The sequence below is a fragment of the Nicotiana tabacum genome, chromosome 20, assembly GCF_000715075.1.
Source record: "Nicotiana tabacum cultivar K326 chromosome 20, ASM71507v2, whole genome shotgun sequence".
Lineage (NCBI taxonomy): Eukaryota > Viridiplantae > Streptophyta > Magnoliopsida > Solanales > Solanaceae > Nicotiana > Nicotiana tabacum.
The window spans coordinates 68961298-69033386 of NC_134099.1; the positions used below are offsets into that span (position 1 = coordinate 68961298).

Below are 72089 nucleotides of genomic sequence, written 5' to 3' on the forward strand. Positions count from 1 at the left end.
TCACTTTTACTGGAGTTACTTCTTTCAAAAATGATTCATAGCAACCTTATCTCATACCATAAGCATGAAGTTAAGTATGTTGGTACCACATGAAGCATAAAATAACTCGTTTTTATAGACTAACTTCATTAAGGCATTTTATTCATTACTATTTACTACTACTATTCCTAAACATGTAACAGGCTAATTCCCTTAAAAAAGTTGTCACATTATCCATCCTTGGCAAAAGTCACCTAGTTCACACGAGAAACCACCTTTGGAAAGAACCGTGGCATTAAGAAAACCAAAGGCTTAGTATCAATAAAATAAGGAGAAACTTAATATTTATACTACCAAAACAAACAGAATTAAAGATCACTACTAAACGTATTAAACTACTAAAAATAAACAATATAAGTTATCCAATTATTACATCCCAGTGTCATCAAATGGATCAATCCATCAAATTCTCCACCCTCCAAATAAAAGTAAGCATTGTCACCAATGCTTAGAAAAATAACCTCACAGAGTAGAGAATGGCAAAGAAACTCCCTAAGCATCCTCAGTCATCATGGTATCACCAGTGGGGTCAGTCCAAGCTAGCTCAAATATCTGGATAGGATCATCATCGTATATGGGAGCTTTCTGAGACGTGAACATGTCATGCATCGCAGCAGTAGTATCAGATGTAAGACAGGGCTCCTCAGGCTGAGAAGCAGGGGCATCCTGAGAAGTCTAGTCACTTAAGCTCGGAGCGACTCAACTAACTTCTTGTTGGCCTGTGTCTTCTACACCTGCTTGGTCAACCACTTGATCACTACACCATGTTGTCCAAGTGTGTCCATAATCACCTTCTAGTTGTCCAAGATTTTAGTGAGTTTCATGTCAATGTCAGAAGAGCCCGGCTGTGTAGATAGATGCCCTGAAACTGTGCTAGATATCTCGGACAGCTTTGATGTAGTTGTCTTCATCTAATTGTTGAGAGTCACCAGCGTCTGACAAACCCGTAAAGTAGACAGTGGGTTAGTAAGCAAAGGAACCAGCCTTAGAGCTGGTGTAGGCAATAGAGCAAAGGTTGATGGTGGCTCAAGAACAGTATCTCTGGCACTAGAAGAAGGTTCAACTGAAGTGGAAGGGATATCAGAGGGACCAAGAGCTACTACTATAGGCTCACTAAACTGGCTAGTAGTGATGGAAGGCTGACTACTCTTCTTTAGGTTCTTGGGGTCTTGCAACTTATATAGATCAAAGGGGCCGGTTGGCCTAATCTTCATATCAAATAGTCTGGACTCCACTTTGGAATATGTCTGGTACTCTGTGGTGGTACTGGGGTAAGGGTAGGATGTGTTACCTTGTTGTGCTACAAGCGTGACATTGCCGACGTTAGAGCACCCACATTGATTGGGTACTCGACCATAATAGAAGCTACTAGCACTGTTCTCTCTAGAGGCAAGTTGTTCTCATTCAAGCATGGATCAAGTTTTGTACACATAAAAGTCTACCACCCCTTTGCCTCGAAACTCAAAGTCTTGTAAAATGTTGGTACTTCGGCACCTATCCAAGGGGGAGTAGGCCCAGGTGCAAGAATCTCCACGAGCCATGGTCGAACTTTCTCTTTCTCATCTAGTTTAACCAAGTACACTTTTGGTTCCACATCCTCAAGTCCGAGGTAGGCAATCAAATTTCGTTGATCAAATTTTACTTTTAGATTGCGTACTTTGGTAACCTTGATCCCTTTTACAATGTGCATTGTGTTGGCGTAGAATTTCCGGACAAGGTGTTTCTTGACATCCACCAGCTCCTCAATGAATTGCATCCAACCTTTCCTCTTTGTAAACTATTTGAGGACTAGGGATTGTATTTGTCTAAGTCTTTGTTGAGGAATTGTCTTTCATGAATGAGAGGCCTTTCTTTCCACCACATTCGGAAGTCTAAATAAGCATTGAGGCTCAAAAACCAATCTTCCCAAACCACCTTCTTTTTTGTTCTAACTATGCCATCTTTTGTAGTTGTTCCCCTATTTTTGTCATCAGGGGCATCATCCAAATCAGAGTCTTGAGCAATTGTATTTGACTCATGACTAGTACTAGTTATGCCCTAGGAGGTGCTCTGAGATGTGGAAGGCACAGATTGGGGCTTAGACTGCCCCTGTGGTTAAGACTACTCTTGGTTGTGCTCTTCAGACAGAGACACTGAATTGCTTTCGAAGGCTTCCCTAGAAGGAACATAAAAATCTAACTCTGAGAGGCTTATACCTCTCCCTTGGCCAGTAGTTGTTTTCTTGGCGATTGCCTTTTGTGCACTACGGTGAATGGCACCTCTGCCTCTGCCCTTTCCTTGGCTACCCCTTCCTTTAGATGTCTCTCCATTTCCTCTAAATTGCACCACTATCTGTTTATGCACAAAAAGAGTTTTTTGTTATTAAGTTGAGGTACAAAGCAGTTAGGAGTCATATTAGAAGTAGAAGAAATTATAAGAGCAGTGGGGAGTGTATTGTTTAATCATACAATATACGATGGAAGTGCAGTCCGCATTTTTTCAAGTGTGGTCTGCAAATGCAAGTGTGGTTTGCACAATTCCAAGTACGGTTGCACTTATACAAAGATGTATCAAAGCTTTAGAGATAAGTATCTCAAGGACAGTGCAGACTCGCATGTACAGCCACAAAAATCCAACTGCGGTCCAAACAATTTTAATTATGGTCTACACTTGAGTGCAAGCACTCAGGTCCCATATAAGAGGTTATCTGAAGGATAATGCGGACCTCTCTTTGCGGTTGCAAAATTTCAAGTACGGTTCACATAATTAAAGTGTGGTCCTAGAACTATGTGAATCAACCAGGCTACCTAAAATAACAAATGCATACCGCAAAATTTCAAATGCAGCCTACACAATCAAGAATATTTAAGGACGAGGGTCATTTTCCACTAGGTTATGCAATTATGTATTCAATCCAACTGGGTAACATGGTAAAGGCGTAATAGCAAAATACCCAACCTCATCTAAGCATGATTTCACAAATGCCCAATGTTAAACTACCCCATATGCACACAGATAAAGGATGTAATCATAGATGGCCTAAAAAGAAGTTAAAAGGTAAAAACAAATTCTAAAAGAAAAATAACAAGATGGAAGTGATGCATACCAGATTGTGCTAGTGTGATAAGAACAATTGGAGAGCAGGTGGTTGTGTGTTCAAAAGTGCAAGCAACTTGTTCCTTAGTCAGATGATAAAAATGGCAAAATGTGTAAAAATGATACCTATTGTTCTATTTATACTCATGTGTGGGTCAGTTTGAAAAGAGGGTGAGTGTAGCCACAAAATTCCAAATGGGTCTGCACTTTGTTACTTGGGCGGTGGGGAGCTTGTAGTTGTGCGGTCCGCTCTTTTTCAAGTGTAGCCGCACTTCTGTCACCTAATTTTAGTGATTTCTCTGATATTGCTTTCCTGCGATCGCAAAATTATCTGAATAGCTACAAAGTTGACTCCACACTATTGGGAGAAAAGTTCAGAGGACCTTCAATTTAACACCTGAGTAGATTCTTGTAAATGTGGTCTGCAGGCAAAATCTGCGACTGCGAATAATTTTTTGTCATCCGCATCTCCTCATATGCGGTCGCACAAATAAAAATGTGGTCTGTAGTTTCCGATGTAGGGAACATCTTCAACAATCATTTCGCTACCTAACACTGATCACTGCAGAACACTTCAAATCTAGTTAAAAACAAGAAACAACATCTAACTAAAAGAGAAAAAGGAAAAGAACTTGGGTTGCTCCAAATAAGCACCTTATTTAATGTCATGGGATGACGCAATGTCATAACATCCTCAATTGAAGTTGAGTATCGCCACCACGTGGCTTTCGCCAACTTTTCCCAAGTAGTGCTTCACTCGGTTGCCATTTACTCGAAATATTTTATTGTTCTTGTTCTTCAAGTAAAAAGCACCAAAAGGTGTCACGCCCATAATTTCAAATAGATCACTCCACTTTGACTTAAGCTTCCCGGGAAACATCCTCAACCTTGAGTTGAACAATAACACTAGATCACCGGCTTTGAAATCCTTGATCCAAATAAACTTGTCATGAAGGTTTTCATCTTTTCTTTGTACAAGGATAAACGGTCACATGCATGGTACATGTATTCATCCAATTCATTTAGATGTGCAACCCATAAGTTAGCGACTACATCCAATCAAAATTTAGTTTCTTCAAGGCCCACATTGCCTTGTGCTCTAATTTCATCGGAAGATAACAAGTTTTTCTAAACACCAACTAGTCTGGAGACATTCCGATAGGTGTTTTGTAAGCTGTTCTATATGCCCATAGAGCATCATCAAGATTCTTAGACCAATCTGACCGATATGCATTCACCATCTTGGACAATACTCTTTATCTCACGATTAGAAACTTCCACTTGAACACTTGCTTTTGAGTGATAGGGAGTAGTCACTTTGTGAGTGACACCATACTTGCCAAGCAAAAAGCCTTGTTGCAAAAATGCAACCTCCATCATTTATGATTGCCCGTAGAGTTCAAAACCTTGTGAAATATTCCTCTTCAAGAAAGCCACCACACTTCTAGCCTGTTTATTGGGTAAGGCAATGGCTTCAACCCATTTAGACACATAATCTACTATGACCAAAAATGTAGGTGCTTCCACAAGAACTCACAAAAGGGACCATAATGTCAATGCCCCCAACATTAAAGATATTAATCTCCAAGATGGTTGTAAGGGGAATCTCATGTTTCTTTGAAATTCTGCTGGCCCGTTTACATTTGTCACATCTTCTCACCAACTCCTTTGCATCTTTGTAGAGAGTCGGCCAATAGAAACCACAACTTAGGACTTTAGCCGCCGTTCGTGCTCCATCATGATGGTCACTATAGGGAAAAGAATGGCATGTCCCAAGAATAACACTTTGTTCCTCCTCCGGCACACATCTTCTAATCACCCCATCCGTATAAATCTTGAAAAGGTATGATTCATCCCAATAGTAGTATTTGTAATCCCTCTTGATCTTCTTCTTTTGGTTTGAAGTGAACTCTTCGATAATGATACCACTCGCAAGGAAATTTGCCAAATCCGCGAACCATGGTACCTCTTTGATTAAAGGTGCCAGGAGTTGCTCACCGGGAAAAGAGTCATTGATCTCTAGGCCATCATGTGTCCTCCCCTCCTCCTCCAAATGAGACAAGTGGTCTGCCACTTGATTTTCACTTTTCTTCTTGTCTTGGATGTCAATATCAAACTCTTGACACAAAAGCACCCATCTCAGCAAGTGAGCCTTAGATTCCTTTTTACCCATAAGATAGCGAAGTGTCACATGTCTGTGGGGACAATAACTTTAGCACCCATCAAGTATGGGCAGAACTTCTCAATAGCAAACACAATGGAAAGGAGCTCCTTCTCCGTAAAACGGTATAATTGACTTAGGCACAATTCATGGTCTTACTATCATAGTAGACCAGATGAAAATATTTGTTGATACATTACCCTAAAACAACCCAACCGCTACATCATTTGCATCACACATGAGCTCAAATGGAAATCTCTAATTTGGAGATGTAATGATAGGAGTAGTTGTAAACTTGAGCTTCAATTATTCAAAAGCTCTCATACAACCATCATTGAAATGGAATTTGGCATCCTTCTCGAGGAGTTTGCACAAAGGGTTCACCATTTTAGAGAAGTCTTTGATAAATCATCGGTAGAATCTCCCATGGCCCAAGAAACTCCTCACACCCTTCACCGAGGTAGGGGTGGAAGCTTAAAAATAACTTTAATGTTTGGATTATCCACTTCAATACCATTCTTTGAAATCTTATGGCCAAGGATGATGCTTTCCTCAACCATAAAATGAAATTTTTCCCAATTGAGTACCAAATTTGTTTCCTCACATCGGAACAACACCTTGTCCAAATTATCAAAACAATCATCAAATGAATCTCTAACCACCAAAAATCCATCCATGAAAACCTCAAGGTATTCTTCCACCATGTTCGTGAAAATAGTCATGATATACCTGTCTTGCAGTACTATATTACGATGATGTTACTCTTCGTAGTATTAAATTACGACGATGTTGCACCCTGTAGTATTGTACGTTGAATTTGTCGTAAGGTAATTGACATCAGTCCAAGGAAAAGATTATTCGGAGATTATAAGGATTATGTTATTTCACAAGTGATGAGTAAATTCGTGAAGATGAGAGGGGAAGCAAGTCAAAGAAAATGAATTTTCATCCAAGTTTGACATGTTGGGATAAATACGGGCCGAGCGTTAATACCCGATATTTGTGGACATGAATCACATCTTCATTCTCATAACTTTCTCCCTTATTCAAAATATTTCAAAACAGACACTAAACCTAATCCAACAAATTTTCAACAAAGTTTCTTGCAACAAAACAATTCCAGCGAGATCTATTAACACCTTAGCAACGTAAGATTTGCGGTTCTAAAGGAGTACGGTGCAACCTTTTCCAAGAATATCATACGGATTTTTCCCTACTCCAGGTATGTTAAGGCTAAGCCATCCTTTCTTTTTCCATGATCCATACGATATAAACGAAACGAGCAAATGCACAACTTCCATAAATTACTCTATTCGTAGAAATGCTAGAGATGTGTATATTCTTATTCTCCCATGTGTCATATTATTCTATCATCTATTCATGGGTCTAAAAAATACGTAATTCGGTAAAGTTTATTTCATGATATTAAGCAGAGGTATAATGGTCTTATGATGTACCGAGAGATTTTATTAATGTATTTCATATACATTTCATGCATTTATACATGCACATTGACCTATGATCAGATGGCGTTATATATTATATATATATATGTATATATATATATATATATATATATATATATATATATATATATATATATATATATATATATGTTTATAGGATATGGGAAAAGGTTACGGCGTTATATACGCACCAGCACCTGATCAGCTGGTATACATTCATGATTTGCCTACAGTGGCCAAGATGATATGATGGGATGCCCTCAGAGGCTTGATGATGTTATGAACACATGTACCTATGCATGACATGACATTCATACGCATATGCATGACACTATAAGTATTTCATGATTTACAGAATTATCCATACTTACAGGTTGAGTCATTTACTCTATGTTTCTTCTATGTCTGTTATGTACTTATTTATGTGCCTTACATACTTGGTACATTATTCGTACTGACATCCCTTTTTTCCTGGGGATGCTAGGTTTCATCCCCGCAGATCCCGATAGACAGGTCGAGAGCCCTCCAAGTAGGTTATCAGCTCAGTGGAAGATGTTGGTGTGCTCTATTTGCTTCGGAGTTGCTTGATTAATTAGTATGATTTAGACGGGTATTGTTTGGTATGGCGGGACTCTGTTCCGACCTTTATAAAAATTATGTATTCTTACGCACCAGCACCTGATCAGCTGGTATACATTCATGATTTGCCTACAGTGGCCAAGATGATATGATGGGATGCCCTCAGAGGCTTGATGATGTTATGAACACATGTACCTATGCATGACATGACATTCATACGCATATGCATGACACTATAAGTATTTCATGATTTACAGAATTATCCATACTTACAGGTTGAGTCATTTACTCTATGTTTCTTCTATGTCTGTTATGTACTTATTTATGTGCCTTACATACTTGGTACATTATTCGTACTGACATCCCTTTTTTCCTGGGGATGCTAGGTTTCATCCCCGCAGATCCCGATAGACAGGTCGAGAGCCCTCCAAGTAGGTTATCAGCTCAGTGGAAGATGTTGGTGTGCTCTATTTGCTTCGGAGTTGCTTGATTAATTAGTATGATTTAGACGGGTATTGTTTGGTATGGCGGGACTCTGTTCCGACCTTTATAAAAATTATGTATTCTTAGAGGCTTGTAGATAGATGTCATGTACTTAAAAGATTGTATGGCCTTTTCGGCCCATGCTCAGTACACGAGTGGCTATTTTGGTCATATAAGCCCATACATTCATATATATAAGTTTGTATTCCCTCATGTTTTACTCTGGTTCATTTACCTATGATAGAATAATATGAAAAATGTGTTACGTTGGTACTCGATTGAGTAAGCTATCGGGTGCCCATCGCGGCCCATCGGTTTGGGTCGTGACAAAAGTGGTATCAGAGCAGTTTTGTCCTTGGGAGTCTACAAGCCGTGTCTAGTAGAGTCTTGTTTATGGGTGTGTCATGCACCACACTTATAAGCAGGAGGTTGTGGGGCATTTAGTACTTTCACTCTTTCTTCCTACTCTAAATCGTGTGGTAGAGTTCAGTTGTAAGAACTCAATTTCCTAAATTCTATCTTATTCATAATACGATGATGCCTACATCCAGAAAAATGGTTGGTAAGAGATATAGCTGTGGAAGAGTTGAGTCAGAGGAACTCAATTTTGTATCATTCTTATAATGGATAAATGTGAAGTTTCCAGCAGAACATAGGTGTACTATTTTTGATAAGGAGCCTTAAGGTAGGAATATCTATTCACCCCTAAGGTGAAAGGCAATGAAGAGATTCAGAAGATAGATACAAGTTTCAACAAGAAAAAAAAAAGGCAAGACGAAGAATGGTACGAGGCGCCCAGTTAATGAACCTTGTCGATATTTACAATTCATGCAGAGGAATATAAGCCTTTTGAGTTACCTTCAACAATAACAGAGGTATGTACAATTGGCCACACACATTTCAGTTATACTCTGTGGGGCTAACAGGTATAGTTAGGAGAATGATGGGATATCATGATCCGGCTGGGGTTAGGGTAACCCAAATTGGTAAATGGATTGCTTGTGTTAGTCAACATTGCTGAAGGATATTGCAAATATGCTAATAGATCTTCTTATGAGACACCCAGATGGTGCACTCTAGAATATTACGATTACATGTGAATACTAGAATGAAAAAAAAATCAGAAGATAGGCATTGAAAGGCTGGATGGGATAAATAGTACCTTAGTGTGACTCTCGTCCCTAGTAGAGCGAAGACGTTGAGCAACTCGAAGAGCCGATGAATGAAGCAAGGAGAGCTAAAAGCGAAAGAATGTTGTCTTGAAGTTTTCACAAGAATAGGGAAATGCAGAAATATTAGCAGAGTAATGAGAAGAGAGATAAGGAAGCATTATGAATAAGGTATAATACATGGATAACGATGGTAAAAAAAGAGAAGAAATGATAGTATTACAAAGTATAGTCAAAGAGACGAGAGTTGACAGGCCTTAGGACAACAAAAGAGTATAGGCCATGAAGTCACATCCTCATTTCGAGAAATAAGTTCGCGACTCTAATGTAATTAATAGAAGGAAAAGTTATACCCTAGAGTAATAGAAATCAGAATGGACTGGTAAATAAGATAAACTAAACATGAATACGGAACTGAGTGATTTGATAATAGTCAGTATCATGAGAATTTCATATTGCATTCCGGCAATAATAGAAGGAACAACAGAAGAAGATCCATGATGGATTCAGAGAATGCTCATTCAAGGAGACGCTTCCCTAAAGCAAGCAAGGTGAGCAAAGTTAAGCTTAAAAAACTGTATGTTCCAATTACACTAAGTGTCACCACCCCGAGCGAGAGATTTTGTTATCCTTGGTATAGAAGAATTACCGCAAGGCAAGTAAGGGACATTGATAATATGAAAGGACGCCAAAGATGAAGAGGAAAAACATCCATAGACAGGTCGTCAAAGCTCCAAGTCTTAGTACTCCCCTAAAGGGGGGAATATGGAATAATAAAGGAAGAATGAGACAAAAAATGAGAAAGGGATGAGGTTGAACTTATCCAAAAGGAAGTAAGGGTTCCTGCACGGGATGTTATTAATAGATAAGGAGCCAGTACGTAAGGTAAGTTAAGACAAGGAAATAACTCAAGAAACATTACGCAAAATATGGATATGAGGATGGGACGACGAGTAATTAGTAGTTGATTTAGGAAGAGCCTAGTCATGACTAGACAAGAAGTTACGGACAAATTAGCAGATCATGCAAGATGAATGTAATAAACCCTAACATGGAGAATTCAACCTCGTAGTAATGTCATTATAATACTTGAGATATATTCATATGGGGAAGTTAAAAAGGTACCGTACGAGTGCTACGGAAATAAAAGAGAGTGCCACTAGGAAGAAGTCAAAATATCAGTTCAGAAGCAACCCCACAAGCTCCAGGACGTGGAGGTAAGTAACTACGAATAAGTATAGGCAAGGAAAGACATTAGGAGGCCTGTTGAGTATACAGTGTAATAAGCCCACAACTTTACAAGAGTTAGAGGGTCCTCCCTAAGTACTACAATAGAAGACTAGCTGAGAAAATAAGGAAGAAGGCTTCAACCTAAACATAGTAACTCAAAGGAGAAATGGTCTTGTAAAAGCAGTCTCACAACAAAAATTGTATGCCCTCCAAAAGAAAGTGGCACCTACCTTGGCTAATGAACGGGAAGTAAAATCAAAAGTAATATTCGAGATCATATGAGTTTCACGCAAACTCCGGCATGCGTGGAAACTAAGATAAGTTACTTATGCACCCAACAAAGGGGGAGAAAGACCAGGAAAGGTAATAGCTTATGCTTAAAGAAAGCTGAGAAGAAACGAAAGGAATTATTCGATCAATGATCCAGAGTTAGTTACGTTATGAAAGCACTTAAGATTTCGGAGTATTATCCATGCAACATATATGCTGACAATCATACAGACGTAAAAGATTTCAGTATAAGTTAAAAGAAAGAATTGAGCCCAAGTTATAGACAAAGGATTGAACTGTTAGAAGATTGTATCATGGATATTCCATAGCGTCCATGAAGGGCTAAAGTAATAACTAATACTATGGGCCACAGATCAGAACATAGATTAAGTCTACATAAAGGTGATCAGAGGAAAGAGGAAACTAAAGAGTTACATCAACTAAGTAAATCAGGAGTTTGATTATTGGACCCAGAAAATTATGGACACCGTGATTGAGAACATTGCAGAATCACTCTTAATATCAGAGGTACAAGAGAGAAAATACAGTGGCCATATTTTATAATGGCTCTACGATAAAGCCAGTTAGACGAGTACCAGCCTCATAAGAAGTCAGTATGAAGCTCTCACTGAATCATGTAAAAAGGTGCAAGTATTATAATAAAAGTTCAAGTTGTGGATGTGAATTATACCTATGTGGAAGGAAGGTCATGAAAGAGATAGAAGACGTGATGCGAGACTCTAAGGTAAGTAAGTAAAGGTGGACAACGTACGAGATACTCAAATGCAGAAGGTTGTGAGTAGTCCATACTTCAGGTAGAAGGCTAGAAGCGCGGGGATTTTTAATATCCAGGAATGATAGCGGCATCGTCAGTGGCATATCTTCTAGCCTATGGTTTCTAGGTATCGAAAGTTCTAGTTAAGAGATTAAAAGAAGAGTTAGAGAAGATGTGATATCTCCCTTGATGTTCCAGAAAAGCATAAGGAAATTGGTCGCAAGCTAAAGTATGATAGAACGACAAGGTTTTAGAAAGACAAGAGTAATGATAAGAAGAAGGCAAGTGAGAAGATGACGAAAATGGATAAGTCCTCAGGATTAAGCCCATGAAAACAATAAGAACTAATGGCCTAAATAAACTCAAAGGAGTCTAAGACTAGTAGCATTTAGAAGAGATGGAATGCTGCCCTGGTAGTGAAATAAATGTGTGATTGCAATAGATAAGGATGATGTTTGGGCCTTCGTTTGAAAAATAATTTTTTTTTAAAAGGAAGAAAATGAGAAAAGATTTCACTGACGGCACAAGATTAGGATACATTGAGATACGATTATGGAAATCACTTCAAATATTCCTCAATGCAACGTAAGCTCTAGCGGCAATGTACTACGTAAGAAGTTCCAAATCTTCAAGTAGAGGATTGTAGATCAACATTGAAGTGAATCAACAATGGACAGATACAAGTTACAAAGTCTGACATGAGATTACGCCATCCTTCTTAAGACGGATGGTAATGAAGGAGCATTAAAGGACTGAGATTTATACCTAAAGGATATGCAACAAAAGTAACTTGGAGTTTGGTAAGCATACCTCAATAACGATAAATCGAAGTAAGAGTTACGGTATAATATAACCCATGTAAATGCAGTAAAGTCATACCAATGGAGAACCAGATCTATGAAATAAGATATAGCCATATTCGTAAGTTCTACAAAGTATCGAGCAAAGAACTTCAGTACACATATAGATGCCCAGAGCGGCGTCCTATTAAGCCTTGTATATGTTTACAAAGTAAGGCCTAGAAATTGGCTAAAAGCTGGAAGAAAAAAGGAGAGAAGAGTTGCATAGGCACACTTACAAGGTCAGTATCGTAGAGGCTACAAGATAGAAGGTAGCAACAGTTACGAGATTGGAAGGAATTTGATCACAAGTCATGGCGTGGGAAAGAAGCCTAAAGGGGGGAATGCCCTGGCCTTTGGATTTATTTACAGAACAACTGCCTAAATGGCAAGGAGAGTATTACGGTATTCACAAGAGCTATAAGTTATAAAAAAGATAAGAGCATCAGTCAACATTCGAGAACAAATGTTCTAAAGGGGGGAATGATCTTATGCCCCGCAATATTACGTCGACGTTACGCTTCACAGTATTAAATTATGACAATGTTGCACCCTGTAGTATTTTATATTGAATTTGTTGTAAGGTAATTGACGTCAATCCAAGGAAAAGATTATTCGGAGATTATAAGGATTATGCTATTTCACAAGTGATGAGTAAATTCGTGAAGTTGAGAGGGGAAGCAAGTCAAAGAAAATGAATTGTCGTCCAAGTTTGACATGTTGGGATAAAATACGGGTTGAGCATTAATACCCGATATTTATGGACTAGTACCATACAAGGTACCACATAGCCATGATAGTAAGGTATATAAAGTGTATTAAAAGTGAGTATCATTTTATGTAATTAGAAATAATTCTTAATTATGTGGATAATTGGTTAATTATTGATTAATGGGAGATTAACAATTTAATTAAGAAACGTTTGGATAAGACTAACCCTCCCTACATGGCAACACCCCCATTCCCATGTATGACTATTAAGTCATTAATATATGTGGCAAGATTAGAGAATTGGACAAGTCTTGAGTCATATACCATTTTGGGAAAATGGGAGTCATTATATGTCTTAAAGACATGAATTAGTGATATATCATTTTAGAAAAAGGAACCAATATGTGTCTTAAAGACAGGAATCACATCTTCATTCTCATAACTTTCTCCCTTATTCAAAATATTTCAAAACAGACGCTAAACCCAATCCAACAAATTTTCAACAAAGTTTCTTGCAACAAAACAATTCTAGCGAGATCTATTAACACCTTAGCAACTTAAGATTTTGCGGTTCTAAGAGGGTACGGTGCAACCTTTTCCAAGAATATCATACGGATTTTTCCCTACTCCAGTTATGTTAAAGCTAAGCCCTCCTTTCTTTGGCATGATCCATAAGATATAAACGAAATGAGCAAATGCATAACTTCCATAAATTACTTTATTCGTAAAAATGCTAGAGTTGTGTATATTCTTATTCTCCCATGTGTTATATTATTATATCATCTGTTCATGGGTCTAAAAAATATAAAAGTTGGTAAAGTTTATTTCATAATATTAAGCAGAGGTATAATGGTCTTATGACGTACCGAGAGATTTTATTAACATATTTCATATGCATTTCATGCATTTATACATGCACATTGGCACATGACCAGATGGTATTATATATGTATATTTATATGTATATATATGTATATGGGATATGGGAAAAGGTTATGGCGTTATATATGCACCACCACCTGATCAGCTGGTATACGTTCATGATTTTCCCACAGTGGCCGAGATGATATGATGGAATGCCCTCATAAGCTTGATGATGTTATGAACATATGTACCTATGCACGACATGACATTCATATGCATATGCATGACACTATAAGTATTTCATAATTTACATAGTTATCAAGACTTACAGGTTGAGTCATTTACTCTATGTTTCTTCCATGTCTGTTATGTACTTATTTATGTGCCTTACATACTCGGTACATTATTCGTACTGACGTCCTTTTTTTCCTGGGGACGCTGCGTTTCATGCCCGCAGGTGTAGGTAGACAATATATATATATATATATATATATATATATATATATATATATATATATATATATATATATATATATATATATATATATATATATATATATATATATATATATATATATATATATATATATATATATATATATATATATATATATATATATATGGGAAAAGGTTATGGCGTTATATACACACCACCACCTGATCAGCTGGTATACATTCATGATTTTCCCACAGTGGCCGAGATAATATGATGGGATGCCCTCAGAGGCTTGATGATGTTATGAACACATGTACCTATGCACGACATGACATTCATATGCATATGCATGACACTATAAGTATTTCATGATTTACAAAGTTATCAAGACTTACAAGTTGAGTCATTTACTCTATGTTTCTTCCATGTCTATTATGTACTTATTTATGTGCCTTACATACTCGGTACATTATTCGTACTGACGTCCCTTTTTTCCTGGGGACGTTGCATTTCATGCCCGCAGGTCCCGATAGATAGGTCGAGAGCCCTCTAAGTAGGCTATCAGCTCAGCGAAAGATGTTGGTGCGCTCCATTTGCTTCGGAGTTGCTTGATTGGTTAGTATGATTTAGACAGGTATTGTTTGGTATGGCGAGACTCTGTTCTGACCTTTATACAAATTATGTATTCTTAGAGGCTTGTAGATAGATGTCATGTATGTAAAAGATTGTATGGCCTTTTCAGCCCATGTTCAGTTTATGAGTGGCTATTTTGGTCATATAAGCTCGTACTTCATATGTATAAGTTTGTATTCCCTCATGTTTTGCTCCGGTTCATTTATTTATGATAGTATGACATGAAAAGATACATTATATTGGTACTTGGTTGAGTAAGGTACCGACTGCCCGTCGCGGCCCATCGATTTGGGTCGTGACAATATCGTTGAAAAGTCATTTGTGCATTGCACAATCCAAAAGGCATTCGTTTAAAAGCAAAAGTACCATATGGACATGTAAAGGTGGTATTCTTGTGGTCTTTCGGTGCAATAATAATTTGGTTGTATCTTAAGTAACCATCAAGAAAGCAATAAAAGGCATGGCCGGCCAGCCTATCAAGCATTTGGTCCATGAAAGGAAGAGGAAAGTGGTCCTTCCTTGTGACTTTGTTGAACGTGCGATAATCCATTAAAACCGGAGACCGTTCTTATAGGTATCAACCCATTCTTATCATTGGTACTAGCATGCCCCTCTTCTTTGGGACACATTGGGCTAGAGAAGTACATGAGCTATTGGAAATAGGGTAGACAACCTTATCATCCAACCATTTGATAATCTCCTTTTTGACCACCTCTTGCATAGCCTCATTGAGTCTCCTTTGATGTCCAATGGAAGGTTTAGAACCATCCTCCAACTTGATTTTATGCATGAAAAATGAAGGGCTTATACCCCGAATGTACGCCAAAGTCCACCCAATAACTTTCTTCCTCCTTTTCAAAACCGCCAATGTGGAATCTACTTACACGTTAGTCAAACAAGAGGAAAGAATAACCGGTAAAATAGAACAAGGGCCAAGAAATTCATACCGAAAGTGAGGTGGAAATGGCTTTAACTCCAAGGTTAGTGGCTCTTCAATTAAAGGCTTTGTAGGAGGAGTCTTCCTATTCTCAAGATCCAATGATAACTTTCGGGGTCATAGTTGTAAGACCCCATACCTTGCAACGAATTCACACATTTCATGAAACCATCCATCTTATCATCATCAAAGTTTAGCAAAAAGGTTTCCACATGTCACCAACATTAATTGTAGCACTAGTATCATCAACAATAATATCGATCACCTAATCTAAAAAAAAAAAAAGAACACCTCATTGTTATTTGGTTGACGCATTTGTTCATCACCAACCCAAAAAGTGAGTTCCTTGACTTCAACATCACAATGGGCCTTACCCGTAGCAAGGAAATACCTTCCAAGAATGATAGGTACTTCATAATCAACCTCACAATCTAGAATAACAAAGTTTACCAGCAGAATAAATTTATCAACTCGAACTAATACATCCTCAATCACTCCTAATAGTCTCTTCATTGTACGATCGACCATTTGCAACCTCATCAATGTGGGCCTTGCTTTCCTGATCCCCAAAGTCTTGAACACCAGATAGGTCATCAAATTGATACGAGCCCCAAGATCACAAAGAGATTTAGCAAAATCGACACTTCTAATAGTATAAGGAATTGCGAAAGCATCGGGATCCTCCAACTTAGGAGCCATAGAATGAACAATAGCACTCACTTGATGAGTGACCTTGATTGTTTCAAAGTTTATCGACCTCTTATTGGTCATAAGATTTTTCATAAACTTGTTATAACCAGGCATTTGTTACGAAGCTTCCACCAATGGAACATTAATAGAGAGACCTTTCATCATTTGAATAAACTTCTTGAATTGGTTTTCATCATTTTATTTAGCAAGCCTTTTAAGGTAAGGAAGTGCAGGCTTAGGCAATGGTCCTTGTGTTTTTGTACCACCGGATCCGGCATATCAATTATGTGTTCCCTAGATGGGTTAACCTCTTCTCGGGTCTCCTCCACACTATCATTAATACCAATCCGGATGTCATCATGTCCTTGAACATCGATTTGTGGGATTTTCTCCTCTTGGAACATTTGGTCATCATCTACAAGTTGCTTTTCATTTGAGGTGGGTACATTCCTGCCTCTTCCACTTCTTATGATAACCACCATAACATGACATGTATTGTTACCACCCTTTAGGTTCACTACTGTATCACTTAGTAATGCATCTTTAGGATGAGTATTAAGATCTTAAGAAATTTTCCCCATTTGAACTTCAATATTACGGATTGATGTGGTATGTGAGGTAAGTTGGGAATCTGAGTCTGTATTCTTTTCCATCATTTGCTTGAATAAGTTCTCAATATGATCCATCTCATTGCATGAAGAAATTAAATCATGGGAAGGATAAGGAGTTGGGTTGCTCGATTGTTGGTACATTGAGGGTCTTTGAGAACCCGAACTCCGATTTGCATGATTATTATTATTTCTCTAATTTCCTTGATTGTTACCTCCCCCAGTTCTCTTGGTGGTTGTTGTTTTTATGACAATTCCCTTGACTATTTTTAGAACTCCATTATTTTTTATTAGAGCCTTTAAAATTGCTCTGTTGCCCTTGGTAATTGTTCACAAATTGTACCTCTTTTTCTTGCTCTGGATAAGAGTTATCTTGGTCATAGCCACCTTCATCATATGCATAATTCTCCACCCGGGATTGAAATTGGGGACCTTTAGTCCTCTTCTTATTGGTCAAGAGACCCACCCCTTCCATAGAATGAACTTGCTTAGGAGCTTGAGTTTGCTGAAGTTGAGCCTTAGCGAGTTGAGTCATGGTTGTGATCAATTCGGCAATAGCTTGCCCATGGTCTTGCAATTCTTTATGAAGATAAATCATGTTGGTATCACCTTGGTGAACATTAGCTCGGGATTGCCAAGCCGAAGAATTTTTCACCATCCCATCAATAATCTCATATGCCTCTGCCTAAGGTATTGTCATAAAGTTGCATCCAGCCAATTGATTGATCATACATTGATTTGTGATATTAATACCACAGTAGAAAGTTTGTTGGATCATGTTGTCAATCATATCGTTATTCAGCCACTCCTTCGCCATAGTCCGATATCGCTCCCAAATTTCATGCAAAGGTTCATTGGGCTCTTGTATGAAATCCAATATTTCATACCGTATAGTTTCCATATGCCCGAGAGGGAAGAACTTTGAAATAAACTTTACTGCCAATTCATACCACTATGAATAGGATGATTAGGTAAGCGTTCAAACCAATCCAAAGCCTTACCCCTTAGTGAGAAGGGAAAAATCCTTAATTGCAATGTATATTCCGAAATATTTATTTGTTTGCTTCCCCAACACGTATCCTTAAAACCTTTCAAATACTTGTAAGTATTTTGACTCGGCGCCCTAGTGAAATAACCTCGTTGCTCGAGCAAAGTGAGCAATACATTGGTAATTTAGAAGTTGTCTGCCTTAATGTGAGGGGAGACTATGGCACTTGCATATCCTTTATTGGGAAAAATTTTGTGTTGCACCGCTTATGGCTGTGGTGATGGTGAAGGTGGGGGAGGTGGAGGCACATTTTCTTGTTGCCTACGGCTTCAGCGGTTTTGTTGTGGAACTTCATCAAGTTGTTCCTCTTCGCCATCCACCTCTCCCAATTGTATGTTTCCAAGCTCGTTTCACCATTTGGAACCTAGAATTACTTCAACAAGTTAGAATCACGAAAGTAAAAGAAGATAATTCAAGAAACAAACTCAAGTATATATCTAACACCGTAAACTCCCCGACAACGGCGCCATAATTTGATCACGTCCAATTCACACCCTAATTAAGGGAATATGAAACGGTCATTACAATAATAAATTCAACAAGAGTTAGAGTCGAATCCACAAGGAGTTAAAATTGGGTGTTAAGGTAAATACTTAAGAGAAAACTCGAGATAACTAGATTTGACTTCCAAACAAAAGTGTGTATCAATTTTGCTAAATTAAACTACTAATGATTTTGACTAAACTAGAAAACAAGTATTAAATCAAGTGTTTTTGAAGATTTGTCAAATAGAAAAAATCCTAGAGTTGTAACATTAACCTAGGTTTTAACCTAATGGGTAGAATAAATTTATGCTTGCTTGGCAGATCGGGGTTTGTTATGGCTCTTAATATACAAATTCTCACTCAGTAACTCTCGGTTAAAGAATGATTATGCGCAAATTGGCTGTCTTAAGTCCAAATGGGTAGCAATGAAAGTAATTGAATATGAGTCCAAGTTAGATTATCCCTATCTCTAGTTCAAATCCTTTAATTAAACTAATCGATACTTCAACTAGTTTAATTTCTTATTATCCAAGTTGTTCTAGACTAAATTCATCTTTCTCAAGTAAGAACAAAATCGAATATGTATGAATCAATATTTGCAACCATTAATTCTAACGTTAAAGCATAAACAAAGCTAAATAATAGTAACTCAATCAATAGCAATCATTAATATTAAATACCTATAAGTTCTACACACTAGGGTTGGATGACAACTTTAGATAAAAATCTAGCTACTCATGGCAATGAACATAGAAAGATAAAAAGAAGAAGATATTAAAGTCATTAAGCTAAAATAAAATGGAAAAATAATTGATCATCTCTAATGGTAGCTCAAAGTTTTCCCAAATAGCTAAGAATAACTATCAGTTGCTGCTGCAATACAAAAAGATGCCCTAAAAAGTGATACATGCCTATTTATAGTGCTCCGAAATTTCTGACAAAATTTCCTTTCGGAGGGTTCTGCGGCCGCACTTTATCTTCTGCGGGTTTGCACTTTGCTGGAATAATGTTGCAGGTGCTTTCAGTTGGAGGAGTTCTGCAGCCACACTTTAGCTTCTGCGGCCATACATGAATTTTTACGGGCCACATTTGAGGAGGCTTTAGACTTGTTCGATTGTACACTATCTAATCTTTAAAGCTTTGTCAGTGCGAACCTGTTTTCCGAACCAAGTACGATCGCACAGTTTTAGTCTGCGGACATACTTCTGCCAAAAATCCCTGAAGCTCCAATTCTTCCTTTGCGGCCGCATTTCATCTTCAACGGACTGCACTAACGTTTGCGTTCGCAGATGAAATTATGCGGACCACACCTTTCTTAGCATTTCTCCTATTTGTTAAACTTATCTAGATCATCTCCTTTCCCAGTTATTTTTCTTCATTTAGCCCACATTCTCCAGCACACCTGCAATTCATCATTTCCATTAGATTCGGAGATAAAAATTATTACTTTCGAACTAAAAACTAAAGCAAAAAGGTACTACTAAGTGATTAAAATCCACACTTATCAGGTTTTTGGGTAGAAATTTAGGATCTTGTATTGTCGAGATTTAGACCTCGATTTGAGGTCATATCTCGAAAAACATTACATATTTGGACTCGGGGTGAATGGGTAATCGGGGTGTAGTCTTAAATTCGAATTTTGACCAAGTGGGCCTGAATTGACTTTTTGGTACTAGGGTAGTTCCTAAAGCTTGTTTTGACTTGTTTGAGTAATATTTGACTAGATACTGATAGTTTGGAGGCTTATTCGAAAGGGAAAGTTGGGTTGGATTGTTGAATTATGCCGGAAAGATGTAATTGTCTTGTTTAGTCTTGATCTGAGAGAATTAGGATGTAATCATTCCTAATTGCTATACACTCTATGTGTTGGGTCAGCGTACATACAAGGTGACGAGTGTATATGTGTTTGCCACAAGTTAAGCATGCGGATAGAACTAGCTTTATTTATGCCATGTTGCTTTATGTATTATGCTCTAAATAGATTGTGAAACTCTTTGATTGTTCTTATTCATGTTAATAACTATGTTGAGCTTGTTTAGAGATTGGGCGTTAAATTATTAAAATATTGATTTGGCTAGCTAGTGATGCAAAAGTGATGGTAAATTCTCAAATGGCAAGCTATGTTCAATCGCTCTTCTTGATATTGTTTGTGCTTCCCAACTTGATTGGTATTGTTTTACATGTTTATTCTTAGTGAGGAAGAGTGAGCTACACGAAGAGTGCTACCGTGCTTGTCAGGAAGGGTGATTGTGCACGAAGGATATTTTTGGGCTTTCTTTATATATTAATATCATTGCACGAAGGGTGTTACCGTACTCGATAGGAAGAGAGAATATACATGAAGGGTGTTTTTGTGCTTGCGATTATATTTTGTGTATGAGAGTGAGAGTAGAAGCAAGAAGGGTGATGTCGTGCCGTTTGTTGATACTGCTTGTGCTTTATTTTATTATGCAGATTAAGGACTTGGTTATGTTGTTTCATGGTTATTTTGGAATGCTTGTTCGAGATGCTTGTAGAAGCATAAATTGTGGTTTACTTTAGTCATGTCTTTTCTTATGTTCTCGTACCTCCTTACTTTTATTCTTGTTACTTGTCATCTTACTTGCTATTTTACTTGTTATCTTGTCTCGTTATTTCTCGTTACTTAATTATACATGCTTATATGTAAGTGTCTTATCTTGATTTCGTCACTACCTCGTCGGGGTTAGGCTCGATACTTAGGGAGTATATTGAGTTGGTTTTACTCATACTACACTTCTGTACTTGTGCAGATTTTGGTGCTGGTTCCCGTGGTACTCAGAGAGCAGACTAGCTAGCTGGCGGAGGAGACCGAAGGTAGTGTTTCACTCTCATTCTCAGGCCTTGGTGTCTCCTGTCTCATAGTCATACTAATATTTATTTATTTTGAACAGTGTAATGTTATTCCAAACTTTGTATTTTGTTAAATCTGTAGATGCTTATGTACTCAATGACTCCAGTTTCTAGGAGATGTTAGATGGTTGAGGGTTTTAGACTTGATCTAATTCTGCTTAATTCTATCTTTTATTTATAGTATCATGTCATTTGTGTTTCGCATTGCCTTTATTATTGCTATCTGTTGGCTTGCCTAGCAAGTGTCGTTAGGCGTCATCACGATCCCTTTTAGTTGGGAATTTGGGTCGTGACATTGTTGCTGTTTGATTTGTTCCTCTTTTGCGATGGCTTTCTCGTTTCATTTTATTTCTTGCGATCTTCGTAGTTGTAGATGTTTCATTGCGTCTGTGGGAGAATATTTGAACCTCCATGCCCTCCCATTATAAGCTTATTTTGGTTTAGATCTCTCTATAACTACAATTTTGGCCAATGAGTTTGGGGAAATTTCCCTCCCATAATTTTGGTTTAGAATTTGTGAATTTGGATTTGGAAAAAAAAATAAAAAATCAAAGAACCTACTGTTGAACAAGAAAGGCTGAAGAGGTGGGTCGGGTAACGGGTCGGATTATGAGTAGGATTTTTAATTAAATCGAATAGATTAAATTAGGGGTGAGTCCTTTAATAAGGAGGTGCCGTGTGGCTCACCGTAAAAAATAAGGATAAATTTGATCCATAGTATAATAAAGGGTAAGTTTAAATAATTTTTTTATAGTAGAGGGGATATATTTCGCCTTTTACCAAATTTGAAATTATCAAACCCTGGACTAGAGTTCTCATTCTCATACTTGCAAAGGCTCAAGTCTAATATGCACTTATATTAGGACCAAAATGGTAAAGAACTTTAAATAAAGTTTCTAACATATCATCAAACTTGTTTCTCTCTCTATGATCTCTGTTGTGCTCTCGTCAGTCGATCTCCGAGGTCAGTTCGTCCTCCCATTTTCTAAGCTTCAACTACTAATCCCATTAGTATCTGAAAATTGTTTTCAATTTAACCCTGTCCAAAGATCGGAACTACATAAAAGAGCTTTTAAATTCTTGATTTTATGCTTCGATTTGAATTTAGTTATCTGATTTAGTTTTTAAACTCGTCTTCTCTATATACCCCAGATGCAAAAGGAACAATCTATATATCTTCAATGGAAAAATGTCAAGTTTGACTAACAAAGCGGAATGGATATAAATGATTCATATAAGCATATAACCAACCAATCTGATCTAGGATTGAGACGTAGTAGATTGACTGATATATATACTCCCTCCTTTCCAATTTATGTGGTGTTGTTTGACTGGACATAGAATTTAAGGAAACAAAAAAACACTTTTGAAACTTGTGGTTTAAAACAAACCAGATATTTGTGTAACCATAGATTATCTCATTAAGTAACATATGAAGTTTAAGTTAATTTGTTTCCAAATATAGAAATGTGTCAATTCTTTTTGGGACAATCTAAAAAAGGAAATCCCATCATATAAATTGGGAGAGAGGGAGTACTCTATGTGAAAACTTAAATGACTATATTTCTGAACTTTTTGGTATTGGATATATGTTAAATGTACAATTTTCACTGCTGGTTGTAATCAGATGGAAAACGGAGAGGGGACTAAGGAGAACTTAACTTCCACGGTGTCCTCTCCTTTTGTTCCACTGGGAAATGAGTTCTCATGGCAAAGTCAGAAATCGGAGGATGGTGATGACTTAACTGAGTACTCGTCATGTGATGCTGAGTCGGAATTCGAGAGATACTGCAGTGCTAACTCGGCCATGGGCACTCCAACTGTTAGAGGTTCAGTTGTGACTGCATTTCATGAGTTTCCTGGAAGCTTCAAATTAGGGGATGACAGTTATAGAGTAAAAAGTTTTAGGGGTTGTAAGAAGTTATCAGATTTTAGTGGGGTGGGTCCTTCTACTAGAGGAAGTGAATATAGTGGTGGAAAGCGTAGTGCACAAGAGGAGGGGTTGGTGGGTATCGGAAAGGGATTAGATTTGTATGGTAATGCAGGATTCATGGATGAGGAAACGTTTTTACAAAACATGGATATGGGTGACGAATGGTATGTCAAGGATGACGAAACGCTAAACATGAGGAGTGACAATGGTACTAAGTTACACTTTAACAGAAGTTCTTGTACATCTGACGAATATAAGAACGGCGTACTCATTGAAGGAGACACTGAAGCTTCGGGAGTTGGTAATAATTCATTGGAAATTGAAGCAGAATTTCAGAGGGATATTGAAGCTGTAGATGGGAGCTTGGAGGTGTCAAGTCTGCAACCTGGTGCAGCAACTGGTGGAGCTGAGTGTTTGGATGAAAGTGAGACCTCCTCAAGATATGAGTATTCAGAAGGCGAGGATTCAATGTTCGGAGGTAATACAGATGATGAGAAGAATGATTCATATTTCAGGAAAGAAGTAAAACACTCACATGAAGAACATGACAAGAATGGATATAAGCTAGTTATGGGTTCTGCAGTAGCCTTTGGTTCAAATGATTGGGATGATTTCATGCAAGAAAATAGAGAATTTACTCCGACTTTAATGGTGCACAATGAACTTCAAGCTGAAAACCAACCAAGTATTGAAAGTGAAAATGGATGTTTGAGTTCTGCTTCAACTGTCAATGCTGAGTTTTCAAGTGTAGGTTTAACAATGCCTAAAGAAAAGGAGAAAGGTACTCTTCTGCCCAGTTATCAGGGCCAAGGTGGTAATGAATCAACTGAGCACACCACTACTTATAATGTGGATCCTTTGAGTCTTCTAAACCAGGGGGAAGGAGAGAATGCTGAAGGTGAGAAAGCGATGCTTGTTAAGAACAATGAAACAAGAAAAGTCAATGAATCAGCGGAGTTCCATGACAAGTCTTCTGTTCACAATATGTTGCAAGTGGACCATAATCCCCAAAGAAAACCAGGAGAAGCCTCTTTGATGGAGGGTGCTAAACTTAAGGTGGAAGTATTGGAACCAACAGATCAATGTGTATGTACTGAGGAAGTTATTCACATTACTGATGATCTTGTTTCTAGAAAAGCTGAGCCTGAGAACTTAAGATTATTCTTGGAACCTCTGTCTCATTCTGCTACAAGCAAAGATTATCTGTCTATGGAGCATTCTGATGATAGAACAGTGGAACTATCAGCAGACAAGAGCTCATCTCCTTCATCAGCATCAGTGGCTGCTGATGCTACAAGGACCAAACATGGAACAATGAATAGTTCGTCCTCCGTCAATTACTTGGAAGACCATCTTACATCAGGCAAGGTATGATTCTTTTCAAGAGCTCTATTAGCACTTGTGTCTTCTTTGTTTGCAGTTTGCAGCGGACCAATCTCTGCATTGTTATTATAGTTTCTTTGAATTTTGTCATGTGAATGAAATTGATAAGGAAATGCATGACCAATTTTTTGGATTGATGGCATTTTCCTATAGGGTAATACCTCTTCAGAGGTGGAAAAGTCCAGGTATACAAGTGGCACACAACAAGTGGAAAACCTACACAAAAACATGATTCTATACAAAAGCCATTTTTAGATTGCTAATGTAAATGCATAGGATGAGGTTGTCAAATGGAGACATAATGTTATATGATCTATGGGAAGCTAAGCTTATGATACAAACTGCATACTGATTGTTAAGTGCCATGCATATCTGTTGTTACATGGATATAAAAATTTGCAACATTTGCATGTTTCCATTTTTAGTTACATAGCTTGTTAAAGAGTGATAGCTTTGGTGACCCATTTTTCAATGCTTGCTATGAGTAATTGCTTCACAATGACATATATGTATTACATATCCATACACTAGGTTAAGGCTTTTACCTGTTTTTTCCTTTTGTGATGGATCATGCTGGTAGGGGGAGTCTAGAATCTACTTAAATTTGAAAATCTTTCAGCAAAATTTCAATGAAAATCCTTAACATTGAAAGCATTAGGGTGCTTAGGAAGTTATCTTGTTACTGTATGGGTGGCTGCTTTATCATGGAATATATGTTGCTTAAACTTCTGTTTTCCCAACATAAAAGTTATTGTTTTAATGAATATTTGACATTACTGCCAAAATATATGCACGTTTAACAACTTAGTTATCTTGGATATCACTTCATCCAGGAGGCTTTTTAAAAACTATGCGTATTTAAATGAACTTATGTCAATCTTTTCGTTAACTGAGCATGGTGATGCCTATGGATGTTCTTATCCGTTTGCTGATAACAAGCAGTGGTATATTTAAGCACTAAGCACTTAAATCTAATTGAAGTTTTTAGGTCCAATTATATATCCGGAGAAAAGTTGAATCCAACTTCATATGAGTTTAACAATTAATTTGGATGTTACAAGTTAAATAAGTCCATTTTATTAGTTGCAAGCCCAAGATCCACTTCATCTTGAGGCTCAAACTTATGTTGTATGTCTAATGACATGGCATGCCCGGTCAAATCCAAAGGCAATGAGATAATGCCACGTATTCTAATGATGTGGCACCCCGAGTCAAAATAAGGACCAATCAAAGCTGGCACGTGTCAAAATGACATGTCTTGGCTAATCAAATACAATCTTATCACTTAGCTTTTGTGATAGGCTTGATGACTCACATGAGTCAATCAAAATCACCTGGGTGAGTTCATGTACAGTTGGATTGCCTATCCTCTACAACATCAAATAGGGGGTCACATATTTCTCCGATGATTCAGAACTGGATAAGAGGTCATTTGGAATTTCACAAAAGATCATTCACAAGTAGAGATTAAGACATCAAATACATAACTCTTTAGTAAGAGAGAAGTGCTCAACGGAGTTCTTCCTCGAGATAAAACTAGATTTTCGAAGGTTCTCCGACTTTCTTGGATATCAAAGACATCACGAGGAGGTCTACGTCATCTTTTACTCAAAAAATACGCTGCTCTAACCCTCGAATCACAGAGAAAATTTAGAAAGGAATAAATGAATACACATAATTGCGTTCACAAAGATGTCTTTTATTAGTAAAGATTTATTTGTCGCGAATATCCAATTATAAGTTGTCTCAGGCTCAAGATGAGTAGGCTAATCGAAGGCATTCCCTTTCAGCGTACAAGCAAACTGATCAACTAACATATCATCATGATTTCCAACTTTGCTACAAGTCTCTACAAAGTGGGCAATATTTGCCATCAAATAACAACTTAGCGCTAGTGCTAATCCCTTTCTTAGCTCTCCCATGTGGGAAGGTTTAGTATACAATTTTTGTCTTCTTGATCGATCCGTTGCGTGCCGTTTTAAAGTCCAAAAGATCGATCCATCATTGAGATACCACTTTGGAAGGGCTAAAATTCTAACCTTGTTTCAAGACCTATGAGCCAAGGGATAGTCTCAACAACAACAACAATCTAGTAAAATCCCACAAGTGGGGTCTGGGGAAGGTAGAGTGTACGCAGACCTTACCCTAATCCCAAGGGGATAGTCTCAATTTATTTATTATTTATTTGGGGGGGGGGGGGTTGTAAGGGGGGGGGCATCCTGATTAACGGATGCGTGCAAAGGTTTCCTCGTATCGGACAGAGATTGACCCCCTTTGCAGCTATAATGGTTGATAGCTAATCGACATTGGTAGACAATTGATCAGTTTAGCATATGGTTTAGAATAATACAACGAACTTTGTAACGTTCCACCATACTGAGTCGTGATGGTGTTCGTGATCTTGTAGTTGTTGAACCGTCGATCAATGTGGCCACTGAAGCAAATTGTTTTACATTTAAAGCGTTAGACATCTTGGTGGAGATTTAACAACCTCTGTTTGCTGTGTTGAGTTGTCACTTGACTCTCTAGGGTTATAGAGCTTATCTTGCTATAAGTTCGGCGATTTGAAGATTTATGTCTTCAACCGATTTCTCAAGGCTTCGATAGTTTGTTCCATCACGACAAGTTTTTCATCCATGTTGGTTTCATCAATATCAGCGTATTGACATGAATTTGTTGAATCCTCGAACTCGTCAAGGTTGGAGCTAATTTGAGAGACTATATCGGATGGAGAGAACATGGTGTTACCCCCAAAAGTCGTAGTTGTAGCCTTGAGCATGTTCGAGTTATCAGAACGAGTACGATCACGTTTAGCTGATGCAACATAGTAAATGTTGTTGAAGTAGTATCGTTCTTCTTTCTAAAGGCTACGGTTGATCTTTGAAGTTTATAGGCTTCTGTTTGCAAGATGGAGAGATGAAGGGCAAAACTTGTCCTATCAAGCGTGCGATAAAGTTGTTCGGAAAAAATTCGAGTTTACAAAATAAATTGCAATCATGAGACAAATATAAAAAGAAAAAAAAAGATTTTATTATTAAATCTTTGCGAGTAAAATTCAATTATTCTTGTGACTCCTCTTCAAAATTTTGTCGTGATTTGAGGGCTGGATCAATGTGTTTCTTGAACGAAGGATGATGTGAACTTCCTCGTGATGTATATGATCTTCAAGAAAGTCAAGCAGCATTTAGATACTTTGGGTTGATCTGTTGATCTTTTGTGAACTTTTGAATGACCTCTTCTCCAACTTTGAATCACAAAGAGAGATATGTAATCCCTTACTTATAGCTGTAGGGGGTTAGCGATCCAATTGTAAATGACTTCTCCCAAATGATTTTGATTGGCTCATATGAGTCATCAAGCCTATCATAGAAGTTATATGATAAGATTGTGTTTGATTGGCCTACATATGTCATTTTACACTTCGTTGCCTTTGGTTGGTCCTTAATTTGACTTGGCATGCCACGTCATTTAAACACATGGCGTTATCTCGGCATTGTCATGTCACTGGACGCATGGCATGAGTTTGGGCCTCAAGATCAAGTGGATCTTGGGCTTAAAACTAATAAAATGGACTTGTTTAACTTGTAAAGTCCAAATTAATAGTTTAATCCAAATGACGTTGGATTCAACTTAAATCTACATGTATAATTGGACCTATAAAATCCAATTAAATTTTAAGTGCTTATAGTACACGAATGATTGAAAAAAATATGCATAATCATGCAATGACATATATATGTACAACAAGGACATGTTTACATCTTTAGATCTTTCCTTTTTGTTGCACTAGTGAAATTTGATTGATTTGTGAGGAGTGGTTGATTGATTGACAATTGTGCAGTTTGGTTCAATATGAAATGGATCTTTGGTCTGCTAATTGAGGAGAACAAAGGTGGAGTAGGTGTTGGTGGGGGTGTGTGCTATTTGACGATGAAGAACAAACAGAAAATAAAATGATTAAATAGCAACAACTAGTGAGAGGCTTCTTAAGAAAACAAAAGAAAGAAGAATTCACTTTGTAAGGGAGATGATCATAAATAATAATATTTACTATGAAGTTGGAAAAATTTGTGATAACTAGATTAATGCTTATCGATTTTGTAGTACCTACACTATACATGTTAAGTGGATTGGGCTGGATCAAATTTGGTACATTAAGTGAAGAGCCTGCGAGCTACGTTTGGGGCCAACCCCTAATGGGATAGTAAAAATTTGAGAAGGGGTGAGACAGATCCAGCCCTTGGATCTTGATCTCCCAAACTTAATTGAAATTTGAGCTTGGAGCTTGATGTCTCATACTTCAAACACTAATCAATAGCTTGAGAATTAATAGTTGAGAGCTTTGATAGATTAAAAAGAGAGGAGAGAATTTAGAGTTCAAGGCTGAAGAATAAAGTTTGGGATGAAAGGTATTTATAGTTGAGAGATTTTAGGGCCCAAAGAGTAATACTGAAAGTCAAAAAAGCTGGTCCAACTTTTCGCAAGCCCTCTACGGACCCCTTAATTTCCCGGCGCGGCCTAGGCTCACTTTGACTGGACCCGTCCAGGTAAAAAATGGGCTGACTCAACCCACTTGTCATGTCTAACCTCTACCTTGGAACAACCCAAAAAATCTAAGTGGAGAAGTCCTCAAATTCCTCCTCCTTTTTATAAACTTTTTCCTTGGAACATGTTCTGATTCATATTCTACCGCAAATTGACTTTAGGTGATTTTTTTGCATTTGTAAAACCATTTGTTTGGCTAGCCAAGGTCCTTCATGTTGATAGTTATATTTTGCAGGAACATGTGACATAAGTAGGATTTCATTTGTGCATGTATTTTCTGATTTCTGGTTTATAGGCGGCTGCCTTTTCTTTTCATATTGGGTTATTTATTATACTCTCTTGCTTTTGTTAATTTTTTCTAAGTCCTGTATACAATGTTCCTTGTCTTGATGCTGCACTTTATCCTCCTTATGCAGACACACAACCTTGAGTTGAACAAGTTCTATAATGAGGTTGTTCATGATATGGAAGAAATATTGCTTGACTCTGGCGAATCTCCTGGGTTTGCTCTTGGAAACAAGATACATCATTCTTATATACCTCTTCCTTCTAGAGATGGTGGTTCTACTGCTTCGACTTCTGTTACATCTGATGTTAGTCATGATACTCAACGCCCTCTGAGATTCGATAGAGTGGAGGTCGTTGGTGCAAGACAGAAGACGGGGGATGTTTCACTTAGTGAGCGGTTAGTTGGAGTGAAGAAATACACTGTTTATAGAATAAAAGTGTGGAGTGGTGATGATTATTGGGAGGTTGAGAGGCGGTATCGTGATTTTTGTGCTCTCTATCGTCAGTTGAAGAAGTCATTTGCAGATCAAGGCTGGATTCTCCCACCTGTCTGGTCCGCCACTGAACGAGAATCACGAAAGATTTTTGGTAGTGCTTCACCTAATGTTGTTGCTGACCGAAGTGTTCTCATTCAAGAGTGTTTACACTCACTTCTCCATGACAAGTTTCGTTCAGGTCCCCTCAATGCTCTGATTTGTTTCTTGTCCCCGTCAAAGGATGTTCCTAATTCTCCCGCTTCTGATACAAACATACCTCAGTCTCCATATTCTTCAAGAAGCACAAACAGAGGGGATGTTTCCAGCTTGGGGCAAAAAATATCCCTAATTGTTCATAAAAGGCCTCTCAAATCAAAGAAACAGCTGCTAGATGAGCAACATTATTCTTGTGCTGGTTGCTACAAAAGTTTTGATGATGGAAAGACTCGGATACAGGAACTTGCACAGACACTGGGCTGGGGCAAGCCTCGTCTTTGTGAATATAGTGGCCAGTTGTACTGCTCTTCATGCCATACAAATGATATGGCTGTCTTGCCTGCAAGAGTTCTGCATTGTTGGGATTTTAATCAATACCCAGTTTCTCAGCTGGCTAAGTCTTATCTGGACTCTATATATGACCAGGTAATGAGAAAATCATGCTGAAAAGACTTGCCAAACTTTTATGCTTCCAGAAACTTCCTCTTCTTTAATACCAATCTACTTTCAACCATTTCTCGCCCAAAGACTTAAACTAGAATGCATTGCAATTCTCATTCCTAATATTATTAAGTAGGCATTTGGCTAGTAATGCATAGAGTTGTTCCTTCTAATTAAGAAGAGGCAGTAAGTCCCAGTGATGAAAGTCCTTTAGTTTTCTGGCCTTCCATCTGGGTTGTATCACCTGCCCCTCCTACTTCTCCATATGCATATCATTGTATGAACGGATGAAGTGGAAGATACATTAGCAATACATTGCCAACCTATGTTAAGAATTAGATACGACTTATAGTTCATTCTTCTACTCTTGCAGCCAATGCTTTGTGTCAGTGCAGTCAACCCCATGCTGTTCTCGAGAGTCCCAGCACTGCAGCATGTCACAAATATCAGAAAAAGAATAGAAAAAATCCTTCCGTTTGTTCGTTGCCCGTTTCGGAGTTCCATCTACAAAGGGGTTGGCTCTCGAAGATATATTCTTGAAGGCAATGACTTCTTTGCCCTCAGAGATCTTATTGATCTCTCCAAAGGAGTCTTTGCAGGTTAGTTTGTTAAATACAAATTTATACTCATGAAGGATGGTTTTATGTGGTTTTCCTTCTTTTATAGTTTTGGTATTTCTCCCTTATGTTTTTAGTTGAAGAGTACAAGTTGGGGAAAATATTTGTAGCTCTTTGTTTGCTTTTTAAGGGAAATCTCCCCCCCCCCCCCCCAAACTAACTAACTAAACAGTAAATCCATCACAGGAAGTGATATCAATCCCCTACTTTAGTATGCATCCTTCTTGGTACCTTTTTATGGTTTTAGTCTCTGCTGCTTTCCGTGATGCATCCTGATTGTCAGAATTGGGGAAAAAAGAGGATCTAAGAAAAGAAGAGTGGGTTAATGTCATTCTCCATAATATAGACAACCTTTTTCTTTATGTGATTACATTTTGAGCAAACTGGCTTATCTTTTTGGTGTTTTTGTTTTGGCACAATTTCCAAAGTAGCATTGCCAGTGATGGTCGATACTATCTTGAGAAAGATTCTGGAGCATATAACCGACCAGTGCCTAATATGTTATGACGTCGGAATCCCCTGCACTGCTCGGCAAGACTGTGATGATCCCTCCTCTCTCATTTTCCCTTTCCAGGTAGGCATGTCTTAGTCTTAAGTTCCTCAGTTATTAAACCTTCTTTCTGAGGTTCAGATGTTCTGTATCTTATGTACTACCTGCCTATGTAGGAAGTTTTTAAGTACATTAGTTACCATGACTTCTTACCCAGTCTGCCATAAATGTTGCTAAAGTAGTGTTGACCTCAAGTTTAAAATTATACTCGTGAACATGATGAAATTGTTACTTTAACCTTACTTGCATAAGAAAAGGTCAAACCTGCAAACGATATTAGAAAGTAATGCATGCCATTGTCCGAATGGGGCATAAAATACTGCTGATTGACATATTAATCTTTTGACCAGGAAGGAGAGATTGAAAGATGCAAATCTTGTGACTCAGTATTCCATAAGCATTGTTTTAAGAGGATATCATCTTGCCCATGTGGCACTCGGTTGAAGACGAAGCAGGAAGGCAATTCAACTAAGGGCAGCCAGAACATGGGCAACTGGGGAATTCTCTCCTTGGACTTGCTCGGAAAGAGGGCAGACCTCAGTAAGGGGCTCGTTACGGGATTGTTAGGGAAGGTAAGGTCACTCAAGTCTAGCAGGAATGAAGAAGAGCATGAAGACAATAATACCGTTATCTTAATGGATTCATTGCCAATGACCACCCTCTGAAGGGCTGTACATACAGTCTTCTCTTTTAGCGTTTGAAACTACTGTGATTAGAAGCTTGTGCTTTAGCAAGCTTTATTTGAGGTCATATTTGGTCTTGTCCTCCCACCAACTTGTATTCTTTGTGAGTGCACAATGGTGATTCTTTCAATATCTCACAGTTATCGTCCATTATATCCAGTCAGTCAGTTGTAAATGAAATATACATGATATTTGCTTGTAAGTTCAGAAGATCCATTTGTATTCGTTTGAAGCCTGACGGTCACTATTTGATATGGTTCCTTGGATTTATTATTTGTTCCTATCTGGGTTTAGGTTATCCCTCTACTCAATTTTAGTTAAGACTCCGTCACTGAATCCATTTGATTCTGAAAAGGGGATGGCAGTTCTCGCGTTGCTACAGTTAAGAAGTTTCTTTGGATACGAGATGCACTTTGATTTCGTTCTTTGCAATTGGAGAAAGGATGGAAATCTTAAAACTGCATGTTCCATTGAAGTCCAATGGAACATAAGCAGATGCAGATGCAACCACTACCTTATGCAGAACTTCATATATACCAAACGTACGACAATTCTTTTGAGAGTTTGATGCAGCCAACGAAAATAAAGCAGCAGTAACTTAACTTGCAGCGCTTGAATGTCCATAATGAAACTGCAATCATACTAAAATAGGAAATTAAAACAAGAGCAATTAAAATGTAGACCTGACATATGAGAGCTGATGCAACCAAGGGTAATAAAGCAGCAAAACTAACTTCCAACTGCTTGAACATCAATAAGGGAACAAGAATCATACTAAATAGAAACTTGAAAAGTACAACTTTGATCTCCTGATCAAAATGTAATTAACACAGCATAGGAAAACAAAAGCTCTTGAATCTAGGAAAACAAAAGCTCTTGAACTACACCAACAAAAAAAGATATCTAAAAACGTATAACAGAAAACTATCAAATTTTGCATCACAGGCAATTTAGAAAAGAGAGGTTCCCTTTCCTTTCTTGTCCCCACCAATCTCAAAATGCTTGCACCTCTGCACAACCAAGGACAAGAGTTTAACTTGTAAAATCATGGGAACAAAGACATTGCTAAGGAAAAATTATAGAAGCAAAGATCATCATTTAACATACCTTGATTGGGTGCTGAGAGACATGCTTGCACCCCTGGCATTGCAACCTTAAGACAATCTTCTTTGTAGTTTTTGCCTGGTTTGGAATGGCAGAAGAAACAGGAGACAGATAAGTGACACTACAAAGTAGCTTAGAATGTTTAACACCACAAATAGTGCATAAATCATATAGCTTCTTCTTGTTACCCTTATTTTATCAAATCACCAATAGTTTATGATATGGCTATTAAAAAGATATTAAAAGGGCTATGAAAGAGTGTGTTCATTACGAAACCCAAAAATGCTTCCCACCTTTTTGTGGAAGACGGGCTTCGTCTGTCCACCATAACCTGACTGCTTACGATCATAACGACGCTTTCCCTGGGCAGCTAGACTATCTTTTCCTTTCTTGTATTGTGTGACCTTATGCAAGGTGTGCTTTTTGCATTCCTTGGATTTGCAGTAGGTCTTCTTTGTCTTAGGTACATTCACCTGCAAGAGCCGGAATCAAAACCAAGTTAAACAAGCCTGTTCGTCTTCGTGTATGAAACCGATGCTCATCGTTTGCATAAGTGGTTATTGAATAAATAATTTAAAATCAATCATCTCATGAGAATTACAAACTCTAATTATGGTTAACACCATTATTTGGTTAAAAGCTGATTAGATTAAGTGAAATAATCCAAATCAAATCATCCCTAAAACTATATATAAAAACAAAAGTAGCTTCCAAGGAAAGAGAATGGGGATGCAAGAAAAAGATGATAAGTGAAATAGATGTTTCACAAGAAAACAGTTATAACAAGCAGAAGGGCTGCTCTCTCATCTCTTTCATTGCTCTGCAAGTGGTAAGATTTATCAATAATATCACCCTCAACCTATAAACCGTGCCTCTATACAATTCAAAACTGTGCATATGCTCTTTCCCTAAGCTCTCTTGTAAATTGTGTTCTTAATTCAACATCTCAATCCACTTTCAAATCCTCCTTACCAATAACTGCAGCACAACAGGCGCCCCACCCACTAGCTTACTTGTTCTGAAGCAGCTCAACCAGTACTAAAGGTGTACAAGGGTTTCACTACCCTCCATCCATTACAATCCCAATTAAGATTACGTGCATAAAAAGAATGGATGAATCTAGGGGTGAGAGGATCAATTTGAACTTGACAGGAGTTCCCAAGAAGAGCAATCGCAACGACAAAATAATAAGGGGTACATAAAGTTAATTTGTGATTGTCCAAACTCTTCAACCAAGGTTAAGATGTCATGGAAGGTCAAGAAGTATGACTGAACATATTTTTTGTAATAAAGAAATCCCTGAGAGCCCATGGCATACGGTTCAAAACTCGACGGATATTGGACTTCTCCTCAACCCTTCCCTACTTAAATTTCAGGCTTTCGTTAGGATTCAAACCAGTGATGTGCGTATAACCCACACATCACAAGGTGCGGTCTTACCGCTAAACCAAAGCGCTATGAGGCAAGCATGCTTAACATTTATGAATAATGGAACAAGTCAACCTACTTTAATTTTGTTGTTGAAAAGATCAATATAATTGCACAATATTCTAGAGGGCTCAAAATCAGTTCTAAGTTGCAACATCAACTCATTTCATTTCCCCTCAAAATAAATTTTGTTCTCACCTTAAATCCCGATGAAGGAAAATAATACTAGGGGATTACTTCCTATCTGCCTAAGCCTTCGTAGCCAGAGTTACTCAATTCCTGTGATAGTGGGAGGTAGCAGTTACCAAGTGAAATGGTTAACGTGTGCAAGCTGGCCTGAACACGACTGTCATAAAAAAAATTACAGTTTGTTCCCACCCCATATCCAACTAACTTTCACTGTTAATAGATTTAAGTAAGACCATACACATCAAACAGCATAAAATTTTTAGACTACTTATTGTTCATACAAAGAGAGATAAAAGGTGCACAGCTACTAATGAAAATAGCCCTCAAATCGAAGTTTCATTCCAAATATATCCAGACAGTTTTAAGTAAATGCTACTGTAATTAAATATGTACTCATTTATCAAATAACAAAAAATAATTATTTCCTTTCCTAGTGAACGAAGCGTACTGAATTCCAGTAAGTGGGAGCATGAGAGTTACCATTGTTGCGGGCCGAGGATTAGATCTGTCGCCGTTCAGCAGTTACAGTGGCAAAGACCTTGGCCTAAGGATGAAATTGCGCTTTATACAGCCAGCGCAGGGTTGTGCCTACTTGGCGAGTCGAATTTGTAGGCCGGCCCAAGAATTGGGTTAATGTGATCATGACCATTGGGCCTGCCTAATATTGCTGGGTCGTTTGGTGTGGAAATGGCGTGGGGTGGCCACTTTTTAGTTAAAATAGTACGGTCTAGCCAGTTTTCGGACTGATCGTTCAAAATTATCCAGCGTTTGCCAAGTTATTGAAAAATAGTCATTACTTTGCTGCAACAGAGACCGGTCCAGCATAATATACTGGAGTTCGGTGCACCTGTGTATGAACTTCCAGCATATTATGCTGGACCGGTATACTTTGTTGGCTCCAGTATAATATACTAGAGACTGGAGCATCGATGCTCCAAACTCCAATATATTATGCTGGACCGGTGTATTATACTGGAACTCCAGTATATTATGTTGGAGTATTTTTCGGATTTTGAACAGTGTTTTCGTTGAGATTTATCTTTACATAAAAAGTGGCTAAATTCCAATTACTTTTGGAACTGTGGCTATTTTTGAATGACCACTTGTAAATCTGGCTATTTTTAAATTTCTCCCCACTTTTTAAGGTGCTATTTAGTGTTTAGCCATCAATTTTAATGCTGAGCAAAACACTACTTTGTTATAAATACAAAAAGACGTTTCTATCCTTTCTTCATATCTTTTCTTTTCCCAACCTTTTTCATTATCAAAAGTTCAAAAGCCTCGTTTCTTTCCGGAACTCAACCTCTCGTTACTTCCCTACATGCAGTAGGGAATTTCTCCAAAAAAAAACTAATGAGTTTTTGATAATATGCTAGATTTATGTAATTTGGCGATTGTTTATGCCCCACCTTGATTATGTTCCAATGTTATAATATAGTTAATTGATGAAAAATGGGCTCTAATTGTGAATTTCACACGTTGCAGGAGTGAGGAGCTTGTATGAGGCCTTAAAGCTGTGATTGGAGCTACATTGAAGCAAGAAAAAAACCCCGTAGGAGCTGAGTACGCGAGAAGACGAGAAAACGAATAGTTAAAATGAAGGCCTAGACTAGCGGCCATTAGCGCGTCCACTAGCGCGACCGCGCTAGCCCAGATGATCGAGGCAGAATGGTAGGGCATTAGCGCGGCCGCGCTAGCCCAGTTCTGGAATATTAATTTTCAGGGGTAAACTTGGAAGTCTGGGGGAAAATTCACTTAACCTATAGAAGGTCAAGCTCGCCCAAGGAGGGATTATGCAGCTTTTCATAGCTTAGTGCAAGAAAAGGAGAGGCAAGAGGCAAGGAGGAGGATTCAACATCAAGTTCTTCCTTTCTTCCTTTTGTTTTTATGATTTGTGATGAATTTGATTATTGTTGTGATGAACACTAGTATGAGTAGTTAAATATTTAGTCTAAGGTTTGATGGAACCTATTGAAGGATGAACTTTTTGATTATGTTAATATAGTTTGCCATTTTAATCTCTATTTGTTCAACTACGTGCTTGTTGTAGTTAATTGACAGGATCTTCAATTAGTTGTGCCTATTTAGTGTGCATAACTCGGGAGAGAGTGCATATTTAGATAATTGTTGAACAACACCACTCCCAAAATATATGAGAGATCAATAATTGCAGGTTTAAAGGCGAGATTAGGGATAACGAAGCCTTGGGTGCATTCTAAAGTGAGTGGTAATAAACAAAGTCAGCTAGCGTAACTCGGGAGAGTGCGTCTAGTAGATTATCATGATTACTCGGGAGAGATTTACGGTAGTAAGAGTGCTCATGATTGATAGAGATGATTTGGTGATTCTATGTGAAGCATAACCGGAAGGGAGTCCATCAATAGGGGAAATCATAGCCTTAGAACCTTCGCTTAATTGTTTACAACTCAATTATAGTTAATTTTCAGTTGCTTATTTACATTTATTCGTAGTTAATAGAAATACCCTCAATTGTTATTTACAACGTTTGAGAAGTTGATTCCGTGGAATTTAGTAAGTTTAACGAGAAGTAATTGATAAGTTAATTCCTTGTGAATTCGACTTTGGGCTAAATACTCAGATTATATTTGCAACGTCCGCGTGTCCTTTTTATAATGCATAGTTGGGCGTGATCAGTTTTCATCAATTTTTATTCTTGCAACAATAATGTCAGTTGCAGAGTAAGTTCGGGATAATCTATGCCTTTTTCCAGATCCTAATATTCACCATTTTCTAGGTACTTTTTCAGATCCTAATATTTAATTCTTTCTCAATTCAACTACATCTAGACTTTGTAATTTATATGTAATTTTGTTTATGTTTGCTTCATTTTTACTTAGACTGATGATTGTGCTTTTTATATTAGTGGAAATTTGAAGAACTTGAAGAACACTAGTTTCAAGTTTGAAGAACTTTTCGGACTCATTCGAGTAGCTGAGAAATCATCGAACAAATCAGGTTTGATTCTTTAAATATTAATTTGAACTTCTATTCAATGGACTTCCTTATTTGTAGAGCTAAAATCGTTGTCATAGAAAACTGGTCACTATGGAATATAGTTTATACTTTATAGTATATGTCCACACAGAATCCTGTCTCGTTGCCATATCCTTGTTCATATTTTCATGCCTATGTGGAGCGTGTTTAGACGTCGGGTTTGTTGGTCAGTATCGTGTGAGATTATTGCATTGTATGTTATCTTGGGACGGAGCCAGGGGTCGGGAAGTGGTTAAGTTAAACTATATATATATATATATATATATATATATATATTTCTTGACTTCTTTGCTTGTTTTCTTTGTTTTAATTTTTTAATTTTTTTGATGAATATCCGGCATTCGCCATTGAGCTAAATAATACCAAATTAACTTTGCTTCCACTGCAAAACAAAAGATAACGAAAGTGACGTTGCATCTTCGTTAAATTCCAAAAGATAGTCTGTAGCAATTAGCAAGGTTGGCGAATCCGAAACTTTTTTGATGATTTTCTGGACAAAAAACACTTTTTTACTACTTAAAAAAAAAGTTTCATAAATGAGTAAAACGCAGTATTATACTGCGAATTACTTTAATGGAAATTTAGCCGTTAAAGTAAAATGTAGTATTATACTGCGTTTTACTTTTAAAAAAAAAATTGTAATTCGCAGTACTATATTGCGTTTTACTTAAAATTTGGGTCCAACTATATTTTATTAAAGCTGTTCGCAGTACTATACTGCGTTTTAAGTAAAACGCAGTATAATACTGCAAACAGCTTTAATAAAATAAACCCTCTTCTTCTTCCTTGGACCACAGAACTGACGAACACCCTTTTAAAAAATTTCGATTCTGCTGGTCCCCCCCCTCCCCCGCATCAAACTTTAAAAAAGAATTTGGGCCCCACCTGTCACTAAAGAGCAAGGAGTGTAGGTCCCACATACAAGACAAGCTTTGGATTCCTTTTTTTGGGTGCAAAAATTCGATTTCAATCAAATTCAAAAAACTTAAATCGAGTTATTTCGATTTTGTTTATGTCGAAACTCGTATAGTACATGCATATTTGTATTGTTTAAGGTGTTTCCGTGTTAATTTGTGTTATGTTTGTGTTTAAATTTGTATCTTATTTATACCCGGATTAATTTATTAGCTTTGGTACAAAAAATTGTTAAAATTTGATAAATTATTTGTATTGTTAAAAAATTAATATTATTTATTTTGTTTGTTGTTCATATTTGTATTTTATGTTAGTTGTTTTTATATGTAATAGTGACCTTTTAGCGTAGTAAAATAAATAGCCTTTTAGCGTAGTAAAATATAGAGCCTTTTAGTGTAGTAAAATATAGAGCCTTTTAGTGTTGCAAAATATAGAGCTTTTTAGCGTAGTAAAATGTAGAGCCTTTTAGCGTAGAGTCTATGTAGTTTAAGTATGTAGTAACTGCAAACTCTATCATTACACTTTACAAAATTAATTATTTAATTTATAACAATAAACTTACAAAAGTAACAAATTAATATATATTGTAAAATTAACTCAAATATCGAGTCTAGAACCCATACATAATTATTCAGTCCAATTTTAAACATAATTAATTATTTAATTTATTAAGCTAACAAAATTCTAAAAATATTGAAATTGACACGCATAATAATTAAGGATAACTCGGTGCTACCGGGCCTCAAAAATCGAGCTTGGAACCCATACATAATTATTCAGTCCAATTTTAAATATAATTAATTATTTAATTTATTAAGCTAACACACACAATTCTAAAAATGTTGAAATTGACACGCATAATAATTAAGGATAACTCGGTGCTACCGGGCCTCAAATATCGAGCCTGGAACCCATACATAATTATTCAGTCCAATTTTAAACATAATTAATTATTTAATTTATTAAGCTAACACACACAATTCTAAAAATGTTGAAATTGACACGCATAATAATTAAGGATAACTCGGTGCTACCGGGCCTCAAATATCGAGCCTGGAACCCATACATAATTATTCAGTCTATTTTTAAACATAATTAAATATTTAATTTATTAAGCTAACACACACAATTCTAAAAATGTTGAAATTGACACGCATAATAATTAAGGATAACTCGGTGCTATCGGGCCTCAAAAATCAAGCCTGGAACCCATACATAATTATTCAGTCCAATTTTAAACATAATTAATTATTTAATTTATTAAGCTAACACACACAATTCTAAAAATATTGAAATTGACACGCATAATAATTAAGGATAACTCGGTGCTACCGGGCCTCAAAAATCGAGCCTGGAACCCATACATAATTATTCAGTCCAATTTTAAACTAAATTAATTATTTAATTTATTAAGCTAACACACACAATTAATTTTGTTTAAATTATAGTAGACGACATGGACTTTCCTCTGCCTGCGCATCCCGGACCTGCCGAGGATTAGCTACTAGTGTTGCAGGGCGACCATAGGTCCTCCTTTGTATGGGAGGGACAGCTATCGATGCAGCCTCTCCGCCCCAGAAGACCTGACGATTTGTGGGAGTTCATCGGGGAGCATCATTTCCATGCCCGCGTAGTCGCGCGCCTACATGCTACGGGCTTCTATACGATTTTTGAGCTTGGACGGATGCAGCTTGATTGGTCTCTCATCACGGCCTTGGTAGAGTGGTGGCGACCAGAGACGCACACTTTTCACTTGCCCACTGGAGAGGCCACCATCACGCTGGAGGATGTTCAGGTTTTGTGCGGGCTGCGCGTAGATGGACGGGCCGTAGCACTGCCCCAATACATTAGATCCATGACGTGTGCACAGTTTTTGGATATGATGGGGCATTTTACCTCAGGGTGACGCTGGGGGCAGTCGCGTTGCTTTGTCAGCCATCAGAGATCATATGGCGTTTTTGCACCCAGACATTACCGGCGAGGCGGAGGATCTCCATATTGAGAGGTACACGCTGTTGGCGTTGCTCCTGCTTTTCGGGTGTGTCTTGTTCCCGAACACTTCGGGGAGTAAAGTGAGTATGCGCTTTCTCCATCATCTTTAGCAGCTGGATGGTTTACCCCAGTACAGTTGGGGTGTTGTTGTTCTCGCATACCTGTATAGGAGCATGTGTCGGGCGAGCATGGGCCCAGCGGTGGACATATGTGGTTTTCTTCCCCTCCTACAAGTGACAACATTTTCGAATACTCTGTTAATTTCTCCGAATTCTATATGGTCGAAATGACTCATAAATTTTACATCAACCTTTTATCTTAGGTTTGGGCCTGGCAGTGGATCATGCCGTTGCAGCCACCTCTACCACCACTTGCGGCTGGTGAGGCTTATCCATTTCTCCCTCTAGCTTCTAGGTGGATTCTCCAGCGTGGGAACTACCGAGGGACCGATGCTCATCATAATCTCACCCTTATCAGGGATGTGCTAGATATGCTGGTGGACGGACAGGTAAATATGTACCTACACTTACTTGTTTTAAATTGAGTTGTGTTGCGCATACTCACTTTTATGTTATTATTTGGTAGTTCATCTGGATGCCATACAGCGACGAGTTGCTAGCTCAGCTGCCCTTTTATTGCTCAATCGATCGACTGCTTTGGAGCACCTCCGTCCCGATGATCTTCTTCGATATGGTTGAGTATCATGCCACAGAGCGTGTGCTTCGCCAGTTTCACCGACCCCAGCCTATACCGAGGGAGCCTGGATGGGTGGCTATACACTATCAGCCGGATGACTGTGCCAGGCTGGACGATATATATATGGGATGGCTAGAGCAGCAGGTCCATATTTGGGAGGAGCAGCGAGCTGACCGTATTCCGCCAGCACCTACATTTACCCAGGAGGCCACTATTCATATGTATGCATCATGGTACCGCCGTCACACCCGACTAATTATCGGGAACCTCATTCATGTACTTGGCGAGCGCTACAGACCATAGGCCGGGAGACACAAGGCACTGGTATGTTTTTTGGCTTATTAATATTTGTGATATAGCGTTATTTAATTAATATTTTAAATATTTCACAGGCTATTGGGCATCATCACCTCTACCAGTTGGGACAGGAGATGCAGCAACATACCGACATCCCTGCAGTCGTTGACTATGGCCGGCGGGTGGCACAGTTGGCTCATCGGACCCTATTTCAGGCGAGAGATGCCGCGAGGTTGGACCACGAGGCTCAGTATGCAGCGCCAGAGGACTACCATCGGGGTAGGGGTGTCCCACGAGCCAGGTGTAGGGCACGAAGGAGGGGTGCCCCATGGGGTCGTGGGGGACGGCGAGGAGGTGGTCCCCAGCAAGGGGGCGTTGAGGCACCTGTCGACCCACCTGTTGAGGGACATGATGAGGACTTTGGAGTTGAGGCACTTGGAGATGATCAGTCGAGTTATATACCTCGGGAAGATGAGCCTTCCAGCAGCATGCCTTCGTACAACCTTCAACTATCTCTGCCAGCATCGCAGGTCACCACGTCAGGAGCATTGTCGATCACGAGTACATTCGACGGGGATATATACCAGTACTTTGCATACCCATCTACCGCAGCTGAGGATCGACCCACCCGGGACGTGGATGACAGGCCCAGGTTGAGTTATGCCTCATCCTCGGCGGTTGATGCGGATCTACCACAAGCGCAAGTATGTTTGTATTACTTTAAAATTTCAATTTGTTTTCTTTTCCTTAATGAGCTGCCATTAATTAATTTTTAACTTTCTTATGAAGGCTTCGTCCCAGCCCATCTTTGAGGCCACTACATGCTTTGATGAGGACACCACGGATGCATATATTCAGGAGGCCGACGAGACCACGGTGGGAAAATATTTTTTGACTTAACACGTACAATACAAATATACTTTGTCACATGCTAAGTTTAGTACTTGTTTTGTAGGTTGCTGACGGCCCGACGGCCTATTCTTCCGATCCTGCCAGTTGTGGTGTCGATGCTGCTGCACATCCTCACATAAAGAGGCGGCTTGATGATGATGATCCAGATAGTGTACCCGGGCGACAGGGGATGCGACTTAGGCCAGCAGCAGCACTGAAGCACACAGGCTGCGGGACTCACTGATTTACTTAGGTTTTTAGTTTGTGTAAATAGTGCACTATGTAAATAATGATAACAATTATCTTTTAACAATATTTTTATTTTAATTGCGTTTGAATAATAGTTTTACTTAAACAATACACAAGAAACACAAACATTGCAAACGTAACACAAAAACAAACAGTAGAACTAAAACCATCACTGCACAAAGGATAACTAAAACCAGCTTTTTTCACATGGTTTTCATCTTTTTCAGAACGACAAGACAACTCCATAAAACGCAGTACTATACTACGCTTTATGTATTAAATTTTTCTGCAATAAACCAGCTTTTTTCACATGGTTTTCATCTTTTTCAGAACGACAAGACAACTCCATAAAACACAGTACTATACCACGCTTTATGTATTAAATTTTTCTGCAATAAACCAGCTTTTTTCATATGGTTTTCATCTTTTTCGGAACGACAAGACAACTCCATAAAACGCAGTACTATACCACGCTTTATGTATTAAATTTTTCTGCAATAAACCAGCTTTTTCACATGGTTTTCATCTTTTTTAGAACGACAAGACAACTCCATAAAACGCAGTACTATACCATGCTTTATGTTTTAAATTATTTTCACATGGTTTTCATCTTTTTCAGAACGACAAGACAACTCCATAAAACGCAATACTATACCACGCTTTATGTATTTTCTCTCGCCTATAAATAACGGCATCATTGTAGTTATTTTGCGTGCTCAAAAATTAGTAAAAGCAAATATTTCATTAAAAGTAAGGTTTTTTTACTAAAAGCAAATATTTCATTAAGTGGCTCAACCTCTTCGTCCACCAAAGTGCAACTGTGGAAAAGAATGCTCGATACAAAATTGTTGGGACGGTGGTGAAGTTGGACGCCGCTACTGGTGCTGTATGAACCAGTTATACAAGGTTCCCAACAAACCTATTTGTGATTTTGAGGAATGGGTTGATGAACCATGTTATCAGGAATGCTACAGAGAACAACTGCAGTTTCTTCATAATATGTGTTTATGCCAACGGGAAACACAAAGAGAAAGCGATAGAATTATTGTAGAAATGAGGGCGAAACTGAAGGAGGTGGGAGAAGAAAAATGGAAAGCACAATGGAATTGTGAAGCACAAAAGGAACGAAAAGAAAAATATAAACGGGAACTTGCGGAGGTGAAGGCGAAACTGAAAGAGGTAAAAGAAAAAAAAAACGAATGGAAGAACGATTTAAGTGGTTGGAGCGGAGAATAAATGGCAACCGGGACTAAACATTGGCATGTATGTGTTTAGTGTATTTTTCATATTTCATGTATTTTTATTAGTTGGCATGTTATGTTTGTGTTTGTGCTGTAGTAATGTTTTATTTACATTTTCCTACAATTAAATAGCTTTTTCTTCACTCATTCCAAATTGTGGAACATAATTTTATTTGATATATATTGCAACATACACAAGTACAAACACGTATTACAAAAAACAATACCAAAATAAAAGACTAGGGGTATACTTGATAGTTGGGTACATTCGACGAACTTGCACCAGGAGCCGGATTACCACCGCCACTCACACCACCTGAAGGACATTTACGACGGCCGTGTCTTGTTTGCGAGCATATGCCATATTTACGCGCATAAACGGTGTCACCAACATCCATTTGGTTCCGTATACGCGTTCTCTTTTGCACTTGCAGCTTGCGCAAATAGTCCTTGTTACATACCATCTTAAAAGGTTCCGACGGCCAATAATGCCCAGCACCTAATGGTTGCAACTTCCCACTATACATGTCTACGTATGCAGCAACACTGCATTGCCTATCAATATAGTTTGTTGCCTCATATCCAACTTGTTGAAAACACTTCAACGCATGTGCGCACGACATGTGGTAGATGGTCCATTTCCCACATGAACATAACCTTCTATTTTCATTCACTGTTTGTAGATTATTCCCACGGTGTCTGCGGATAGCGGTCTTAACTTCAAAAATACCCCGTCCATGATCGTACTGAAGAAATGAATGCCACTGTGCTCGCCTCCTGGACCTTTCAAATCTTCTCGTGGGTATTGGCATAAATTGAACACCCCTGTCCATCAATGCTGATGCAGTTGCATGCCTTTCAACAAACCTCTCCGCACTCTGTTTGAATGCCATGCGGACCATGGTAATGACAAGAAGTCCACGGGCAGACTTCAACAAGCCGTTGAATGACTCTGACACGTTTGTAGTGAGGGCTACCATCGTCTTCCTCCATCAGCATGCAATGTCCACATGTGAAGCTCATGCCCCATCAACCAAGTATAGGCTCATGGTTCTAACTGCCGGATCGCTTTCATGTGCCTCATGAATTTGCACTGCTGGTGCTCAGTTGCAGCCATCCACATTAAGTCATGCAATGCCTTGTCAGGATATTTCTTCTGGAAATTGGCCTTCAGGTGACGCACACAGTAACGGTGGTATGCATATGGTTCCTGCCATTCAGGCAAGTGACGTACAGAACTTAAAATACCACCATGCCGATCAGATATTAGACAAATACCTGAACGTTGTTTGACAACATGCTGCTTCAAGTGGTTCAAAAAAAGCGTCCATGTCTCTTAACTTTCGTTGGCACATATGGCAAAAGCTAGTGGAAATATTTGCCTGTTGGCATCTACTGCAACTGCAATCAAAAGCTTAATATCATACTTTCCATAGACATGAGTACCGTCTATGGAAATAACAGGACGACAATGCACAAAACCATCAATTGCTGGTTTAAATGACCAGAAGACATAGTTGAAAATATATTCGAGTCTATCCGGACTCAGCTCACGCCTCCATTCAACAACAGTCCCGGGGTTATAGTATTGCAGTGCGGCCATGTACCTGGGCAAATTTGAAAAAGACTTATCCCAGTCTCCATAAATAAGTTCAAAGGCACGTTTGTGACCGAGATATGCCTTTCTTTTGGTTATAGTACAACCATACTCCTGGTGGACGGCTGTAATACACTCTTTAATCTTGAACCTAATGGACACTTCCAAATATGAAATCAAGACAAGAGAAATCAAGTCCACATCCAAGTTGAAGTGATTCTCATTGTATGTGTCCATTTCACATCTGTGCTCGCTAATAAATTTACCCACTTTCCATAAACCTGATTTCTTCTTGGTGGCACACAACATCCAGTGACAACCCATAAAGTCTCTACGACATACAACCTTGTATATCTCCGTAGTTGACTCACTTACCGTCATCTCATGGCACTCTCTTAGACTGTAGATTTTTACAGCCCTAATTAAGCGAGCTTTATTAGGGAAATACATGCCCTTTGTCAGAATAGCTGGTCTAGACTCATCCCACATCGTTGACCGAAATTTATCATCATCCCTTGTGAGGGCATCCATGTTCGGCATGCTTGGAAAATTATCAAGGTAGGGAATATTTCGCTCATGAAATGGCACGTGGGACTCGTACACTCTTGGTCTAGCAGGAGGTGGAGGAACATGCTCCCTCGTCAGCTCAGGTTCAACATTCACTTCCTCCTCCTCACCACCCTCATCATGGAAGGGTGTGTCATCCCTAGACTCATCCGCATTGTTGTCATAATCACTATCATCTTCCTGACTCTGCGCATCTGCCAAATCACGAGTAAATACGTCATCAATGGGCAACTGTATGAGGTCAGGAGCTTCAAGAATCTCGTTTTCACTGCACAAAAATAATAAAATGATAATATACCCAACTAGATAAATACTTTAGATATAGCTATATCACTTTACTTACAAGTCGTACTGTCTTGACGTTTCATGATGGATATTTTCTTGTTGGTGATGACTCCCGGATGGACCACCGTGGTCCAATACTCCAGAACTACACATATTCCAATTAGGGGCAGGGTCATAACTTGTAAAATTCGTATCCGGACGGTATCCCCTATGAAAAATATGCGTGTTAATACAAATCCAATTAAAACATAAAATAAACATCGCTAAAGCGTAGTAAAATTGAAGTTTACCAGTCGTCTTGTTGATTATATAAAGTCGAAAAATTATTTTGTGGCTGCTCATTCGCCGGTGGTGACAAGTTTAAATCAAGGCAAGCTCTTTCATCAGCAATTTGTCCGGCAAAAACTGCTCTAGAATAACCACCCGATGACTGGGGGTTATCCCTACTATGCACGCCCTCATTATTGGGAACGTCTTCCACCTTGATGTACATTTCCAATAATTTTATTACAATAAATTTCCTGTATTCATCCGGAATCCGCAAAAAATCTCTAAGAGTTTCATCATCCTCGATGTTAAACTCAGAATAATAAGCAAACCCCTGCGGAGTCACTGAATACAAAAATCTACTGGTTATTTTAAGGTTAACTGAACGCCTCCTCTCATTCATTTTTTTACGTAACAAGGATACCAATTTATCGTACTCCATAGTAAGCGGCAAATTAACATGACATTGTGGGGGTGAGCTATACCTCACAGAGTTATTCTCCAACACAACCTCACCCCCCCCCCCCCAATATAGTGAAACCCTTATTTTTGCCACTTCAGACATTGTAAAAAAATGATTGATAAGAAGAAGAGAGAAGTATGAACGTAAGTTTGAAGTAAAGTATTGAATGAATTTTCATAAAATTGAAACGCCTTTAAATAAGGCAAGTCCGACGTTGCGGTGTAGAATTTTTCTATGTAAAACGCAGTACAATACTACGTTTTATGTATTGAATTATTGTTATGTCAGTTCATTATTGGTGGGGCCAAAAACCAAAGTAAAACGCAATATAATAATACGTTTCAGTGTAAAACACAGTATTATACTGCGTTTTACAAATTTTCTTAGTAAAACGCAGTATAGTACTGCGAATTACAAAAAAATTTTTTTTAAAGTAAAACGCAGTACTATACTGCGTTTTACTTTAACGGCTAAATTTTCGTTAAAGTAATTCGCAGTATAATACTGCGTTTTACTCATTTATGTAACTTTTTTTTTAAGTAGTAAAAAAGTGTTTTTTGTCCAAAAAATCATCAAAAAAGTTTCGGGTAATGTTACCTTCATCTGATAGCTATTCCATTTCCTCTTATAGTAATTATAAGCATGCAACTTCAGCACCAGTTTTCTAACTGAATATTAGAATCTTTAACCAGATGACATGTAAGATTTTAAGCCAATTGTATATGATAATAGGTGCAAATATATTGCATAAATAAACGCACAATGTATGTATAATTTAAGCCTAAAGTAGTGAGTGTGTCTGTATCATTTTTTGAGTCAGAAGTACTTTTAGTGGGGTTGCTGCTGCAAGTTATTTCTATTGGATGGTTTATTTGTAATTGAAAACAAAAATATCTTAGCTCTTGAGGTTTAAAGATGTTTCATCTGATTTCTTGAAACAGATGACAATAGATAAAGGGTAGAAAAAGGTCGCTACTGCACAATTAATGTCTATGTTTGATAAAAAATGGAAAATTTTGAAGGTTTATGCAAAAGAAATTTGTCTATGTATAAGCGACTCGAGGTTCTTGTTGGTTTGAACTGTTTCTTTGAAATTCTTATTGGAAAATTGACTGGGAGATAGCTGCGTCCTGAAGTTTACCTGCTATTTCCTTCTTTGTAGATTGGTAGATATATTTTAATATATTATTTATTGGTGAGCTGTATTTGTTATAAATACAGGCTCTGAGTATTGTGCTAATGGAAGGAGATTGATATTTCGAGTTTGATGATTAGCGTAATTTGACGAGTTATTAGAAAGGAGATTTTCATCATAAGGAAACAATAAAAAGTTTCTTGTCAAAAGTAAAATGGAAGAAATTGAGAGATGATATTTTTGGAAACTTTTTCTGGCTGGAAGGTGTTAAATTCTGTGGCGAACTAATTCATTGTGTGTTGCTTTCTGAAATTGTAAGCAATGACAAGAATTCAATGTCATTTAAGGTTTTTGATCATGAAGTGAAGTTTACAAGTGAAGCCTTCCACATAATTACTGGACTTCAACTTTTTGAATGAAAAAGAGAATAAGCTTTCTAAAATTTACTTCCCTAGTAAGGAAAGAATTGAGTTAGGGAATTTATGGTGTTTTATTACTATTCGTCCATTTGGTACAACTGCATCATTTATAGGCAGCGACGACAATGCGGTGAAGCTGGCAACAATTTATTTTGTTGAATCTGTGTTGATGGATAAGCGGAAGACTAAAAAGATATCCGAGCGGGTAATGAAAGTCATTGATGATGATCAACTCTGCTCTTCTTTCCGTTGGGGCCTTTTTATTTTCAAAAGTTAGTCATATCCTTGTTCATATTTTCATGCCTATGTGGTGCCTGTTTAGACTACGGGTTTATTGGTCAGTGTCGTCTGAGATTATTGCATTGTATGTTACCTTGGGGCGGAGCCAGGGGATGGAAAGGGGTTCATGAAATTCCTTCGCAAAGAAGTTAAACTTTTTATAAGGTCAAATATTTATATATTCTTGATTTCTTTGCGTATTTATTTTTAAAACTTTTAAATTTTCTTGATGAATATCTGGCATTCGCTACTGAACTACATAGTATCAAACTAACTTTGCTTCCTCTGCAAAAAGAAAAATGAAAGCAACGTTGCATCTTCGCTAAGTTTCAAGGAATAGTCTGGAGTAAGGTTGGCAAGCTCCTTTCCCTTTCGATGCTACCGTTATCTGATAGCTATTTCATTTATTCTTATAGTAATTATAAGCATCAAACTCCAGTAACAGTTTTCTAACTAAATAGTAGAATCTCTAGCCAGATGACATGTAAGATTTTAAGCCAATTGTATATGATAATAGGTGTAAATTTATAGTATAAATAAACGCAATGTATGTATAATCTAAGTCTAAAGCAGTGAGTGTGTCTGTACCATTTTTTGAATCAGGAGTACTGTTGGTGAGGTTGCTGCTGCAAGTTAATTCCATTGGATGGTTTGTTTATAATTAAAAACAAAAATATCTTAGCTCTTGAGGTTTTAAAAATGTTTCATCTGATTTCTTGAAACAGATAACAATAGATAAGGGGGAGGAGGGGGGGGGGGGGGTCACTATTGCACAATTAGGAATGGAAATTTTTGAAGGTTTATGCAAATGGGATTTTTCTATGTATAATCGACTCCAAGTTCTCGTTGGTTTGAACTGTTTCTTTGAAATTCTTATTGGAAAATTGACTGGGAGATAGTTGTTGTATCTTGTGATTAGGTTATGAATGTTAGTTTTTTAGTTTAAATATTCAGGACATTTCAGAAAAATGTTCCCGAATTTTACCTTTTATTGGTGAACTGTATTTGTAATATAAATACATGCTCTGAGCATTGTTCTAATGGAAGGAGATCGATATTTTGAGTTTGATGATTGACGTAATTTGATGAGTTATAGTAAAGGAGATTTTCAATATAAGGAAACAACAAAATAAATTGTCGAAAGTGCAATGGAAGAAATTGAGAGATGGTGTTTTTGAAAACTTTTTCCGGCTGGAAGGTGTTAAATTTTATGACAAATTAATTCATTGTGTGTTGCTTTCTGAAATTGCAAGCAATGATAAGAATCAATGGCATTTAAGGTTTTCGATCATGAAGTAAAGTTAACAAGTAAAGTCTTCCACATAATTACTGGCTGGAAATGTTCTTCATCATGGACTTTAACTTTTTGAATGAAAGAGAGAATAGGCTTTCTAAAGTTTACTTCCATACCAAGGAAAGAATTGAGTGAGGAAATTTGTGGCATTTTATTACGAGTCACTCATTTGGTACAACTGGATCATTTTGTAGGCAGCAAAGACGATGCGGTGTGTTAATGGGTAAGCGCAAGACAAGAAATATGTTTGAGCGGGTAATAAAAATCATTGATGATGATCAACTCTACTCTTTTTTTTTATTGGACTCTTTTTGTTTTCAAAAGTTAGTCAACTCATTGAAAAGTTGCTTGATATCCAAATAAAATACTTCAGACAATGAGAATGAGAATGAGAATGACAAAGAGAAAGAGAAGGACACTTATACTATACTTGGCTTCCCTTTCGCCTTCAATGTTTGGATTTGTAACGAATCAGCCAGCCATCTTGTGTATTGTAGTCCCATTCCCCTGTTTATTGCTTATTTTATGTTCACTTATGGTTACGTGACTTGTCGGGTGGTTAGTTTGGTTCTGGAGATGTTTCGGAATAAATTAAGACACTTAGTCCCAAGATTAGAAGCCTAAGTTGAAAGAATTGACTGGAAGTTGACTTTTGTGTAAAAAACTCTGGAATAAGTTTTGATGGTTCCGATAGTTTTGTATGGTGATTTTGTGCTTAGGCGTATATCCAGATTTGGATTTAGTTGTCCGTAGGTCGTTTTGGCTTCAATTGGCGAAAGTTGGAAAGTTGAAGGTTTGGAAGGTTGAGAAGTTTGCCCGAGAGTTGACTTTGTTGATACTGGGCTCGGATTTTGGTTTTGGGAGTTGGAATAGGTGTGTTGTGTCATTTATGATTGTAGACATGTGATTTTTTGCCCTCCTCAAGATTTCACTCATTTTGGCATGTAAATATTTAATTTAGGCTTAATATCGCTATTCCAACTCATTTTGACTCTTTTACTTTATTTTTTTACAAGAAAATAAAAATTATAAAAAAATAGTTTCATTAACATTTTGTAGTCATTTTTAATCTTGGAAAATACCAAAAATATATTTGTTTTAACGGTTAGTCTTATTTTAATTGTTATTTTATTTAAGTAGAGTTAGTTAGTAAATGAGGTCGTATTTTAGTGTCGTTCATGGAAAAGGAATAAAATTTGGGCTCAGCGACCCATTTTTAGGCCTAATTTTTGGACTTAGCCCATAACAATCCAAACCCAATACCCCCTAAAACCCTAAGAAGACACTTAAAAGGGACCTTAGACCATTTTGGACCTAGAGCCTTTTTTCTGAAAATTAGTTTCTCGGTACGTGCGTTGCACGTGTATATCGAATCATGTAGTATCCAATTTCATTTTCTGCACTTCTCAAGTAAAAGACAGAGCTTGAGATTTGCAAAAATGAAGATAATTGTTCGTTTATTTGGGTGATTGGAATTTATTTTTGGTGTCCATGGTAACTTTTTTATAACAATTAGTTTTTCTACACGTGCGTTGCACGTGACTTGTTTGTTAAGGTAAGGTGGAGCTACAATGTCTACTACGGTTGGACCGAACCCAGTAGCTTTGGTTCAAATCATGTATTTGTCTTAGAATTATCACTAAATATGTACAAATTATTAATGTAGAACCCAATAACTTAAAAGATTAGGATCCCTTACCTATAAACTTGAAATTCTGGCTCGTCCTCTGTTCTTGACTGTTTTCTTGATTAATTTTAGATATTTTAGCAATATAATTTAAATATGAATATGTGCAACCTCAAGTATGGTTGCAAATGTTTCACGTCTTAAAGTTTGCATATATATCACAAAATTGTAGTCCAATGAAAGTAATATTTTGTGGAAATTGTACACAAATTGCATCAATATTCGTCTTCCTTAGGATATCTAGCAGATTATTGCCAATTTTATAACGTATACTTATAATAAAAATGATAATTATTTGTGGTAGAGAAACTTAACGGTCACATTATTTTCATTTTAATATTGATGCAACACTCGCCATTCTTCAATGTTGTTCCAACGATAATTTTACTTCGACATTAAAGTAAATTAAAACATATATTCAATTTCATAGTGTGTAGTTATATAAAGAAGTAATAATTATTTGTCATAGAGAAACTTAATAGTTTAATTATTTACTCTCCAATGTCGATGCAACTTATTTTTCACCATTCTCGATAATATTCCAATGATAATCTTACTTCGACATAAAAGTAAATATAAATATTTTTGTTACAAATAACGTAAGATATGTGAATATAAATACATATACATATATGTCCATTTACACACATACTTATATATATATCCGTGTATGTTATTTTATTTGACCCGATAGGAAGAATGAGTTCTAAAATTGAAATAGTATATTGAATAAAAAAGAATAACAGTATACTCTTCAACTCTAAGAGAATTGGTTATTTAAGGAGAATGACATATTAATTTGTATAGTTGACGAAAAAGAACTATGAAAAAGTTAAGGGAATAACTATTGTTTTATGTTACTAATTGGTGGCAAGAAAATTATTTAAATATAAAGAATTTTTTTCTTTCAGAAATAACACTTAAATCAAGAAAGAATTACAAGAAAATACACTTGGCTTCATACCGTAATAAAAAATAGCTCATATTTTTAAGTTTTACCCGATCTAACTCATATTGTACATATTTTAAAAGCACTAGCAAATTTAAAATTTATTTTCTTACAACCATTGCTTCTAAAAATTATGGAGTTAAATCTATGTTCTCACAAACATTGCTTTCACTCTCTTTTCTTCTCACATCTTCTACATATGCTTCAAGGGCAGTCCGCCATTATTGCTTCTCCCATGTGTCACCTGATTGTAATGTAAGAAAATTGAAGATTCAACATTCCACCATTGAAGGCCATTCAAAGCTTGGCTTTCAAAAATAAGATTTTTTGAGTTTGTCAGTTGTTTGGATTGGGCATTGTTCCAGTTTATTGAAAATATCAAAAAGAGTTAAAAATTTAAATTTGAACTGATTTGGAGTAGATTTGAGCAAGATTTGAGTTAAATTTTAGAAAAAACGCAAGGAAGAAGACGAAGTCATTTTTTTGTATAATTATGTATAATCTTGTATAATAGTGTATATGAGTGTATAAACACATCTTATACACTATTATACACTTTTATACAGCTTTATACAAGCGTCTGTGGACGAACTTCTTTCACGATTTTCAGTTGCAATTCTTGTTCAAAATCAGTCCATATCTCCATTAAATGACTTCAAATTTTATATACAACCTCCTTCTACTATTTCTAACAATTCTAGATAATACCCACTCCAAATTTCTCACAAAATCAAATTCAGAATCTAAACCCATATATTTAAGCTTGTTAAAAATCTAACTTTCACCATCCAAATGAATTTGGTTTGTTGAACTAATATTTGGGTTACAGTTACTGATTCAAAAATTAACTTAAAAGCTTGAGAAATCTTTTTTAAAAATTAAATAGTAATTTTGAGAACCTATTGAAGTTGGATGTTGAATCTTAGCGTATTATTTTTGGGCTAGTTGGTTGTAAATTGAAATATGAGCTATAAAATTGAAAAGTAGAGATCCTAGTTGTTCTTATGTAAAATTTTCCCTTAAATCAATTAGTTTTCATTTTTATATTTCTCTTTCTACTTTTCGGAAATATAGTCACCAAAAATCTTTTTATGTTCTTTTATTTATTTTTCAGATTATAGTTCTGGTTTCTAATGTTCAATGATGAATCCCCAATACTTATAGGAATTTAACTTACTATCTGGAAAAAAAATTATATTGTCAATGTAATTTAACTTATTAATTCTATAATTTTTTTATTTTTTATATTAGTTACCTTTCAAATGATCTATTCTAGTATTCCATCTGGAAACTATTGTGTATTATATAGTATCCGTGAATAAAAGTAAAATTCTATCTACGTGTGATTCTTGGAAATTGTATATACCACATTTCTTTCAGAAGCAGATTTTTATGTTGAAATAGTAAAAAAAATCAAATAATCAAAAGCAACCACAAACTTGTAAAATTCAACAAAAGGTGGTAAAAGATATGATGCTTATTCTTTATTTAAAATTGACAAAAGAAACTAAAAACATAACTTACATGATATTTTGTTGGTCCATGGTATATTTAAACGACGAAACTCTTCGCAAGGATCAAACCAAAGATAATATCTTTTTTTTATTTTCTCTACTTGTGCTCCCATTTTCATACATATTTTATAATCACTACAGTTTTCCTCTTAAGATGTTGGCAAGTAAGCAACGTGAATAGGCTTACAAAAGGTATTTAGTTACTTATTAAAAAGTCACAATTTTTTAGAAAGGACACTTCAAATAAATTAGTTTTTTTTTAAAAAAATATTACTGTTATATTTTATTTTCTATAAATAGGGTAATTAGAGGTGTTCATGGTTCAGTTTGGATCGATTTTTCCCTAAAAAGAAACCAAATCAAGTAAGTCGGTTTTTCAAATATTAGAACCAAACCAAACCATTTAAGTCATTTTTTTCTCGATTCGGTTTATGTCGATTTTTCGGTTTTTTCGGTTATTTGTCGGTTTTTTCTTAAATATAAGACATACACTACCAAACACACATTTCGACGACCACATTTTCAACGTAACACTATCAAATCAATTGTCCTTTGAGAAATCTATTATTTACCAAGATATATTGATGATAATTGAACCAAATAGTGATGAATAATTTAAGGACTCAATTAAAAATATATTATTTTTAACATGAAATAGATTCTTACACTTAACAAAAGAAAACTACCAATTAAACTAGAAGGTAAAGGTAAAGAACTGTATTAAAAGTGCAAACAGTTAATATTTACTATAGAATTTTTAAAACATTGTATAAAAGTATACATATATATAGGTGTAATAATAAATTTAAAATAGCTACTCCTATATTCGGTTTGGTTCGATTTTTTTTTTATTAGAATCAAAACCAAACCAAATTTGATCGATTTTTAAATTTCAAAACCAAAACCAAACCAAACCAAAAAGTATCGGTTTTTTTGGTCGGTTTGATTTTCGGTTTGGTTCGGATTTTCGGATTTTTATGAACACCCCCTAAAGGTAATTAAAATTTTAAGAAGGATATTTTGGTAATTCAACTTATTAGTTAAGGGCTTCCTATATAATGTAGATAAAACAAAAACCTAAAGACCTAAAAGAAAAAGGATCCGCCGTTTTCAGAATTTGAGAGAAGACATCTTCTCCACAAGCTAACGCCAAAACCTTGGACACAAAAAATCAATCTGCCGTTTTGAAAAAAGGAGAATCCCGATCAGATTTTCATTCCTTTGCTGGAGAGTCCAAAAACCTTGGGTTTAATCTTCTTCTTCATGAATACAAGAAAACCCAAGACCCCTGAACCTAAGGCAGCCGCCCACCACACCACCACACCAACGAACCTAATCTCCACAACCCCATCGCCGCAGCCAGTAGCAAAAACCAAACGGACCAGCGACAAACAGAAAAAGCAGAAAAGTTTCGGATTTTTGTTTTCTCAAAATGGATTATGTGAAGTGTTCGAGTTCAAAGCTGGATTTGCCGTCCGAGGTTCGAGTGTTACGGCCTGCTGTTCTAGTCCATATTTAGAATACGTTCGAGGTGCTATTGGCCGATTTTATTCCCAGTTCATTTCTGAAAGTTTGCTGCTCTTTGAACTCGCACGGAGGTCTCTCATCAATTTTAATTTTGATCATTGTTTGGGGCTCCACCTGAGGTCGACTCCTTACTCTGTTCTCTACTTAATCTAGCTCACGTGCATGATTTATGCTTGTTCGCGCTTCGTGCATTAATTATTATGCTATGACTGATTTTTTTTTTTTAAATCTGTTTGAACTGAATTTTCAAATATGGACATTGTTGAATTCCTGTTTTTTGTGTATATGTGTTGATGCGTGAGAAAGAAATAATCTCAATGAACCAGTAAATGATTTTAAACGGAATGATAAAGGAATGGACATTAACTGGGTCGTAGGAGTGGTATTGGATGGGATAAGAATCTAGTTAATTGGGGTTTAAATGGGCTTGAGCTTTGGTCACAGTTTACACGTGTGAACTGGATTTAATATAAATTTCACTTAATATCATTTTATTTTTAATCGCTAGAACTATGCTTAGGCCGTTATCATTTGGGTAGGCAAGCCTTAGGATTTTTGTTGGTTTCGTGTCGAGAGGTCGTTCTTTTAGTTGAATATATCCGGGGAATGGCCCGAGAAATTTGTATATATTTTTATCCGGGGTATGCCCCGAAATAGTTGTGTTTGAAGGCCAGCGATGGAACACTTTGAGGAAGCATAGAATAGTATTTTATTTTTACTTTTATTTTTATTTTATTAGGTGAGGACGACCTCGAGCCTCTTTTGATCGCTTGTTTCTTTTTGTCTTTTTTTACCTCAATCTGAATGTTCTTTAAAGCCAACTTGATCATGTACGCAACCGTACTAGTTACGGGACTCGGGGAATGCCTAACACTTTCTCCCCGAGTCAAATGAACCCCCTTACCCTAATCTCTGGTGCTGACTTGGTTTTAGAGTCTAAAATGTTTTAAAAGGAAAAATTATTTGTTAAAGAAAAACGGTGACCTGGCACATCGAAATAAATTTCAGGTGGCGACTCTGAGTTAATCCTTTTGAAACACAATTCTTTGTCACTTTTTAATTAGAAATCCTTTTTTGAGCTTTACAAATCTTTTATATTTTTGAGAGGGTTTAGTGAAGTTTGTAAAAAAAAGGGTGTGACAATGATTTGTGTGCAAAATTTGAGGTCAATCGGAGTTGATTTGGTAGGAATAGGCATTAGTTTTAAAAGTTGGAAGTTCATTAGTTCACTAGGCTTGAATTGGGGTGCGATTCATGATTTCAATGTTATTTGATGTGATTTGAGGTTTCGACTAAGTTCGTGTCGTGTGTTAGGACCTATTGGTATGTTTGGCTGGGTCTTAGTGGCCTCGAGTGTATTTCAGATCAAGTTCAGACTCATTTTGGACTTTGTTGGATTGCTGATTTCTAGGCATCTGGTTTCCTCTTTCACGATCGCGAAGGGTCAAGTCTGGCAGGTGAGTATTTGTTCAACGCGGTCGCAAGGTTAAGGTTGCGATCGTGAAGCTTTGAGTGGTTATTCTATGTGAACGCGGGAGAGGAGACGCGTTTGCGAAGAAGGAAGGAGAGGCCTGGGAAGTTCACGCGTTTATTCTTCGCGATCGCGTGTGGTTGTCCACGATCGCATAGGTGTGGGTTGCTGAGCATCGCATTCCCGACTTTGTCTTTGCATTCGCGTGAATCATTTTGGAGGGTAGTATTTTTGTTCTTCGCGATCGCGAAGGACTTTTCACGATCGCGAAGAGGAACATCTGGACAGAATATTAAAAACACAAATCGAGGGTTATAATTTTTTTTTTCATATTTTGAGTTGTAGAGCTCTGTTTGAGCTATTTGGAAGGGATTTTCATGTTTTGGATTAGGGTAAATTTTTTTTACTAGAATATTTTATTATTTCATGATTCTATCTTTGTTTTAGCGTTTAATTAGTGAACTAAAGTGACAAAATGGGGAATTTTGTGGAAACTTTTTTTAAAAAAAAAAAGGAGGTTTGAAGGTCGATTTGAGGTCGAAATTGGATGATTTTGGTACGGTTGGACTTGTAATTGAATAGGTAGATTTATAAATTTTGTCGGGTTCCAAAGTGCAAGCTTGGGGTTGAGTTTTTGGGTTAACTTTTTTATTTTGGTTAAAGATCTTAGCTTTATCATTTGGAATCAATTCATATGGCTTTTATTGATTACATTTAGTTGATTTGGTTAGATTCGGATCGTTCAGAGGTCGATATGCGCGGGAAGGGCTTGTTAGCACACATTGCACGTACCTACACTATAGCATGTTATTTATACCTTTCCAGGAGTATGAAACTTGATAATTATTGATCATGTACATGTATTCTCGCATATTTGTTCTCTATGTTATGTGCTGGACTAGTAGCCTGTGACCACGTCGGATGGATTGTGATTATCAGCATGTGAGTTGTTTGTGCAGTTGATTCTATTAGCACGTGAGTTATTCGTGCATCATGTGAGTTGTCCGTGCGAATCCAGTTATTGGTATTATTAGCACGTGAGTTGTCTGTGCAATACGTGAGTTGTCCGTACGGTTGATTCTATTAGCACATGAGATGCCCGTGTAGCACGTGAGTTGTCCGTGCATCGTGTGGATATGGATCTATCCCCCTAGGATCACCCTCTCATGTTTCTCTCTTGATGGTGTACATGCGGTTATTAAGGAAAACTGATCTGTGGTTTGGTACGGATATGTAAAGGTTGAGGAAAGTCTGACTAGTGTTATTTTGGAATTGCATTTAATCTTTACTTGCAATTTTCATGGTTTTATTATCTGATTATCTGCATATCATCTTTTATGTTGTACCCATGACTGAACAACTACAACATGCTGGGCTGGTAGTACCCCCAGCGTCTGAAGTCCTTGAACCACTTGCTCTGAAGTACGAACAACGAGAGTCTGAGCATCTCCCTCGATCTGAGAAGTGGCCGGTGCGGCCTGAACTGAGACCGCCTGAGCAAGGCTAGTGAATACAGTCAATATCTGGGCCAAAGCCTCCTGAAGGTGGAATCACAATAGGCACAACTCGTGCCTAAGCTGGTCCCACCAGCTCAATCATATATGGTATCTGCGCCTGAGCTGGAGCAACTGGTGACTCCATAGGTTCTGCTCTAGTTGCACCTCGGCATCTACCGCGGCCCCGGCTTCTCGCTACCCTAGCTGGTAGTACTGGTGGCCGTCCGCCCGATTTGATAGCACATGTCCTCACTCTGTGAGAGAATAGAATATTAGAAGTTTAGTTTCCAGAATCAACAAGCCCGCACGACAAGAATACAAGAAAATGTAGTTTCCTAACGGTTCGGTAGCCTCTCGAAGTAAGTACAGACATCTCCGTATCGATCCACATGACTCTATTAAACCTACTCATGAATCGTGAGACCTATGTAAGCTAAGCTCTAATACCAACTTGTCACGACCCAAATCTCAACATGTCGTGATGATGCCTATCACAGTACTAGGGAACCCAACAATCACAAATTTACTACGCATTTTAACTTAAAAGCATGATGTAATAAGTTTAATAGTGAAAACTCTCGTAAATAATCGATAAGAACAAATGTGACTCAACTAAAAAATCCCCAAAATTCGGGTGTCACCGAGTACATGAGCTACTAAATGTCAATACAGTTAAAACTTCTAATATAACTATCTGGAAAAATAGAATAATGCTAAATAAACTGAAAAGAAGGAGAGTTGAGGTCTGCGGATACCATAACATCTACCTCAATGGTCTCCAAGCAGGTAATGCTCCAAGTCTAGCAACCATCGAGTCCAGATGTACTTGGATCTGCACACGAAGTGCAGAGTGTAGTATGAGTACAACGACCCAATGTACTCAATAAGTAACATGACTAACATTGAGATGAAAGCAGTGACAAGCTCAGAAACGTATAGTCCAAATCCAGATAATTACAGTACGGATATAACAAGGAATGACAGTAATAACTCAGAAATCTCAGAATCAGTTTGTACACAGTACATAAATGTAGACACGCTTTCAAGTTCAATAGTTTAGGCTCAATACTAATAAAATATGCCAAGTATCACTAGCATGAAGAATGTTACATCTCTATGTCTGCATGTCAAATATGCATGTCACCTGTAATGCAATACAGTGATAAACTCATATACTCACACTCTCAGAGTATTCAACCTCACTCAGCATGCTCAATCGCTCAACACTCACAATCACTCAACACTCACACTGCACTCAACAGTACCTGTGCTCACTGCTGGTATGTCAGACTGTGCAGGCGCGGATCCTGCCAAAAACGTTCCACGATAAATAACAATAACACAACAGAGTAACAACGACACCAAATTTTTTAATGCGGTAAAATACAATACTTGAGCGGAGCAATATTTCCACTATAATATTATAACTTAGTAGTGTCAAGAGACTACTACAACTTTAAAAGAAATACCACTCTTTATTTTAAACACCTCACTACAATATTACTCACACTCACTATTTATTTCACATACTACAATCTGTGAATTACTCTCTCTACACTCTATTGTGTTCTTTCTGATTTTGGCGTACTTGAAATGAATAGCTGAAGCCTTCTTTATAGCAGTGAGTTTATAGCAGTGAGAGACCGTTCCTCCAACCAATCAAAAAGATGTATTTGCAATTTGCATATTGCAAATTACCGTAACTTGTTCCATCGTTCAAAACCAATTTCAAATTGGTTTTGCTATTTAGTTTTGCTGTTATTGCAACTTTGTGTCATTTTTTTTTCTTTTTTTTAATTGCTTTTTATTTAGATTGACCCAACAAATTTCTCCCTTAATTTTGATTTTTCTTCTTCATTCCAAGTCTTGATCTCAATCTTTGAAAATCTTCAAATTTGAGAGGCTTGGTAAAAATATCCGCAACTTGATCATGAGATTTCACATACTTGAGCTCGACTTTCTTCTTGGCAATGCATTCTCTGATGAAGTGATACCTTGTATCAATATGCTTGCTTCGACCATGATACACTGAATTCTTCGCGAGTGCCTGTGCGGATTTGTTGTCAATACAAATCTCTATAGCTTCAATTTTGTGGTAAATTGAGTTTCTTCAACAATATTCTCAGCCAAATAGCATGACATGTACAGGACGTTGTTGCTATATATTCAGCTTCACAAGTCGAGTGAGTAACAATTTATTACATCCCGTGAGTTTAACAACATTTACACCGTTATATACATTCGATATGGTATTTTGAGTGGAATATTTTTTGTAAAATAGTTTGAAAAAAATATATGATTTTATATAGTTATTAATATTACTACTTTCGAATATGCTTTAAATTATATACATAATATAAGAAAGTTTATGAGATTTTCTTTATTGTAAAGATAGAAATTATTTTCTCACAAGAAAAGAAGATTATCTTTTTACCATTTTAAGAATTAAACGTACGAAAATTTGTACTCCTTATATGAGATTAAGAAAATTAGAAGTTGAGAAAATATGTGTATTTTTTTTTCATGGATATTTTAATAAAATAATAGCGTATGTATTTATTTTATATGGTATCCCATGACCACGATAGTAGGATACGTAAAATGTATTAAAAGTGAGTAGTATATTAAGTGATTTGAGATAATTCTTAATTATGTAGGTAATTGGTTGATTATTGATTAATGAAGGATTAATTAGTTAAATAGGATAATAGTAATTAATCATGTCTTTAAGATAGGCAAAGAACGTGGCAGCTCCCCTTTATTTAAGATGACTCTTAAGTCATTCGTATAGGTGGCAAGACTTAAAGGATATATGCACCAACTTATCTCAATTTTTGTAAAGGCAAAAAGGTTGAACGTAATCCACAAAATCCAGGAATTTGATTAGCAGGAGTCACGGGGGCTGTAAGACTAGCAGGAGCTGGGATGGAAAGGGTAGAAAACTGTGAAAATAAATTTGGTCAACAGGAATTTGATTTTATCTAAGAAGTATGGTAAGATGAACTCTTTTTGAAATATGGATTATCAAGAGAATCGACTCAGATATGTTAAGGTTACCCTTTCTTTTCTTTTGGTATGATCTAAGTAATGATACGTAAATGTAATGTTATTTAATCAATGGTTCTACTCTTAGTAACTAAGAAGGTCTACGTTATTCATTCCTGTAAAATGATATTCAAGCATGTCTAAGTATGTTTCTATTTCCCTATTGAGGTATTTGATAAAGATGTTAATGTTCATAATATAGTAATACATGCATCTTCATGCATATGCATTTACCATCGAGCTACGGCCGGTTGGGCAGTTACATATTTACCACTGTGCTACGCCCGGTTGGGCAGTCATGTATCTTCATTTACCACCGTGATACGGCCGGTTAGGCAGACATGCATTTACCATCGGGCTACAGCCGATCGGGCAGTTACCACCAGTTGGGTAGTTATGTATCATTAGTTACCACCAGTTGGGCAGTCATACATTTACTACTGTGCAATGACCGGTCGGGAGGTTACCACTGATCAGTTGGGCAGTTATGCATCATACGATATGGATAATAGTCTCAAAGAGAAGCATTATATATATAAGTATAATAGAGAAGCATTATATATATATGTAAGTATAATAAGTATGCATATACGGTGACACTTCAGAGATTCAGGTTGATTCTTATATGTCTTTAATTAATGTTGACTTATTGTTATGTATCAGTTTTGCCTTACATACTCGGTATGTAAGTATAATAAGTATGCATATACGGTGACACTTCAGAGATTCAGGTTGATTCTTATATGTCTTTAATTAATGTTGGCTTATTGTTATGTTTCAGTTGTGCCTTATACACTCAGTACATTATTTGTACTGACGTTCTTTTGTTGGGGACGCTACATTCATGCATGCAGGTATAGATAATCAGTTTGACGAGCCCTCATACTAGCCGAGATTGGCATTCAACAAAGGATTGGAAAGACTCCATCTCATTCGGAGTGTAGCCGAGTCTATGAGTCATCGTGTTAGAGTTTTGCTACAGACTTACGGGTAGGTCGGTACCCTATCCCATTTGATGTCAATTAATCTTAGAGGTTTTGTAGACAGAAGTTCAGTTTGTACAGTATGTCAGAGGCCTTGACGGCCCATATATATTCACATTTTAAGAACGATAGTTTATTAATACAGTGTTGCCCACTTATAGTTATACATTACGATTTGTGGCTATGTTGGTCCATGATGGTTAGAAGAAGAAAAAAAAGAGTTACAGAGTGGTTCGTTCGGGCCAGTACGACACCGGGTGCCAGCCACGCCTCCCCAGGTTGGGGTGTGACACAATTAATTATTTCTTTGAACTCCAAGAAATAACAGAATCACCCAAGAAAAATACAAAATCAGTTATGCTTTTTCCATCATCAATATCTCCGGCATAATCACTATCACAGTATCCCATTAGGTTAAAATCATTAGAAAAGAAATAAAATAGCTCAAAGTCAATCGTACATTTTAGATAGCGAAGAATTCTTCTAGCGACTTTCAAATGAGTAGAGATAGGAGCTTCCATGAAACAACTTACTACTCTAACTGCAGAGAGTATATCTGGACTAGTACAAGTCAAGTACCTCAAACTTCCCACAAGACTTTTGAAAAATGTAGGATCCACTTTTTTCCTTCATCAAACTTGGACAATTTTATCCCACTCTCCATCGGTGTGTTCACGGGGTTGCAATCGAGCATGTTGAACTTCTTCAATATCTCTTTTAAATAGCTTTCTTGAGGTAAAAATTCCATCCTCCATCTGCTTCACTTCTAGGCCCGGGTAGTATGACATGAGTCCTACGTTTGTTATCTCAAACTCACGGGACATATCTTTCTTAAAAGCTTCAAACAAACTTAGGTTATTACCCGTGGAAATAAGATCATCAACATAAAGACAAACAAGTAAGATATCTCTATTAGTATGAACTTTAAGGTAAATAGCATATTCGTGGAGACACGAGTAAACCCATTATCTTGAAAATACTTGTCGATGCAACTATTCCATGCTCGTGGGGCTTGCTTTAATCCATATAAAGCTTTCTTCAATCGCAATACTTTATATTCATGGTTTTTTACCACAAAGCCCAATGATTGTTTAACATAGACTTCTTCTTCAAGATAGCCATTCAAGAAGGCTGACTTGACATCTAGTTGATGGATCTTCCACTTCATTTGCGCCGCCAAAGAGATCAGCAAACAAATCGTCTCCATGCGGGCAACAGGTGCATAGACTTCTTCATAGTCAATGCCTTGTCTTTGCTTGTAGCCTTTAGCCACAGGTCGTGCCTTGTATCTCTCCACATCTCCATCAGCATTATTCTTTGTCTTGTATGCCCATTTCACTCCAATTGCTCGATGACCCTTGGGAAGAGTTAACTCTCAAGTGTTGTTCTTCTCCATTGACTCAATCTCTTCCTCCATGGCTTGTCTCCACCTATTTTTTGTAACAACTTCATCAAAGTTCATTGGTTCACTGTCAGCAAAGAGACAACATAAAAAATCAAAATTAGTAAGTTCTTATGTGTCCTCATAGAGCTCTTGAATACTCCTTGTCTTTTGCGGCTGTTCATTTGAACTTTCTTGAGAAGAGGGAGATGCAACATTGGTTGGAGAAGGAGGTGGAGTTGTATCCTGCATAGGTTCCACAGTCTCTGGTTCTTCTCCATCACCAAATTATGGAAGAAAATCATATGAAGTTTCTTCCTGAGCTTCCCAATCCCATGCCAATTCTTCATCAAATTCAACATCGTGACTTACCACCACCTTGCCATTGCTTGGGTTGTATAACTTGTAGCCTTTTGAACTCGTATCATAGCTAACAAATACATGCTTGACACTTCGATTGTCAAGCTTCACTATCCCTTGCTGTGGCACATGAGCATATGCTATGCTCCCAAAGATTCTCAAATGTTTGACACTTGGCTTTCTTCCACATCATGCTTCTTGAGGGGTTTGATCTCTAACATTTCTTATTGGAGACCTGTTGTTCAAATAAACTGCACAAGAAACAGCTTCGGCCCAAAATTCCTTGGGCATAGTTTTAGCTTTCAACATGCATCTAGCCATATTAAAAATGGTTCGGTTCTCTCTCTCTGCAAATCCATTTTGTTGGGGTGAATAAGGTACCGTTAGAGAGCGACGAGTTCCATGAGACTAAAAAATATCATTAAATTCTTTTGAAGTGAATTCACCTCCTCTATCAGACCTTAAAGCTTTTATTTCATAGCCACTTTATTTTTTCACAAGTACTTTGAAATTTTTAAAAGCGGCAAAAGCTTTAGATTTTTGGTTGAAGAAATAAACCAAAGTCTTTCTGCTAAAGTCATCAATGAAAAGCAGAAAGTATTTACTTTTACCAAATAAAGGTGGATTGATTAGTCCACACACATCAGTGTGAACAAGCTGAAGCGGCTTAGTTGACCTTGACATAGACTCCTTTGGAAAACTCCTCCTTGCATGTTTTCCAAGAAGACAAGCTTCACACAATTGATTTGGATGGTTGATTGATGGTATCCCATGTGCCATGTTCTTTTCTCCCATTGATTTGAGCGCTTCAAAATTCAAGTGCCCAAATCGCATGTGCCAACACCATGATTCATCTTGCACATTAGCCTTCAAACACTTTGCATCAATTGCCTTAAGATTCAGAGAAAATAATCTATTATTTGCCATATACACTTTAGCAATTAGAATTCCACTTTAATCTCTAAGACAAAGATGCATATTTTTCATGTGGATGTCATATTCCTTTTCAACAAGTTGGCCCAAACTCAAAATATTACTTTTTAATTTTGGCACATAATAAACATCTTGAGTTAACTTGTGGTCACCATTTTTACAGGAGATCAGATTCGTACTCATCCCTTCAATTTGAATCTTTGAGGTATCTCCAAAGGACACATTACCTCTTACCATTTTATTGATATCCACAAACTTCTCTTTGCATCCACACATATGATTGCTTGCTCCATTGTCCAAATACCACAAGCTCCAATCATCCCTGTCTTCTTCCTTGAGTGCCAGCAACAACGTTGACTCAATTTCTTCTTTTTTGTCATCAACAATGTTAGCTTTTTCTTCAATATTGCTACGACATTCCCAAGAGTAATGGCCAAATTTATGACAATTATAACATTCAATTTTTTATTTGTCATACCTTTGTCCATTATTTTCTTGGTAGTAGCCTCGTCCTCTTCCTCCTCTTTGTCCACAACCACGATCTCTGAATGTTTGGTGGATTTTAGCTTCATTGTTAAAGTTGTTACCGTTACTTCTTCCTCTTTCATGATCGCCACGGCCTCATCCGTTTCCTCGATAGCTCTTTTCACCTCTATAATCCTTGAAGGATGCCTGCGTTTTAAGAAGTTGCTCCAATGGCACTTCATGTCTCCTTTTGATCTTTTCTTCGTGGGCCTGTAAAGAACCCTCCAATTGCTCTACCATCATAGAGTCTAAATCTTTAGACTCCTCAATAGCACACACCACAAAATCAAATTTAGGTGTTAAAGTGCGAATGATCTTTTTACCACACAGACATCTTCTATGTCCTCCCCGTATCTTCTTAGTTGATTTACAATAGCCTTCGCTTTTGAAAAATAATTCGAAATGCATTCGGATTCTTTCATTTTTAAAACTTCAAAATCAGCCCTTAGAGTTTGAAGTTTTACCTTCCTCAACTTGTCAACTCCTTGAAGAGAATTTTGTAAAATCTCCCAATCTTTCTTTGAGGTGGTAGCATCTGTCACCTTCTCGAACATGGCATCATCGAGACATTGATGGATGAGCGTGAGAGCTTGTTGATCCTTCTTCCTTGTCTTTGCCAAGACATCTTTTTTATTTTGAGGCAGAGCTTCCTCATTATCGGGTTTTGCATACCCTCTATCTACGATTTCCCACAAATCCTGGGAGCTAAGAATGGCTTAAATACGTAGACACCATTTCTCATAATTATCTTTTGTGAGACGGGGATACTGAAAGGACATCAGACCATTATTCGCCATGGCTTTGATACCACATTGTTGGGAAAATATAATATCCCGCCCAGGAATAATATCCACGATAAATAATAATAACACAAGAGAGTAACAATGATATCAAATCTGTTAACGGAGTAAAATATAATGCCCCAGCGGAGCAATATTTCCACTATAATATTACAACTTAGTAGTGTCAAGAGACTACTACAACTTCGAAAGAAATAACACTCTTTATTTTAAACACCTTACAATAATATTTCTCACACTCACTATTTATCTCATAGACTATAATCTATGGATTACTCTCTATACACTATATTGCGCTCTCTCTGATTTTGGCGTACTTGAAATGAATAGTTGAAGCCTCATTTTATAGCAGTAAGAGACCATTCCTCCAACCAATCAAAAAGCTGTATTTACAATTTGCATAATTGCGTAACTTGTTCCACCGTTCAAAACCAATTTCAAATTGGTTTTGTTATTTGGTTTTGCTGTTATTGAAACTTGTTACATTTGCAACTTGGTGTCATTTTTTTCTTTTTTTTAATTGCTTTTTAGTTAGATTGGCCCCACAAAATATGCATGTCACATGTAATGCATTACCATATACTCATATACTCACACTCTCAGAGTATTCAACCTCACTCAGCATGCTCAATCGCTCAACACTCACAATCACTCAACACTCACACTGCACTCAACAGTACCTGTGCTCACTGCTGGTATGTCAGACTGTGCAGGCGCGGATCCTGCCAAAAACGTTAATATAAGCCAACATGGCATACTGCGGCATGTAACCCGACCCATAATGAATCAATAAAACATGCTGCGTCGTGAAACCCGATCCCACAAATATCACTCACAATCAGGCCCTCGGCCTCAACTCAGTCATCAATCTCTCCAGTCTCTCGGGCTCACAAATCTCATGCTAATCAGTCCAAACTATGATACATGATGTAACAACAAATGATAACAGAGACTGAGATATGATGTGCAAATGATGAATGTGACTGAGTACGAAATTTAAATTTAAGCAAATAACTCAACTGCAGAAATGACCTCAGTGGGTCACAACAGGATAAACATGTAGCCTACACATGATTTCTAACATGAATCACAGCTCAGTTACTCTAACACATGGGGATTATGTGAATAACAAGAAGATTTGATAACTACACAGTATCACAGAATCAACCGAGTCAAATTTCCACGGTGCACGCCCACAGGCCCGTCACCTAGTATGTGCATCACCTCAACACCAGCCACATAACACGTAGTTCAGGGGATTCATACTCTCAATACCAAGTTTAGAAGTATTACTTACCTCAAATCGCGCAAATCACAACTCCAATAAGCCCTCGTCTCACAAATCGGCCTCCGAACGACTCGAATCTAGTCATAAACAACTTAATACAATCAATACAAGCTCTAGGAATCGATTCTATACAATAAAGCTAAGTTCTTTAACCAAAGTAAAAAAGTCAACTCCAAGACCACGTCTCGGAATCCGATAAAATTTATAAAATCCGAACATGCATTCAATAACGAGTCCAACCATACCAAAATCATCCAATTTCAACCTCAAATCGCCACTCAAATCCCCAAATCTTACTTTCCAATACATGGGTCAAAAATTTTCAAATTCTAACTTAGATTTATGACAAATAGCTGAAATAATTGATGGTTATTCCAAATACATGAACAGAAGTAATGAAAAATAACTTACCTCTTGAAATCTAGTAAAAACCCCTACAAATATTGTCTCAATCCGAGCTCCCAAAGTCCAAAAATGAAGAAAATACTCTAACCGTCGCTTTTATCTATACTGTGGTACCGTTTTTGCGGTTAAAAATCCGCATCTAGAAAAATACTATACTCCCAGCCTGCCGCTTCTGCAACCAAAAGCTCGCACCTGCGAGACCACTCCTGTGGCCCCGCGTCCGCATCTGCTCACCCAGGATAAAATCCCAAACTCCGCCCTTGCGGTCTCCTCAACGCAAAAGTGCTTTCGTTTCTGCGAAAACTCACCTACTTCTACGAGCCTCCCCGCCTTCACTCCAATACGCATCTACGATTAAAGCGTCGCACCTGCGGTACCGCATATGCAACCACTCCAACCGCAGGTGCGAACGCACCAGAGCTGAACACACCAGCACCCATGCAAGTCCAAAATTCCATCCGATTCTAATATGAATCATACCTGAGGCTGTCCGGGACCCCATCCAAACATACCAACAAGTCCTAAAACACGATATGAACTTAGTCGAGGCTTCAAATCACATCAAATAACATTAAAACACAAATGGCACCCCAATTCAAGCCTAATGAAACTAATGGATTTTCCAACTTCTATAATCGATGCTGAAACCTATCAAACCAACTTTGATTGACCTTAAATTTTTCACACAAGTCATAAATGACACAACGGGCCTATTCCAACTTTCGGAACCAAAATCCGAGTCCGGTAACAATAAAGTCAACTCCCGATCAAACTTCTCAACTCTCCAAACTTCAACTTTTTCCAACTTTCGCCAATTCAATCTAAAATCACCTACAGACCACCAAATCAATATCTGGACATACTCCGTAGTTCAAAATCACCATACGGAGCTATCGGAACTATCAAAACTCTATTCCGAAGTCATTTACATATAAGTCAACATCTGATCAACTCTTTTAACTTAGGGTTCCAACCTTGGGACTAAGTATCCCAATTCATTCCGAAACATCCCTGGAACCAAACCAACTACCCCGGCAAGTCACATAATAACAGACGAGCATAGAATAAGCAATAAATGGGGGAACGGGCTACAATACTCAAAACGACCTGTCGGATCGTTACCATAGCAAAATATCGTTCGCCTTTTTTACCATTCAAACATGGATTTAACATTAGATAAAATTGTAATTAATTTATTTTTCTAATGTTAAGATTTTGAAATCAACTAATTTTTTTATTATATCTTTTCTTATTTAAACTAGGTAGAGATTCTAATATTGAGGACTTCAAAATCAATTAAAGTTTTACCTCTTATAAAATAACTATAATTCTTGCAAACTATATTTTGTGGTGTTTTCTTTAAAAAAAAACTTAATTGGCTATGAGTCTTAGGTTTTCGTTTTTTTTTTGTTGGGCAATTTGGTTTTGGGTTGTGACTAATATAAATCTGATTTTGTCTCCTTTTTTCTCAATCAAACTCTAAATAAATGGCTATGATGTTAGATTCTTCACATTTTCATTAATATTTAGAATCCATAAACTTTGGATAATTCTGTAAGACATGGTTTCTTCCTTTGGTGAGTTAACTAAGCATGATTAATATCTTACCATTTCCATGAACTTATGATTGCTTTTCTACTTAAAATTGTTTTATAACTCAAAAACATGTTTATGCCCATTAACGCGAGTTTATGCCCTCTTAAAATTGTTTCTTAAAATTGTTTTATAACTCAAAATACTATTAACGCGATTTTTTAAAAGTTTATGCCCATTAATAGAAGGTACACGCGCATCACGCATGTACTAAAACTAGCCAATAAGGAAAAAAAAAATCTTGTCTCCCAAGAAAAGAGTGCTAAATTTTAGGAAAATAATTTAAGCTACCATATAGTTTCTTTCCTTCTAGAAAAGTTTCCTTTACTAGACCTAACATAAACATAAATTCGATCGACAAATAAAAAAGCAAATATTAACTTTCTATATTAGTAACTCGGAAACTTGTCCATCTCCTACTATTGAACAAGGATTCTCGCTATAACTTTGAGTGGAATCTTTACATAGTTGAAGAAGAAATCAAAACAATTTGAGAAACTAAAGTGCTTCCTGGGATTTTACTTTGTGTTATTTCTCTCCAACTGCCTAAAAGGCAAGTACAGAAAGACGTACGAAGGCTTTTCTTGGGTAAGAACTTACTCCATTTGTTTACACTGATGAATAATACTAATTCATCGACATCAATGGAGATCCAATTCTACAGCATAACAATACACCGATGGATTAAAGTTGACAGCAACGGACGAAGACAAGAGATCGTCTACCAAGAAGAGGAAGATCAATTACAAGAAGCTTTTACTGTATGTCTAAAAGAGGAAGAGTTCATGTCCAATGACAAATTTCAAGAAATAATTGTATCAAAGTTCAATAGCTACTGGCCTATGATTAGTTATTTTGAATGTCAAGAAGTAGATGTTAAGTACTTTTCTTCATCAGATAGCAAAGAAAAAACAGTTCGCGCATCAGCTGTTATCCTTTTGTACCTAGATCATGTCCGTGACAAGGCACCGGCTATTTCTAGTTCTAGTTCTTCAAGTATATTGTTAGCGGAAACGTAAAATAAAGAACACAAGATTTAACGTGGTTCGGATCAAAATAATTCTACGTCCACCAGAGAACAGTTGCCTTTTTAATATTAACAAAGGAAGGGGAGAGTTCCCAATTACACTTAAGAGAATTTCTCTCTTAACTCTCTACTCACTACAATGTGTTGTATTATTTTTGGGATGGTTTCTACAAATGAAGGAGTGCATCTATTTATAGAGGTAACGACCTCCTCTTGATGTCATTGGTGACATCAAACTACCTCCTCTTGATGTCATGGGTGACATCAAAGGAGGAACATTC

General features: G+C 37.2%; 2 protein-coding genes across 3 annotated transcripts; one reads left to right on the top strand and one right to left on the bottom strand.

Moving 5' to 3' along the window:
• The first annotated feature begins 22162 nt into the window (after positions 1-22162).
• Positions 22163-32748, top strand: LOC107813462 (uncharacterized). Of its 2 annotated transcripts, none has more exons than XM_075240584.1 (6): positions 22163-22333; positions 22997-24670; positions 29647-30636; positions 31025-31250; positions 31697-31842; positions 32169-32748. In XM_075240584.1, the coding sequence occupies exons 2-6, from the start codon at positions 22997-22999 to the stop codon at positions 32481-32483; spliced, it is 3351 nt and encodes a 1116-aa protein (XP_075096685.1). In that variant the 5' UTR covers positions 22163-22333; the 3' UTR covers positions 32484-32748. The 2 variants fall into 2 exon arrangements, with proteins under 2 accessions (XP_075096685.1, XP_075096686.1); XM_075240585.1 differs by having other exon boundaries at positions 31700-31842.
• Positions 32749-33256: 508 nt separating this feature from the next.
• On the bottom strand, positions 33257-35841 carry LOC107812846 (large ribosomal subunit protein eL42). The gene is made up of 4 exons (XM_016638018.2): positions 35703-35841; positions 33899-34078; positions 33609-33683; positions 33257-33511 (listed from the first exon to the last, which is right to left on the bottom strand). Exons 1-4 carry the CDS (start codon positions 35703-35705, stop codon positions 33452-33454), a joined length of 318 nt encoding a protein of 105 aa, XP_016493504.2. The 5' UTR covers positions 35706-35841; the 3' UTR covers positions 33257-33451.
• Positions 35842-72089: the final 36248 nt, after the last annotated feature.

What these genes read in the sequence shown, in the direction of transcription:
- LOC107813462 (XM_075240584.1), top strand. Translation starts at nt 22,997, where the DNA reads ATGGAAAACGGAGAGGGGACTAAGGAGAACTTAACTTCCACGGTGTCC. An exon ending in TGGACTCTATATATGACCAG is followed by an intron (nt 30,637 to 31,024) that starts GTAATGAGAAAA and finishes CTACTCTTGCAG; the next exon opens with CCAATGCTTTGTGTCAGTGC. An exon ending in CTCTCATTTTCCCTTTCCAG is followed by an intron (nt 31,843 to 32,168) that starts GTAGGCATGTCT and finishes TCTTTTGACCAG; the next exon opens with GAAGGAGAGATTGAAAGATG.
- LOC107812846 (XM_016638018.2), bottom strand. An exon ending in AGCCCGTCTTCCACAAAAAG is followed by an intron (nt 33,684 to 33,898) that starts GTGGGAAGCATT and finishes ATTCCAAACCAG; the next exon opens with GCAAAAACTACAAAGAAGAT. An exon ending in TCTCTCAGCACCCAATCAAG is followed by an intron (nt 33,512 to 33,608) that starts GTATGTTAAATG and finishes TTGGTTGTGCAG; the next exon opens with AGGTGCAAGCATTTTGAGAT.